The sequence below is a fragment of the Calidris pugnax genome, unplaced genomic scaffold (genome assembly GCF_001431845.1).
Source record: "Calidris pugnax isolate Ruff unplaced genomic scaffold, ASM143184v1 scaffold56, whole genome shotgun sequence".
In the NCBI taxonomy this organism is placed as follows: domain Eukaryota; kingdom Metazoa; phylum Chordata; class Aves; order Charadriiformes; family Scolopacidae; genus Calidris; species Calidris pugnax.
This window is the reverse complement of record NW_015090839.1, coordinates 8,190,439-8,262,527: the sequence shown is the minus strand read 5'-3', so window position 1 is coordinate 8,262,527 and position 72,089 is coordinate 8,190,439. Positions and strand designations below refer to the sequence as shown.

General features: G+C 43.6%; 1 protein-coding gene across 1 annotated transcript; it reads right to left on the bottom strand.

Annotated features, from left to right (window-relative positions):
- Positions 1 to 21,170: 21,170 nt before the first annotated feature.
- On the bottom strand, positions 21,171 to 51,651 carry EGLN3 (egl-9 family hypoxia-inducible factor 3). The gene is made up of 5 exons (XM_014942075.1): positions 50,977 to 51,651; positions 29,187 to 29,306; positions 27,139 to 27,275; positions 26,369 to 26,442; positions 21,171 to 24,973 (listed from the first exon to the last, which is right to left on the bottom strand). Exons 1-5 carry the CDS (start codon positions 51,331 to 51,333, stop codon positions 24,936 to 24,938), a joined length of 726 nt encoding a protein of 241 aa, XP_014797561.1. The 5' UTR covers positions 51,334 to 51,651; the 3' UTR covers positions 21,171 to 24,935.
- Between the last annotated feature and the right edge of the window lie 20,438 nt (positions 51,652 to 72,089).

Below are 72,089 nucleotides of genomic sequence, written 5' to 3'. Positions count from 1 at the left end.
AGCCTAGTGACTCAGGTCCAAAGCCAAACAAATTAAGTCAATAATTAGAAGTTTTATTACATTTGTATGAAGTTAAAAATCTTTACCATCTTCTAGGAGTTGTGTAGACTAGATGCAATGCAGAAAATAAGGGATCTTTTAATAGACACCAAGAGAACGATGCATACTGACTTAAAGCCCAGGCAAAAAGATCATTAGGACCCAGTGAAGGTTAATGGGAAGTCAGTGGGAGGTTTGCATTGCTTTGCAGAGAGAGGACTTTATTGCCCAGTACTTTGTCTCTATTTACCTTTCACTGACTCTAGAAACATGGAAAATACTGAGATTACCTTTCCCATTACAAGTTTTCCTGACAAAAAGAACCCTTGTCTTGTTTGTAATAAAAGGGGACATAATATTTTCTTGCAAAAGGAAGGGAATCAGGTTTTCCTCTTGCTTTAAAAGCATTCACAGATTTATAGCGGAAATGACAGGAACAGGATGTATTAACCGTTCGACCCCAGCAGAATGAGTCTACACCCTTGATTGATTTAAAAGTTTATCTGTGTCCTCTGAATAGCCACAAAGGGTCAAGTCTTGGTCCTGCTCAAATCAATGAGAACTTGACTAATGACTTTAATGGCTTCAGGAACAGGACCGAAGTTTTGAGCCAATACTCATAAGCAAATAACAAAGCAGAGCCTATAGCACGCACTGCAGACAAACGAGTCAGGCTAATTGGTACAGTGCATCGAGTTTTCTTTGTAATTCTGTACAAGACCACTCACATGCTAAGAAGAGCAGCTCTCTTTTGTTTAATTAAAAATCTTTCCCAGGCTTCCCAAACTGCATGGTCTGATCCTTCCAGAGATTCCTGCCTTTAAAACAGGTGGGGAGCGAGGCAGAGGCACAGGTGGGACTGGGAAGACTCTGCCTTCTCACACATGCTCTGTGGGAATGGGCTTGGCTGCCTGGGTCTTAAATATGAAAGCAAAGGACTCTGAGATGGAAACTCTGCTGGACATCAAAGCTTGTATCTTCTTGAACTACCAGCAGTACTACCTGATGGCAGCACCAGTATCACAGACCCTCTTCGATATCATCCAAGAGATGGGAAAGTTCATTACATGGTAAGGAAGTGAGTATTCCCTGAAACCCATTTCCAGTTTCTGTTCAGTTCTGTGAAAATCTGAGGCCTCTTAGCATCCTTGCGGGCTCTCCTGTGCCTCTGTTAAAATGTCGTTTCTTTCTTCTAGCCAGTTCTCTGCTTTATTACAGCATGTAATACAGCATCTTGCAGGATAGTGATAAAGCTGATTTCAGTTCAGGAAGACCAGTCTTCTTAGATTACAGCAAATGGAAAGAACTAGGATACTCGAAAGATTTACTTTGAGCTGAAAACACACCCTAAATGCTGTGATTCATCCCCACAGCAAGGACCTGGGGATCTTAAACTTTGCAGGGTTTCTCAGTTTCTGAGAACATGTGTTCCACTTATTGCTCATTGGCACTTCGAACGAGCTTTGATAATTTGCTTCACTGAGTGTTACTAACTGCATGTTCACGTGACGATTTGCTTCCCAGGAGGCTGTAGCCTTTTTGTTTTCTGTGTGGCATCATTTTTCCACCACCTTTGTTTTTGGCTTTCCTTATACTTCTACCTTCACAATATCTTCAAACACACACCCCTGGGTGCATAGCACTTCCCCAGCATGATCTATAACTATTACTGCCACTCCCTGGCCCCTGTTACCAAGCCAATTTTATATCCAATCGAGTATTTTACCATCAGTCCCATACTTGCTAACCTTATAAATTAATCTGTTATGTGGCACTGTATTGAGAGCCTTTTCAAGTCCAAGTAAATTATGTCTCCTTCTTCACCCCTGTCCACTCTCATTGTCACTTCCTCAGAGAAATGAATCAAGATTGTTAAGCATGACCTCCCTTTTGTAAATCCATGCTGACTATCTCTAACCAATCTATATTAGATTGATATTAAATCAGGACACAGACTCAAAGGGGGCCTGCTATATAAATGCAACCCAAGGTTGCTTCGTGTGGAGATGAGAGATGGGAATCGCTGATACACTGAAGATAGCAGTACCAGGTCTGATGGCTTGCCAATAACTTATTAGTGGCCAGATCCCTCCCCAGGGTCGCAACCAGAACTCCTCCAGAGAAAACAAAAGCTTTTGTCTGCATATGCCTAGTGTGTTTCTATTGCAGAAGTGAATGTGATCCCTTGCCCACTTGCTGGGGTATGAAGGTGGCAGCCCACACAAGCAGGACAAGGAAAGAGGCTCTCAGCAGTAAATCCTGGCAGCAGTTTTAGGTGTATTTTCCTAACTTTTCTACCTCTGCGACTGGAAATATCTCCCTCAATGCTGTAAGCATAGTTGAGGTCTCTTTAATTTGGGGGAGCAGGAATTGATCCCAAATTGATCTGTCTTGAGCTTGTTTGGCAACATACACCTCAAGAACACTGAGATCCAGAGATCAAAGACATCCCTTGGGAAACTACCCTTTGGACTCCTGCCTCATAGCACACAGGGAGCCTTCTAATCTCTACCTGGTGGAGGCTTATTGCTTGTATCCTATTATATACACGCGTTTGGTCCCCTTGCACCTTCAGATCAGAAATGCAGTAGTCCATGTGTGGTGGGAGAGGTGTTGCTCTGGGAGAGTTCAGCCCAGTCAGTGCTGCTGTGGGACTTAGATATTCTGGCAAACATCCACTGAAACAAAGGAAAGAGGCCCCCAGAACAGTCTGGCTTGCTTTCAAGGCCTTGACCCTGTAACAGCCAGTACAGACATGCTCAGAAAAATAACTTGCAAAAACACTAGGTCACTCCAGAGAAACATAGCTTAAAGATAAGGGTTGTAAGGGTATAAAGAAATAGTTGGAGCATGTCTTCCCTGTTCAGAAGAAAAGATTGCTCACCTGCTTTATGATGAAACAGTTCTGAAAAGGAAGTAAAACTATCATGTATTTTTTAGGCAAATAAAAAGGCAGAAAAGCAAAAAATCAAATCAAAGCTGCATTTAAGTTGCTAGAGTTATCACATTGCTGGCATCTGCAGCTGAAACATGTAGTTTTGTCATTGGCATAAAGATACGTCACAGCTATATAGAGTTCCACAGTCAAAGAAATATGGTTTAGTATCAAGTGCATAATATGAAATTATACAAACAATCCAAGTTACCAAACAAGGTATCAGCTATTGGATGGGCTATACCCTAGAAAGTTCCATCAGCCAGCAAGTTATGTACTGTACCCTTCAAGCAGAAATTGTATAGATATTTTTCTGATCATGGGTGATAGATCAGATGATGATAACCATCCCTTCTGACCCTAAGACCCCAATTGAAACAGTGACTGTGCCGACACTAGTTAGAAATCTGCTCTATAAATGTGCAATTTGTAGAGTTAAGGATTAAAAAAATTAGGAACAATAAAAAGTGAACAAAAAATGTGAAAGAAAACCAGTAGCAAAATTGTCATGACTATAAATTTTTGCCTATGATTTCTAACATTTTTTTGTGCACATAGTGAAGTTTTGTGAAGGATCAAAAGTATCTTTTCATTATTATGTTGGGTGCATGTCCTCCTGCAGCAGGTGAGTTCTGCTTACAGGAATCAGAGTGCACTTGAGGGAAAGCACCTGTGGGACAGAGAGGGTGGGAATTGACATTTGAGATAGGAGATAACTTTTAACTTCAGCATTAAGTGTCTGCAGGGAGTCTGCCCTCTCTGCTTCTTTGGTTCAGGGCTCAAAGATCTCTATACACTGAAACTGAACTGACTCCCCACCCCGAGCAGGGACTCACACAGCTGGACGGCTCGGGCACCACGCGGCAGGGTGACAGCAGGGCAGCACAGGACACGGGACATGGGACTCCACCACAGGCCTGCCTCCCCGTCACACTCTGCAAACTGTCCCTCCTAGGGACAGGGATATACTGACTCTGGTGGGGGCCCAGAATGTCTAAAGACATTCGAAGCTCTCTAAATTAAAATCAAATTACTTAGAATATTAAAACTGATATGACCATGAAAACAAATTTCCCAAACCTCTTAAATATTAACTTCACCAGTGGCTCAATATCAGACCCAAGAAAAGGAATATAAAGCTCAAAAATTCTTCCATTGCTTTAATGGCACAGTGCTGAGGTGTACGTCATCTCAAGTATATACCATGTCAGCATCATGGTGGTGCAATGAGATACCAACTTTGTCACCAACTAGGCATTTATTCCCATTAATTACATTAATTTTACGATACAGACAAGAGGTTTTTTTCGAAGTAAATTAAGTCACTGCAATATCCTAGATCCTTACCTAGACCATGAACACAAACCTTCCTTACTCGCAGCAACCCTTTGAAACTGAGCCACTGCTGCAGATGGAAAGATGTCTCCCTGGAGTCCACACAACCCCCTTAAAAGTGGGAAAACCCAAATGCCTCCTTTGAGAGATTCTGGCTTCAGTTTAAAATCCTCTCCTCTGTTATTTTGGCCAAGTCCAAAAGAAGAAAAACCATTGGCGAGAGTGATAAGTAAATAGATATAAGAAAGCAGTCACTTTTACGGACCTAGAAATGTGTAGAGATAGTACTTAATAGTGCTACTTAGTAATGATACTGCTGCTGTTAGCAGTACTAGTTACCTTAACATCAGTAGTAGTGCTGCTGTACTGCACTAGTAGAATTGCATTTACTATCCCATAGTAATGATGGCACCAGAGATTAAATAGCTGAGGCGTTCCAAGATAAGCTCCAAGTACTGCTGGATTTCTGTGTGCTTATGAAAGTGTGCTTAACCAGGAACGTTTGCATCCAGCTTCCTTGACCCTGTGCTTGCTTCTGCCCTTCTCGGTCATTGATAGACTCATTTTTTCATTTGTGTACAAGATTATACACGGTCAGAGGTTAGCAAAGCAGGCAATTTGGAGACTTCATTCTGGAATATTATTTGTCTGTTGACCTTGTAATTCTATCATTTGATAACTGCATATGACACCAGCATTTTAATACTCTGTCCGGGCTGACAGATAAAATTCAAGGCACAAATCAGTAACTATCCAAGGACTTGATCGCCATGAAGATGGCCTGCCTTCCTGCCCAAACTAATACTGCCGAAAGAAATCTGCATAAGGAATTAGAAGTGGTTCAACATGTGGGCCACTGGCTCCTAAAACGATTCCCTTTATAATTTGCTAAGGTGGGAACTTGGCAGTCATGTAAGGGGCATGCAGGAAGCTTTCCTTTAGTTACTTAAAATGGCTGATAAATGCTGTGATGTTTTAAGTAATAAATAACATTTTCTTTGATGACATGGGTGAGTTTGAGGGCCTGCAAAGCAACACTCTGCTCCACATTATATGAAGATGTTACAGACCAGGGCTCAAAGAGTACCAAAATGCTGATCACTATCTCAATACAGTACAATAATAATATAATAATAATAAAATTTTTAAACAGGCTTATTCATGAATGTTAGTTAGAACTGAAATCTGATTAGATCTTCATCCACATCCCATCTGTATACCTGACAGCCCTCTGCTGAGAAATAAAGGTGAGTGGCACGTGCTCAGTGAAGCTGACCCATACAGTAAAATGGTTTATGAGAAATGATGATATATGATGAGAATACAAAACTTGATAATAGGTTTATTTATTGATTGAAACTAAAATTCATGAACTGTGAAGCTAAAAACTGCACCAGAGGGAGTCGATCCAAGAGGACATTGAGGGGGGGAGAGAGACAGAGACACAGAGAGAGAGAGAGTGTGTGTGTATTACATGTAAACTAAGTTAAAGGTTGCCTAAAGGCTTCTGATTCCACAAGCAGAGCCTCTGAGGATAGGATCTGAAAGCCTTTAATGCTACTAAGGCTTTGTCAGTAAGATATTTGCATATTTTGCCTACAAACCCAAAACGCTGTATTAATTCATTTTTATTTACCTTTCTGCTGCTTCCAAAAGAAACCTCGCAGGAAGCCATTAATGACACAGCTTCATAAGAGATAATTTTCAGAGAGGTTTTGCAGGTAGTGACTGAAGGGGGAAAAAATGTGTGTCAAATTTAGGTTATTAACAACATAATCCTTAAACAGACGGTATCTCTAAGACTAATTCATCTTCAAATTTGACTGTAAAAACTGCATGATCCTTCGCTCTGTGTGCATGTGAATTTATATTGCATGTCTTTTTTTCCTCATGTTTACTAAAAAGGGAAGCGGGAGAGTTTTGAAGCATTGGGCTGGAGGGTGGAAAACACAATTTCATCTTCATGCTCTCGCACCTTCCATTCAAATTCGGTTCCCTTTCACCAGCAAAACCGCGGGGCAGCTTTCTCCCACAGCCCATGTGCAAACACCGCAAAAAAAAGGGCTATTTGGACAGTGGGGAGCTCTCTGCAAGACACCCCGGGTCCCCACCAAGTGACAGCCCAAAGGCTCTGCTCACATGGGGTGCATTTGCCGTCTCTGGCATCACATGTGGGAAGTCTGGATTGCTACAACAACTCACTGCAAGCCAAATCATGCCGGTATCTAAGTCATCACCTGGGTTCCCCCACACAAAATTGGACCTGGTGACTCTGATTTGACCACAACTTACAGCATTTGGGATGAGACTGCTGTATTTTGCTACAACTTAAACTTTGCTATAACTTAAACTATAACTTTTTGTTTTAGTGCCAGGTTGTCCGCACAAACAGACAGTCTCAACAGACAAACGAATGAGAAGCAATTGCTCTGGAATCTGTGACCTCCTGCAAGAAAGTGCAAGTCCCATTTAACACAATTTTAACAGTGTGATTTGTTAATCACAATATAGCAAAACTGGTTTCAACCTTTTCCCCACCTCAACATAAAGTACCATAACCTTTGTGTCTTCCCACACTGAGAGAAGTAAAATCCCTTTTTCTCATGTGAATTTATATTATTCAGTACAAGCTTCTTTTAAACTTTCCTGTTGTTGGAGGTACATTTTCCCTCTCTCTGCTTGGATCCTCTTAAGATATAAGATTTATTAGAGTTTTCCTCTTCCTTCCTGTACTTTTCTGCCCTGGATGCTCTATTTATAGTCCCTGTAATTTCAAAATTATCTCTGAGGAAAAACAGAGAGTCACATATGCAGGCAATGTAAATGGGCCCAATTCCACTGCCCAGTCCAGCACCTTTGCAATGCCTTTGTCCTTTAAACAGAGGAACCTTTTTTCCTGATTTATCTACATTTAACTATGTTTAATCATTTTATCAACATCCAATTTATCTCCATACAGTAGCCCTTGTCTTCTCACATGCTGCATAGACCCAATCTCCCATTGCATCCCTTGTTGGGCTGGCACGGACATTGTGTCCCTGTGTACCAGCGCCTGCCTGCCATGGATGGAGTGATGCACTTCACTCATAAGAGAAAAGCAGCAATATATTTATTGATCTAAAACAGTAATTTAACAAAATTTGATGGTAAATGGGACAGGTTAGCAAGATGCGATGGCAAGGCACACTTGGTTATTTACTGCATGGAGGACAGGGTCAGACAGAACTGTCAGGGAGTCAGAGACTCAACTCCTGTTGAGTCAAGGTTGATAAAGGACCCCCTTGCTTTCCAAGCTCCTTCTCAGAGAGGAGTCTAGGTGCGGCTGGACCCAGCCCTAGTCCCAGACCTGGTCAAGGGTTTAGGTCTAAAGGCTTATATATGCACAATCAATCATTTCTATTACTTAAATAAGATTTCAAAGTTTAGCATGCTGTTAATCACTTACCAAGGATCTGTTGCAGCAAGGAATCTCTCAGTATCAAGAAGTAACCTTGAGAAGTGTCCCTACTCAAGGGGAGATCCTGGTGAGCTGGGAAATCGGGTGTGGAAAGGGGGGATTCTCCAATGTGCACATTTTCACTGAGCATACGGGTAGAGCGCAGAAAGGGCTCTTTGTGCTCATGTTCAGGCCATGTAATTCTAATAGGACAATTATTTCATAATCCTTTAATATATTTTTAACTAATTCAAAGTTCAGGGCTGACAGTAGATTAGCCATATAGCTCAATTATTTAAATGTTTAAGCCTTTTCTAACATGCCAAAAAAGAGGGGAGTTCTTGGTATTTCAGCTTCAGATCATTTCCCCCCTTCCTTCAAAATTGTTTGCAAAACAAACAAATAAATAAAAAGTGAAACATTCAGGGCCAGAAACTGTTTCTCTTTGCTGCTCCTCAGAGGTCATTACCAAGATTTAATTCTTACTTGCTGGTCTGTAAATGGAGCAAACCGCAGGCAGCTGGGCAGGCTGAGCTTTGGGGGCATTCTCACAGCATGTCCCCATGGCCTCACACTGCCAGGGGGACTGGAGGGACTTTGGGGGTTAGCCTGATATTAGGGGATCCCATTTTGCTCACCAAAACACGCCCACTCTGCTCAAACAAACATATTTGAGGTTTTGGGGTTTTCTTTGTTTTGTTTTGTTTCTGGTTTTGTCAAAGCAATACAGCACAGTATTCACTAGAGATTTAACACCCTCAATGCAGTCACTGTTAAGCCTGTAAGCAGAAGTAGAGACAACTAGAAAGCTTCCTGGCCCTTGTAAAGTTTCAATAAAAATAAGATGGTTCTAAACAGTTGTCAAATACCTTGTTTAAAACTGTTCTTTGTCGATGGACAGAGTTTTAGTTGAAGTCAAAGAAAGTTGTCCAATGACTCCTTTGATTTTCATTTTAATATGCTTTTATGACACTTTTTACATATGTTCCTATGTCTTCAGTAAGATAAATAATTTAATAGAGTGGAAAAAAAGTATATATTCTGCTTACATATGCAGGTGCGACAGATATACAACAGATCTAACCATGTACAAACAACAGTGCCATAAAAGATTTGGCCTCTTCCACCTGCAAAACCTCACCTGAAAATAAAGAAAACCTAATTGTTCTATAATAATTTCCAAAATAATTACTACATCTGCTAGTGATTTTATTTTATCAAATTGCTTGATTTATGTGTTAATTATTTTTTAAAGGAATAGTAATAAAAATAAGAAGAGGAAGAATTGTATGCAAATGTGATGTCTAAAGAGCAGTCATCATATTGGAAAAGAATTAGCTATTCATAAATGGTTAAGTTAAACTTATTCACTATAATGGAGTAAAACATAAGCCATTTCAGGCAAGTTCCCTTGCTCCTGATATGTCATATTTGAAATAGATCTGATATCCTAATTATAATATTCTCCCTCTGGGTAACAATGCTAGATGTTGTTCAGGTTAACATCCCCCTTTACATTTATTTTCTTTCTCTTTATGATGTGAAAAAATAAAATTGAAATGTATTCACACTCACACTCATAAGAGCTTTGGAAGTTATGCAGCCAGATTTTTGGAGACCTTTTCTCCCGGCAGGTTTCATGAAGACATACATTTGCCAATTCCCTTCTAGGGGTTCCTTTTAGGAGATCAGCTGCATTAATTTAACTCCTCTGCTGTGAATGGTCGTTAACAGTGATTAAACCTGGGATAAAAGGAGCTTGGTGCCTCCTTCTGCCTTTTGCCATCCTTTCCTTGGTCTGAAGATAATGGTGGCAACACTGACAACATTTAAAAAAAAAAAAAAAGGAGTACTTCAGGCTTTCACTAAGAAACAAAAGGCAATTATCCAAAGACAAAGAAATAGGGAGCCATTGTTGAAAGAAAGCTAAGCAAGAGTGTCTGCTAAGAAAAGATGTCAGCTTTGAAAAAGCATCTTTTTGACCTAAATCTTTCCCGTTGGGCTCCTGTTCCAGATGTTCAACTTATGGATGTGGCCAAGTACTGGCCAAGTAGGCCGGGTACTACACTGCCACTGTCCAAGATCCCACCGCAATTATCAGCTCTCCAGGCTCCTGCACCACCCACACCTTTCCACCGGCTGAAGGAAAAGGATCATTCAGCTGGTGGTGTCACTGGTGCCAGCAGCCACGTGGCATGGGAGGCAGAGGGGTGTGAGCCCTGCAGACCCTCCATATCCCCAGCATGTGCCAGGATTTAAACATGAATGTCCAGAGCTGGGATCTGCACGTGTTTGTGTGTGTGTGTACACACACACAAGTCTCTATATCCCTCACTTCGCCTGCTGCTGCCTCATACCCCAAACGGCTCTGGGGAGCTCTGTCCCCATGAGAGAAGTACCTCTTAAGAAGAATGTTATGTATCTCACAATATAAATAATAAAGAAGCACCTCAGTCTTGTGCCCACAAAAATTCTTTTTTTTGTTTTTCTTTTTTTTTTTTGTTTTAATCTAGGCTTTCTAAACAACAGGGAAGAAAAGGGCATTTTTCAGCTTCTGCGTGGTAAAGAAAAACATGTCTGAAGTGCAGCGTACTTAGTACTGCAGCTGAAAAACTAAACACCTTAACACATGTGTAAGTGTCATTAAAAACCATATAAATTTGCAGATGATTTCAAAAGCATCAAAGACACCCAGGAGGGGCTCTGCTGGAAATGACAGGATGGGCTGGGGTGTTGCTTGGCCAGTGTTCGGGGCTGGGGGCACGTTCCCTGCAGGACCACTCGCCCTGCTCAGAGTTGAGGTTGCGGAGGGAGGGATAAGCTGCATCCTGACAAGACGGGGGACTACTCCATACACCCTGAAGACCCTTTGTATTTGCCTCTCCACTCCCATCACCTGCAGAAGAAGCTGAAAGAGGCTTGTAATACACCCCGTGACTGCAAGGAGATGGCTGGTAGTATGATCAGTTAACACCATGGGAAGTAAAATGCAGCACAAAAGGAAAAAGATAGCTAAACAAAGCAAAAAGTGAATCTTTTTATAAATACCTCAGGGTGTCTCAGATTCATCACTCTGTTCTATAAATTATGAGCCATTGCCTAACACAGCTTGTACCACTTGGTGGCAACACTTCCATGTTTGATTTATTGAACCTTTCTCGTAATCCTTCTTCTGATACTTGAAAGGACAAGTGTGAGCCCTGATTTGTGCAATTAATTACTGCAGAGAATAAAAATAAAAGTTTTGAATGGCTTTGCTACTGTCCAGGAGTCATACTAAATAATTTACAAGAGCATGGTGCTTTAGGTTCTGTGACGTGTCTAATAGGAAACTTTCACATGCCACAGAAACATCACTGAGCAGCCTTTTACAGCAAGGTTATCTTCAATACAGGCAGAGAACAATTTCTTCCACTGCACAACCAGAACCATGAAAGGAAGTCTTGACCAGCTGCTTGCAGAGCATCAGGTGCTCTGGAAAGACAGGATAGGTGGCTACAGCTGCGCAAGGTTTGCCATCTCAGCTGTGGTTTAAGACTGCAGGTATGCATCCGAATGGCATTCAGACTGACAGGCCTGAAAGCTGCAGTCTGGCATAGTGCCCAAGCAGCAGCCATGCCATGGGTCTTTCCTGCAACTTAAGTCTGATCTGCAAGACTCGTTCTTCAAGCAACGATCACTCAGTGTCCCTCCTGCTCATTTCCTCACCCCGCCACTAAACCTGACAAGTAATGTCATTAATAACAATAATTTCCAGAATTGCAGGACATGCAAAAGAAAACACATTTACTTCAAGAGAAAGATGAAGAGCCAGCAAACTCACCAGCAGTTGGCCTGTACATCCCATTTGTGACAGCCAGTTCTGCCACATGGCACCCCAAAGCTATCAAGGGGCAGGCAAGCAGGCTAGCTCTGGGAACAGCCCAGGGGTGATACTAAGAATGGTGATCTCCTGGGTTTCTGTTCTCTGCCATGAGCAGATTCTGGGTAGCAAAACAGTTCACAGGCAGTGCAGGTGAGGTCCATGTGCTGTAATAGCCTGCAGGTGTGTGCTCTCCATCCCACACCACCATAGCTTCAAGCAGCACAGGGACCATGCAAGGCATCAACATTTACCTATTCCTCACCTCTAAGGAGACAAAGCACAAATGTAATAGCCCAAAGTCCCTGAGATTAGCAGGTGACACAGCAAATGGAGACATCATTTGAGTCAGGACCACAGAGGAAAAGTCGCCCAGATGCTCCCTTGCCCTTTGTGCCTGCTGCACAGGGTGATGCAGGTCAGGGTGCTGGCATGGGTGCTCTCTCTGGTGGGGATGGCAGAGGGGCCCATCCCTCCAAAGAGCTGAGCCAGCTAGAAGAGGACATGCCAACTGCAGAGGCTGAGGAAGCCCTCACCTCCTCCAAAATGTCCTCCTCTCCATCTGGTCATGATTTGCTGACGAGGGGAATGAAAGGAAGCTGAGACTCTAACAATTTTCATGTGTTCCCTGGCCACATTTGCAGAGACTAAGCAAAGGAAATACACTAACAATAAGGGGGGAAATGTTTGGCTTATGATATTAACATATTTATAGCAGCAAGAATACTATAGGTCCCAACCTTATATAAAATTTTGATGGACTGCCAGTTTTAAAAGTGAAAGAAAAGTTTGCAAGGACTGCCCATGGTATTTAATATCAATAACAAACACATCTAGGTTCAAGTACTTGCATTCCAAGTGCTTGAATTTACGATCACATTAGTTAACTCAAGTTCTTTCAGATGTGTTGAAAGAATTAATGACTCAACTGAGAATTTACTTACAATATATTCAGAAATCGACACAGCTTTGCAAAGAGGAGAAAATGTTCAACGGAGGTAGCAAATTCTGACTTTCAGATTGACACATGCACATTCTTTTTAACCAGGACATGAACTGGGGGAGGGAGCAGAGGTTCCTGCCTTCAAAGCCCTATATGCTCCCAAAGAATAACTTCTGCTATCCCACTTCATCATTCCCTTGTTTTTCCCCCAGTATTATTTCCATTTGTAATGAATGATTGAAGATAACCTATAATTCAATATTTCCTAGAAAACAGAGAGCCCAAGCAGCTGCACAGCTCCTCTGGGTTGGAGGGAAGCAGGATGTGCTCCCTGCTCTGAATCTGTTCTTGGCTCTACCTTGGGGCTAGATCCATAGGGGCACCAGCCTCAGAATTGTGATTCCTGATTTTTAGACAGGAATAAGAGGAGGAGACTCCACAGCCTTAGGCACTATATCAAAAGGTTTGGGCACCAAATTATAGGATAAGCATAACCTGCATGATGTATCAGACAGGGAGCGGGTACAAAAGGAGTTACCACCATGTTGTTGCTGTGGAAAACACAAGTTCAGCTCTTTGCTGCATGGGGAGACAAGCACTGCCTTCCTGAGGTGTGTGATCACCATGCTCGACCTGCTACAAGTGTGTCAGGCAGGAGAGGACAATTGCTCACAGCAATGTAGGGCTGAATTTTGCTCCCCAGGAAGGGCAGCCCTGGCCTAGTTCCTCACCAGTGAGTGTTTGTGGTCTTCATAACCATTCACTGGAATAGACAACCCCAGAACCTCTACCCTTCCACGGAGTATCTTGACCAAAGGTGCCAAAATCACACGACCATGACACAGGACATTTCATCGAGTCTGGTCAGTCCCTACTTAATGCTCCAAGAAAAAAAATCACTTCTACTTCTATTGCTCCTGGCAGACATTTCTCCAGCCACATCTCTGGTAATGGCACCTCCACAACTTCTTCAAGCACTCTGGTTGTTCAGTGTCCCAGCCATAAGAAAGCTCTTCCTCATAGCTAACTGGCAACTTCCTTACTGCAATTTTATCCCACTGTTTGTGTTATCCATCACAGGTATAGAGAACAAACTACTTCCTAATTCTTTGCAGTAACCTGTCCTGAATTTTAAGACTCTTATTGTGCTTTTACTTCCTCCTTCACTCCCTTCCCCGCTGTTCTTATCCCTGGAAGAAACAACCCTAGCCTGTCCTCACAGGTCATGTTTTCTAGGTCTCTGATCATACTCATTTTTTCCAGTGGACTGATAGAAAAAATTTTCCCACATCTTTCTTGAAGCTTCAATTGGGTTAACCAGAAAGGTCATATGCCTTCACCACAAGGACACACACTTTACAATCCAATACCCAGCATCTTCTCCTGGTGGGCGAATGAAGCCACCTTGGGTGGCTCCTTAAGGAAGTCTGGTGTCAGCCTTCAGCATCCTGCCTTTGTACCAGAGAAGGGCATAAGGGCAGCTCCCTTCCCTCCTGCCACGGCCCACATGGGACCCAGGCCCAGAAGAATCGTGTCTGCTCAGTGCTGTCAAGACTGAGGCAGCTCTTGATCAACTAGGAGGAATTCTGCTGGTGCTCTGGGAATTTTGCTAAAATAAATGTAGATGGCTGTGGTAGTAGGCAGGAGATTAGTGAGCTCCAAATGTAGGTCTCTGGCATGCAGTGTAGCACTTGGGCACTCAGGGCCATGTGTATGCTGATTAGTTATTACAATTTAATAAGCTGAGCTGCTCAACTGATGGTGGCTCAGAGTCCTCCATCTCCCTGGCCATGGGGGGAATTCACACCCCAAGCGCTGTATTCATACGACTGCACCATGGATCCCAGCACCAGTTTGGCTCTAGCCCTGTTGTGTCCATGTATTGGGACAGGTGCACAGGGAGTTGCAAATAATCAGCCTTTCCCAAATCAAGGAAAGATATTGCAGGTGAGGTCCAACAGTGGGAGCTAAGTAGAAGGGGAAATAAAACATTTGAAGAAACAGAAATCAAAACAACTTTCTGTATTGACACTTGTTTTTAAACTAAAGACATAATTATCCTGTTGCAAGCCTTGGCTACAGAGAAAAACATCTTGTTGGGAACTAATTAAAGAATTAGCCAGTGTTTAGCTTCTCACAGATAAAGGAGCATAAGCTTTGAAACAGAAGTGTTTGCAGTGAGCTTTTGAAAACTCTCTGAAGACAGCCGAGCTTAAGTCTGTTAAGCCTCTTCCTTCACCTATTAAATGTCTGTTCAGATGTCTTTTTTTTTTCCTTTCTTTTTTTCTTCTTATAAAAGAAGCCCCTGGTACCTCTTAACAGGCATTTTCTCCCTTGCTTGGAACCTGGGGTGATGTGCTACCATATATCACAGTGATGAACACAGAGCATTCACTGAACCACTATAAAGGTGGGACAACTGTCAAAGCTGGCACACAGTGTTTAGTTAATAAAAAGCAACCTGCTGTCACTGCATGCCACAACATCCCTCTGAGGTTACATTCTGTCCAGACCTTTCCCAGGCACAGCCACCTTTTGTCTGGCTTACCTGGATTGGCACCGTGTCCTTGACAGAGACAACCTCTGGGTGCTATAGGGGATGCCCAGTCCATTTTAAGACGCTAACCAACATTGGTCTTCTGTGGAGCAACTGTCATTCAGGTTTCCCTACCTATGACCTCTTTTTCTTTGCTAGGATATCTTTGATCAGTGAAAATTAAAACTTTGCTTATGTGGGTGGAGAAGCTGAATGTTTTGCAGCCCAGTTCCAACGACTGGTATTTTTCTGCCTAGAAAGTCAGAAAGGCAATTTTGGGGCAATTGGTGAACTTGGCTGTATCCCCTATGCTCCACTGTATGTTCCAGAGAATACTGGTATTTAAAATATGTAGCTCCACAAGGAGACCCTGAAATCCCTCTGCCAGTTGCCCCCTAACCTAGCACCATGAGAACCCTTATTTTCTAAGTACTTACTTACTTCAGGCACTGGATCTGCGCTTCTCCCGAAGCCTCCACTGCCTGTGTCTTGGCAGGGCCCAGCAGCTGGCATCTGACTGAGCCCCTGGGATCGTCGGGGCCCCACTGTCTAAGTGGTTCCCCCCTTGAGGGAGAGGGACCACCCACCTGCAACCCGCCAGCACTCTCTGTGCATCCTCACTCAAGGCTCCTACCAAGTGCAGTGGCAGCCGTGGCACTGAGTTTGAAACAGCAATGACATTGCCACTTTATCCCCTTTGTAGACTGCATATAATCATTTTGTATAATAACTTTCCGCTCTCTGTATGGGCTAGCCACTGAGACTGAGTGCTTAGATGCAACATGAGAGCTCTAATTCTCTCCTTGCTTAAGGATACAATTTCTCTCCCTGCCAGAAAATTGCCATTAAATCTTCTTTTCTTACTTTTCTGGATGTGTTTTCGATTCAAGTTCAAGAAAACCAAGCCTTGATTAGCTTCTCTTCTATTTCACATGAATGCAACATATGTTGAAACACTAAGCTATTTCCAACATAAAATGTGAATTATTTTCTCTGTCTTTGGGGGGAAAAAATAGCATTTTCTTCACTTTATTGGGGTATCAGCAGATACTTCCTCACTAAAGAGGAAGGCAGGTGTTTCCCATGGGTGATCAGGAGACTTTACGGCACCACTACAGGGAAATATCAAGCCATCTTGGGTGCTTTGCATGTGTTTAGAAATAGTGTGATGGGCAGGTTGATCAAGCCTGAGGTTTTGGCCAAATATCAGTCTCTTTTTTTCTTTTCTTTTTTTTTCCCTTTCTCATCTTTTTTCCTTTCAGATTAACTAAGGAAGTGTTATGCAGTTTTCCTGGATTTCAAAAGTTTTTACCTTTGTTTTCAGGTTTCCACGTTCGTGGTCCTTTCTTATCTCTGCCATTTGGTCTGGCCAACACCTCAGCCACAGGCTCTGAAGGCCCCTCCAGCCCCTGAGGTCTCAGAGCAGCAGGACACGTGCTTGTGGTCATGCAGGAGACACTGCCTGAGGCTGCTGAACCTCATCTTGGGCCCTTTGCCTCATGGGGCTCATCCCCAACAGCTTTGCAGCTGGTGGTGAGGGGTGGGTGGTGACAGGTAGGTGGGCAGAGGCCTTGAGTCCCAGGTAAGAGCATTAAGCTCTTTGGGAATGCAGTTTTGGAGGTGTATTTTTCAAAACTAAGAGGTCCATCACAAGCAGCCTCTGTGAAAGAGCCCGGGGCTGAGCTTTGCCCCACGGAGACATTTGATGAGAGATGAGGTGCAGCTGAGTTAAACAAATCCAGAGACGGTAGCAGTGCGGCAACAGCAACAGCACCGATTCTATTGCCCACTTTGCATTCTCCTGGCAGACATGCAGCAATGCCACACTGCAAAACAGCTGGCAGAGGGCTGGGCAGGAGGGCTGGGGGCTGCCCTGGGTTCCTACAGTGCTGCAGACCAGCCTAAGCCTGCTCCCTCCTGAGAACAGCACCAGTAAATTTTACTTACACCATGAGCAGATGCTATACTTCTATGTTTTTCTAACTGCCTCTCCTTTGGTTTATTTAAGAGAAAAAAAAAAAAAAAGGCAACTTCAAAGACGCACCTTTCAGGAACAGTAAATATTTTAACTATAGATCCATTCCCATGTCAGTCCTGGCAAAGGGAATGAGTCCCTTCTGTACACTGGGAAATGCAACATATCTTTTCTCCAGTAACAGTAGCGAGGGAAAGAGCCTGAGAGGTTAGCTGAGCCATAATAAAGGCTTGATGGTAAAATTACTGCTGTCTAAATTATGCCACTTTCAAAAGATGCACTATGTGGTTTCATTTCGCAGTCCTTTTAGGAAAAAGAACTGGTTTATATTACCAACATGAGTTGGTAGCAGAGGAGCGACTTTCAGTTTTCTCAAATTAATTCCCCTTGGAAATCAGGCTTCCCTCTGGCTGCATGGGGAAACAAACACACACTCACACACTTACACACACACACGATTCACGGCTGCTTTTATCCTCCCACTTCCCACAGGCAGCGGCTGCTGAGCCTCTGCTACAGCGCCTCAGAGATGTACCTGGGTTCTTGTACCGGTGTCGGAGCAAGTGAGCGGGAAGGGTGACAGTAATGCCATCTTTCATAAACTTTAATAGCTCCGTGTCCTCTGCCAGGGAAGGGATGACCCAGCCCTCGGGGGGGGGGTGGCCAGAGCCTCTGCGTGGGTCCCCGTGGCGCTGTGCGTGCTCGGCGCTGGGCGCTCTCCTCAAGGATGGCTGGGGTTTGGCTTCAAAGCAGCTTTTCTCCGCCATCAACACGGAGTTCAGTCACTACAGCTGTCCCACCCAGGGCAGCAGCCACGGTGGTGGTGGCAGAGCTGCAGGGACAGCCTTGCTCTGCAGAAAGGAAGCGAAAATAAAATTTGGACAAAAACCAGCCATTTGTCATAAGAAGGTGGGACATGAGCTGTGGACGGGGTGGCCAGCAGGGACTGAGTGGCCATCTGGTTCACCCTGTGAGGGGTGGCAAGTCTGTCTCTACAGACTCTACAGACTCCCTGAGTCTTTTGTCTCACCCAGTCTTCTGTAAATGCCACTAGCCCCAGCGATGCTATTGGCACCCCTCGTAGCTGGGTCTGGGATGTGTCTGTGCTCGCAGCTGAGCGAGGCGCTTGGGCATTCTCCTGGGAGACAGGAGATGTGTGAACGAGGGGGGACGAGATCCCAATCCTCCCGGCTCCAGTTGCAAGGGCTGCCGTGGAAGGGGCAACAGCCCCTGCCGGTTCCTGTACGCACCACCATCCTAAATTTTTTATTTTTTAAAAAACTTTTTTTTTTTTCCATTGCTTCCATGCACTGGAGGGATTTGAATCTTTAAGCATTCACAAGATGGGGGCATTACAGTACTGGGGGCTCCAGCACCCACAGGTTGCACCCTCAGTTCCCAGAGCAGCTCCTTCCCTAACACCCACACCTAAAAGACAGGCACTTCTGAATGCTGCATCAGCAGCCGAGGCACGCAAACACCTCAGCCAGGCCACCACTAAGGCTGAAGGTGGGGTGAAATGCCCCCTTTTTGCACAATTCCAGCTCAGTCTGCAGTTATATAGGTGCTGCTCCAAAGCTGAGAGTAGTTACTTACCAGGGCAGGGCTTTTACTGCTGTGCTGCTGGCTTATCCCTCACCCAGCTCCCATACCGACCTGTGCAATGCTCTGGCTGAAAGAGAAGCCTGGATGGAGGATGGATCCGCTGCCTTCTGCCCAGCATCCCGACGGGAGCTGTGAATTTGCTCCTCCACTGGAGCAAAGCCAAAGCCTGCAAAGGGTGGTCATAGCTCTGTTGTAACACCTAAATGCATAAACGCTTGGGGGCTCTACTCTCAGCTTTCTGCATCAGGTTCCCCAGCTGATCCCTGGACTCCTCCACATCGGCAAGATGACATGACTGATCATGGCACTTGCTGGCAGATGGCAGCCCACAGTGCCACCAGCCACTGTTCCCAGGGTGCTGGGCAAACCTGTCCATCACACTCTGGAGCTCACACCACTGCCCTGTAGTCAATTCTTGTGCTAGCCCAAGTCTGCTCTCACCTATTGCTGTCATAAGTCCTGTTAATAGATAAACATAAAAAAGCCAGCTTCAAAGGGGGCTTCAAATAGCTTTTCCCACCTCTTCTGGGCAGTGCCACCTCTTCTACTCCTTCTTCACTCTACTGGATGATGATTTCTCAGTTGAGAAATCTTCCATACTGCATACAGCATTACGCTGTTTTAAAGATCATGCAGCAGCAATGCTTCATAGATCATGGGGCATCAGGGACTATGAAAATGCTTTAAGTCCAGAGCTCTGGAAGTTACTAAACAGGAACGGCTGTATCAGAGAGCCAAGGCTTGTAAGGGGGAGATAGTATTTTTTATTAATCAGACTGACACAGTTGGGAAAAAAGGGACACATACAGGCGCAGAAACCCTTCTGTTTAAATGCACCAGCTTTACTGTTTCAAGATCTCTTTCCCCTTAAGTGCTCTAGTTTAACCCTTCGTTCTCATTTTGCTACTCTGAGGTGTTTTAGCACAGCACACTCCACAACTATGAGCTGAAAAAATGTCAAAATTAAAGGAACTAAGAACAGTTGCATGTATTCACAAGTGATCTTCAGAGCTCCGTTAGCCTGGACTACATGGTCTCTCTATTTCCATACCTCTTACCTCCATGGCAGATGGTTAAGCCTACCCATATATGAGAGACTTTAAAGAGGCAGCCAGATTAACACGTTCCCAAAACTTTAGGACTAGGCAGCCACACTCTGACTCCCCTCCTGCTCATTGCCCCAGGGCAAAACTGTCTTCTCTCTCTACTCAAGCTGGAAGACTTACCACTGTGGGCATCCAGCAAAGGAGCAGACCTCTACACTGGCACGGACCAGGTTTGCCACCACATGAGAATTGCTTTTGACTGCATTTGACCTAGTGCAGTTTATTTAGCATCTCCAGCATTGTTTAAAATAAGCACACATGTAGATGAAATTATCCCCTCTTTCCACAAGACAGATTAAAAAAAAAAAAATTACATCTACACTTTGTGAAAGAGGGTGGGTTTTACCAAGCCTCTGAAGTGGAAATACTCCAGAGAGACAAAATTATGTGGGAAAAGGGAATCAATTTTTACTAACCTCTCTTCCCCTGTCATGCAAAGTAGCAACCTCTGCTTTCAGATGCATTCTCAAGAGTCATGGGAATTGTCAGTATGAGTATATTTAGCCATATCCCTTTGGGTAGGTGGGGGAGGAAAGAGACCCCTAAATAGCTATAAGATAACAATTACTACAAGCATATTTGCTTAGAGAAACTTTAGTCAGAGTTCCGAGAAAAGACAAGTCCTTGGCAGCTGGATGGCTAATGGCCAGCTTCTCCTCAAGCTGTCCCTACAAACCTTTACGTGATAAGGAGCATGCTTAGAAGAGAAACCCCTCTGCTTTCCTTAGGTCTTCTCTATGAGCTCTAAGCACTCAGTGTAAAAGAAAAGCTTAAAATGACAAATTATCTAGAATTCTCTCCCCTTTTCAACCAAAACAAAAAGTCAAATCCAAGCCCTCCAAAACATAAAGTCTTTTACACAGGGATGGGGCGGGGGAAGGGAGGGGAAAATTCCCACTATTCACAATATTGCAAAAGAATCAAAAAAAAGTTTACAGTACTTTAACAGAGGAGTGAAAATGTCCTGGCTTTCATTCAGCTGCAACGTTAGTGGGAGTGGGGAAAAACCTACTCACGGCTGCAGGAGAAAACTGTGGGACTCAGGCTGGAAAGTAGCAGGGGGAGGATGTGAACACTGTTAAAAATAAAACTTATCAGACGACAATTGAATCATGAGAATGTTATCTGGTTCAACAGGAGTGTGAAAACAAATAGGCATTTCAAGAAGAGGGTCACTAACAAGGTAAATAACTTCAAAATAGCAGGAAGTGACCAAGGAAACGTGCCAAGCTGATGGCAACAAACAGAGCTCTCCCTAACAGCAGACAGTGTTGGCCACGGATTACGGTGTCACCTCTGGTGCCACCATCCTTCACCCAGCCATGTGGCACTGCACCCACCTTGCCATAACCCTGGCAAGGTAAGACACAAGACTGAAGAGATTTGCACAGGACAACGTTTAACATGACCCAGTGTTTATTGACTCCTGCCACCTTTTTTTTTTTTTTAAATAGTAACAGGAACACAAAGTGTGATGTATGGTAAGACACTACTAGGGGTTTCTATATCAATCAGATGCAAAGTGCCAGCATTGTTGACCAGCATACAACCTGACAAGAGAAGATGTAGTCATAACTCACTCTCAGATATCTGCTGGGAGTACAGCACAGTCAAAGTAGAACTAGTTATTTGCCTGCAAATAGACAGATTTTCTTCTAGATGCAAGTGGTGTTAGAGCCAGCTATTTTGCAACAACAACAAATACATATAATATTTTCCAACATTTTAAAAAACGCAATAGAAATGACTAAAACTGTTTAAAGAGAGAAGAAAAACGAGTGGATCTTTTTAAACACTACTTTGCAGAGGCCATTCCTCACAGAACCAGACATAATCTACTGAAAATAAGATTTATTAGAGGCTACTTTGCTCAAAAGGCCAGTGGTTACAGGCTTAAGAATAAAAATATTCTCTTTATTTTCAGTACGGTCACCTGGCCATTTTCCTCCCCGCACAACAAAAACCACCTGTCAGAAATTGTGGCTTGGTGGCTCTGCATATTTTTCCAATGCAATTGCATTTGGAAAGGCAACAATATTTCTTAAAGACCCATAAAAAACTTCTATAACGCACATGTAGCATGTAACATCTTCACAGATATGAACAATGAAGGCACATTACCTAAAGATTGAAGAGACCCAATAAAACTTTTGGAGAATTAAAAATTAAATGCCTTAGAGAAAACACTCTTTTTCACAACTGGGTGACAGATGTTTCAAACAGTTTGCCATGACAACAAAACACAAGGAAAGAGTCTCCTTGAAACACTGCCCCTTCTGCAGCAGTCTGCTTCCCCCACAGTTCTTCAGACAATTTCCTTCTTGCAGAGCAGTTTGCAACAATTTCAGAGACAGGCAAGAGAAATATGTATAGAAAACATCAAGCCTGTGGATTCCTACATGACCAACACCTAGTTACCGCTCAAACCCCCAATTAAACTACCACATCTTCAAGGACATCATCCCACTGATCTGGAAACAGGGTAAATGTCTGGCACAGGACTGAGGAATTGGTTTCAAAATCTCAACCTTTTTTTTTTTTTTTTACTTAATTATATGTGTTAATAAAGAAAAAGATAATGCGCTCTGCCACGGAATAATTACCCTCTCCTCTACCTAGATCAGGAAGCTATGGGCTAAAAATTAAAATATGTACTTTATTTACAATAAATGCGTCTATACTGCTCCATGCTCCATCCACCACACGTGCTGACCACTGCTGGAGCCCGGTGGCAGCAATAGTGGTAACTGAAGTACCTTTCTTTTTCAACCTTTATACAAAGCCTTTCCCCTCCCACCTCGTCATTTTTCCACTGTTCTAAGCTCCAGTGAGATGTGTACTAACATCTCTTTCTAGTGCATTTTTTTTAAGATTACAGTTTCTAAAGGCAAAGCAAGGCTTGCTCTGTTCTGTTTTAGCTGTCTTTGCCCTCTTAAAAATCATGTAGGAGTTTCAAATTTACGTGCCATTATCAACTTTGCATAGCAATACAACAGGTTGGGTTCCTCCCCCCATAATAATCCTGTGCCCCTCCTTTTTCAACACCCACCATCTTTCAAAGGGTGACCTCTCACTCTCAGGGAAAAGCTCTCTTTCTCCTCCCACATGAACATCGCAGAATGAGAATTTCAAGTTATTCTTAAGTAAGTTTCCTTCAAGTCTATGTTGTGCTACTTAGAAGCAACTGTAGTGGAATAATGTTTTCCCTAACATTAAAGGACATTTATCAGATTATTTGCCTTTTTCTAGTCTTGATTTATAAGAATATTTGTCACACATTCCCTCATATTCCTCTCTTAAGGTGCACAGTGGTCAGACTGAACAAAGTCCAGCCCTTAAGACCATAGCTGGATCTCTGGGAGAAGCCAGAGAGAATGAGGGGTTCCTTAGCACTACCATATTTACATTCAGAATTCAAGGACAGGCTGAACGATGCCCAGTGGTTTGGTTTTTTTTGTTTCCTTTTTTTTTTTGAAGAGACAGAACTGCTTAAAAAAATACTCCATTTCTATTACCATTTTTAATGCCATGAAAGTTACTTTTTTTCTGGCCTATGCAGGTGTTACCCTTCTGTCGCTGGTGTTCCCCAGCTTCTCATTCCCCAGTGTGAGCGTGACAGAGCTGGTGTGCAGACCCACCACTGGCACAGCCTGGTGAACCAGTGCAGGGGCCAGCAGTACAGACAGACAGACAGACCACCTTCACCACCGCGGCCGGGTGTTACATGAAAACATGGGACACTGAATGGGACATTTAGTAGGGTCTGACAGACACACTGACAACATCAGACAAAACTGAATGCAAGTTGAGTGTATTAGGTTGAGAGCAATTAGTCTGAGTGATAAATACATCCACCGCCAGCTCCCAGCTTCATTAAGAGCTATTCTGAACTGCATAGTAAGTGCTGGTTGTAGAAGCTTAGGAAGATTGGAGATAGCTCACCACTTAATCATTGAGTATAATAAGTTTTAAAAAAATAATGGAGAGAAAAAAAACATGCTTTGCCATTTGAACAACTCTGGTCTCACAGCTTGGGCACAGCAGCAGTAGTTACCTGGCGTAACAGATCAATTGAAACTGAATCGCTGTTTCATTCAAATTACATACGCATGCAAAAGTTAAACAAGTGTGTTAACTAAGGATAAGCAGCATAGAAATCAAGTCCAAGTAACCCATTATTTATCATACATTTGTCAGACTGCCAGACATATCTTTTCCTTTCAGATTCATATCTGCCATACAAAATATAGTAGATGGAGAAATCATGAAAATAACACTTAACTCTACATATCATAAGCCTTTAGCGCCAATGCATTGTGTGCCATCAGCCTTCAAAGTTTACCAGACTTTTGGGAGAAAACAGCTGCTTTACCAAACCGTGAAAATATAAAACGTACAACCCATCCTGCTCAGAACAGAAGGGAAATGGTTTTACAAATTTGTGGACAGATGCATAACTACTCCCCCCTCAGTCCTGGGACAGAAAGGGCAGCACAACTGCACAGCTAGAACTTCATTCTTGAAAAGCAAACAAAATCCAGGAAATGTGATGACTGTGTAGACACACACAAAAAAAAACCTATCTGTTTGGAAGGTCATACTATTGAAGAGCTGAGCCAACGCTCCGCACAGCAAAGTGATGAACAGTACATCAACAGGCCCATGTGGGACAGACCATAAGATGACACTCTACAAAAATCCAGTTTGATTTCACATTTCCAATATCTCTCCTTGCCCATTAGCAGTCTGCCACACATTTTAAACTTGTAAAGCTCCTTCCCATTGAGCTAGATTATTGCCCCCCCCATAAAGTGCAAATAAGACTCAGTTTTTTACCACTAGTTCCAATGATCGTTATCTTGGTTACAAGAGTGATCAAAAGCCAGTTGGCTGAGCCGCTACCACTAGGCTTAATGATACTCTTTTTTTTTTTTTTTTTTAAACCCTGGTTACTTTTTCCAGCAAGAGGCAAATAGAAAACAAGCGTTTCTTCTGCCAGATGCAGGCATGACAGGAGGCTGCCTTAAGTACCATCAACGTAAGATGCACGTGCTAAACACAACCAGTGCGTTCTTGTGCATAACAATAATTTGCCCTTGTTTGCTGGAAATGGAAGTCATCTTTGGGATCTTATTTCTTCACAAAGAGTTCAGGAACAGTTGACTAGTCTTCATTAAGAGGTGCTTCTCTCTTCCTTGCATCTACACGGAAAAGATGAAAAGAGGAGAGGCAGTTAAGCCAGGGGGTTCTGGCAGCATTCATCTGAAAACTTAGAAACAGAATAAAGTTGCTTTGTTTTCAATGGACCACTTTCTACACGTGAATTCCACATGAATTCACTACATGGACTGAAATGTTGTACAAATCCACAGCATGTTAAGGAGATGCTCATACCAAGGTTTTGTATGTTTCGTACCTTTGCCCTGTTGAAACTGAAGCAGTCTGAATGCATGAGACTGAATGCATGAGACTCATGCACTCTTTAAGTATCCCAAAAACCTTTCAGATCTGTGATCCTTTTCTCCCCACTCTTGGCCCCTTGCTCATGATCCCCTTTAAGGGTGAAGCCAGTATTTGCATTACATACTAGCTATGTAGATGACAATAGTCTGTTCTCAAAAGCATTTGACTAATTACAACTTTGCTGGTCTTCAGCTGCATAGAACACATTTTAAAAAGATGAATACTCTCCATGCCATATTTTGACAAACTGCCTGAAGTAGTCTCCGAAGACCAGATCTTAAACTGCTCCAAACAGCCAATCTTTGAGCATGGACCCGGGACACATCTGGACAACTCAGTCCATCACTTGTATGCCATTACTACAGCAGTAGGAGGTGGGGCTGCAGTTAAGAAAGTTGGGGTCACCTATTCCTGGGCTTCTGCAGAAGTGTCTGTGGGCTGACTAAGCTATCTGTGAGACCCAGCTGGATGTAGGTAGCTGATGAAGTGCACTATGTTCACAGCTACTCTAGCAACTGCCTGCCAAACCATGCACATATATATTTCTAAATTTAGTTTCTTTCCAACTCATGATCTATACATTCCAAGGTCATTATGAATATACCCATTCAGAAATTACTTGTAAATTGAAGACAGATCCTTTTTGCATTACTGCAGGCCTCAACTGCCCTTTTATTAATATATAAGACAGGCCCTATTCGGCCAGAACATTTACAGAACGTGATTATGAAACTGTTTGTGTAAGTCTCATGACTTTGTTCTAAACAAAGTTTGGAGGAGAAAAAAAATATACTTCCCAAATAACAAAAGAGGAGCTTAGAAACTCCCAGTGACTGGAGCGGTCACCTGGGGCGGGACAAAATCCCAGCAACCATTTGGGAGAGAAATCAGAAACTGCCTCTCCTGTGTCCCCCATCACGCTTCATCAGGGATACTGACGCCAGGCCTGAATCTTCTGTCACAACTTCTCCACTTCGCATAAAATAACTGGCTAGTGATTAGAGATGAAAGAGCTTTCTAAAAATTAATGTCATACCCATCTAGCTACAGAGCTCTTCCCAGTCTGTCTCTGACTTTGGAAATATCAAAATGCATTAAATTCTTTCCAGTGAACACTTATAAAAGAATCATACCGGTTAAGTTCCTGAACTTTTTTTTGGCTTCTGCTCTTTCTTCGGCATCAAAATACCACACAGTCATGGCATATCTATAAAAGAATAAAAAACTTGTGTTTGTTTCAACTTCTGCTATTAAAATAGAGGCCTGAATTTTTATGCTCATGGAGAAAGCAAACAACAAAACTGGACTAGTAGATAAAAAAAATAGGATGCAAATGCCACATCTTTATAGATGAATATAGATAGCATTTTAAATGTGTGTTTTATCAAGTCTGATAGAAATATAGGTGAGAATTTCTGCTTGGAGGCACAAAAGAGTGCACAGCCCCTGGCAGAGGGCAAAAGTAGCTTACAGACCTTTGCATGTTTTTCTGTTCTGGGATGCCCACAGGCAGCTTGGGGGTTGCCCTGCATCATATCAGCTTTCGTAGCCTGTTGACAGATGGTAGCCCCAAGAATCCCTACAGTGTTACGAGGGCAAAAGCATAACCCAGCATCTCCCAGCGAAATAGTGCCTGGCTTGGATGATTTCTCCAGTCAATAGTAAAAGGGCTTTTTTTGTATCACACAAGGAATTTTATCAGTCAAGCTTGTTTTTCCTCATTTGATGAGAGAATTCCCCATGAATCAAAAACATAAAATCCACTCAAAATCCAGCCATCTATTTTTTATGCACATGTGCATTTAAACAAATACATAATGGCCATAATTTTAGATACAAATACTGGTAGAAAGGATGCTTTGCTTTTTCCTGGCCAAATATCAATACCAAATATGCTACTTACCTGGTTGCATAAGAAGGCTGGACTTCATGTGGATTCCTTCGATCTGACCAAAAAAACAGTAATCGGTCAAAAATCGGCTCAACATCTGCTACATAGGACTTTCCTTCTGGGAATATCCGAAGAATTCCACCATGCAGCTGAAAGAAAAGGAAAGGTTGCTTTTTTAAACATATAAACACCCACATATTCATGCAAACAATGACTTATTTCTCCCTCCTCAGCACCCAACAAATAGGGAATAAACATCTAATGATAGCCAAGACAGCTACATGACAACATTGGAAAATCATACACTGAATCGCTTGGCCACCTTGATTTTCGCAAACAGTTTGTCATGTTTCAGCACAAACATCTGGCAAAAGTAAATGAACCAAGATAAAGACAACACTGGCCCTGTAACAAACACTGGGAGACTTCTGAGCTCCCAGTAACATCTCTAGAATCAGTGAATACCACAAGGCAAGTAAGGGGTGCTCCACTGGACCAGTCTGAGATCAGACTCTCCTCCCAGTAATTGCTAGATACTGCTTGTGGCATTTCAGAGCCTGCACTTGAACATGTAGGAGTTAACGTTTACACCCTGGGGAAGAGTGAAGTCTGTTCTATTGTGGGATTTATAATAAACTTCTAATAAATGCATTATCTCTCCCAGCCAGTCTTTCCCCTACTTATGACATAGCCTGGTTTCTCTACCGCATCGTTTCTTGCTTTCCATGTGCCACAAATTTCAGGTAAAAAATCTGATGATCTGCACGCACCGTAGAACAGATGCAGATGAGCTCTGCCTCCTCCTTGCTGCTGTTAGAGGGCTCTTCGGAGGCTTTTATGGTACACCACAGAAAGCAGAGTAGATGCTGTCAACCCAGCACTGACCTGACTTAGTACCTCCACGTGGCATGCAAACCTCAGTAAGAAACTAACAGGTCAGCTTTAAAGCAACATGGTTGCTTTCAAAGACCAGCACGGCTATATTGCACCTCTTCCAGCTTACATTTGCATAAAATTTCCATCACACTCACAAAATACTCTCCACCAGTTTCCTGGAGTTCAGTTAGCTTTCTTACACTTGGGTGTTTCATCACTACCAGAGTAAGAATGCAGTGCACAAAATAAATTGGATATTTGCATTTCCTCCCACATCTCCTCCTGCATTTTATTACATTGAGATGTCTCACTGCCATACTCTCCACAAAGGACTGGGATTTTCTCCAGCAGTGCATTTTTCAGTGGCATTGCCTCTAAATCTGAACTCGCTTTTGGGGGTTCACAGTACTTACATGTGCTTAAAGAGCATCCACCTGAAGTGGCCAAGCCAAGTTAGAGAGACAAAAAACATTGGGCAGTTTTCAGTAGATAATCCATGCGAATTGTTTGTGCCACATTATGACAACAGAAGGGTAAACAGAGATCTGCAATTTTACAAACCTTTATTTTGTTTCTAACCTAAAGGTGTGGTAAATTCAAGGCTGACTTTAACACCTTACAGTAATAAGGACAGAAACAAGAGCACCATCCTAGCAAGAGACCCACTAGTGAGTCAAAAATGGAGAGGACAAACCAAGCCATGTTCTCGTTCCTCTTACTAAGCCCCATCACTTCATAAGTAAGAAAACCCCAAAGGCAGCTGAAATCTTCCACAGGTTAGCCTGAAGGAACAATATTAAGAACACTAGAGTCCAAAATTTGGGCTGTCATTTTACTCTGCTCCCAGAATCTACTTATTCTGTAGTGGATTGTGTTTTTCTTTCTAGTGCTCCATTGCTCTTTCCTCTAAACAAAGTGCAAGAGCCAGCAGCCCAGTGCTTAGAAGCTTTATTCTATAGCAACAAAACAGTATGTGTGTGGGATGGGAGAGAGAACAAGGAAGCAGTTCAGATTCTTACTTCCAAAGGGTTGCCATAAACACGAAGAAAATAAATGTAGAGATGAAGAATGGACCAGCTGTTCAAAAGTTCACCAGAGTTCACAGAATCAACTGACAGCTCCAAAGCCCTGTTTCTTAAGCAGTTTTTCCTTCATGTTCTGCCTCAAGCCCGTGAGTTACTCACCTTGGAGTCCCAGTTCTTATTCAAGTAATAAATACAGGTGATGCAGCGCCCGTCGCCATTTGGATTGTCCACATGACGAACATACCCAGTTCCATTTCCAGGATAGCAAGCGACCATAGCCTGAATGAAAGATAAAGACTGTTAATAAATAATAAATAAATAATTCTATGAGATGTCCACCTTCAGGAGTTTTTTTTTTTTGCTAAACACCCTCCCACCACCAGTTTGGCTCAGCATTTTTCAGATACTCAATCCAAAACCTACAGCAGACACCATCAGAAGGTGTCTTTGCACAAGCTTCTTTCACTGGGTGAGCCAGTGTGAAATTCCAAACTGGAAATAAGTACCCTTCATATTTCACAATATATACACTAAAGGAGGAGAAGAAGAAAAAAAAAATAGAATTAAACTAAAACACTAGTATGTATGGTACAAGTTTGTTGTTTTCCACAAGCTACGTGACTTTGAGGCTGTTTCAGCTGAAGTTTGCTTAGGTTTCTAAAGCTGAGCAGTCATTGCAAAACTGATTTGCCTGTCATAATGAAAGTAGAAAGCGATCCCAGGATGTCATGCCTTACTACCACCGTTCTCCTCCATTCATATCTTCCAGTTCCTGTCATATACATCCCTATGGTCCAATACAAAGTGAGGGTCCCCAGGAGGCCTGGGTAAAAGTCCGTAGAGCAAAGTCTGCAAAAATCTGCAACTCCTTTGTGCTATGTTTGCATTGGGCTGTGCATGTTTGCTTTCACGGACTGAGCCACAGAACTAACCAAACAGCTTTCAGAAGCATACTTCTCTCTTTGATCATCTCCAGACTTGCTGATACGATCGCTTAATTCACAGTTTGTTTAAATTGCAGCTTGAATGATGAGATAAGACTAACACGAATAACTCCAAACCACACAACAGTCAACAGGTCTTAAAAGGGTTTTTACAACAAAAATGTATCAAACTTGAGTTGATACTATTAGCAGAATGCAGGGAAGAGTGGGTGAGTTTGCTGGTAGGGTACCAGATCTTTGTCTCAGGGTCACCTCTTCACTATTGGGACTACTTGGTAGTGATACGAGTCACCTACCACGGAGTTTAGCCCACAAAAACTGTGGCAATAGAGTCTTGTTCCCACTCCTCACATCTCCTTTCATTGCTTGCCAGTATTAGCAGCAGGAGTGATGGGAGACGCTGGGCTGAGTTTGGTTGGAAAACTGGACACAGTGTCCAGATGTGCTGTCCCCAGGGCTGAGGAGAGGGTGATAATCTCTCCCCTCAATCTACTGGCTGTGCTCCTGTGACTGTTGCCCTGGATGCTGCCGTGCAGGGTCACACTGCAGGCTCACGTTCGGCTTACTGCCACCAAGACCATCAGGGTCCCCAGGCTCCCCTGTGGACAAAGCTGCCCCAGCCTGTCCTGCTGCAAGGGGTTCTTCCTTCTCAGAGGCTGGACTTCACATTTGTCCATTTTCAATTTCATAGAGGTTGCCGCTGGCTTGTTTCTCCAGCCCATCTGCGTCCCATTCGGTGGCAGCCCTGCCCTCAAGTGCATCAATTGGTCCCCCTCAGTTTAATGTTATCTCCACACTTGATGAGAGTGCACTCTGCCATCTGCTTCAGGTTACTGATACAGGTAGTCAACAGGTCAGGTCCTGTGACAGACCCCCACAGTGCTCCATTTGTTAGCAGCTTCTAGGTATAACACAGCTCATTAACCATCCAAGCCCAACTATCCAGCCAGAATTTTTATCCATTTAGTTTTCCATCCATCCAGACCATAACATCCTAAGTTGGGATACAACATGTACATGCCTATCCCACAGAATAAGGATGTGATTGTGCACCATTTATGTGAGCTGTCCCCAGTACCTTGCCAAGCACAGCTGGTAACACTGCAGACTGACAGTATGGGCTTTACCAAGAGCAACTGGATTTTTTATCCAGGAACAGAGGTCTTATTTTCTAGTTCCTAGCACACGCTAAAGCCATGCTGTTCTCAAGGGACACACAACCAGCCAAGGTATAGCACACGCTGTTTTAATCACAAAGGCAATTGTATCATGCCAACACACACTGGCAGAGAAGTGACTGCCAGCCAGCACGATGGATCCCCTGGACCAAGAATGAAAGGCTATTGACAGGAGTCGGCCAGTTAGGACAGGTGTACACATACAGCTGCAAAAATACTGCTCTGCATTTCAAGCCAGGTATGAATCAATTTTCCTTCCTCCCCACAAGCACCAGCACACGAGGAGCTGCAGGCAGCAGCAGGTCACCGGGGCCCGCTCCTCGCCCTGACACCTCAGGCCTCAGCTGCTGTGGGGCTGGTGGCCGCCGGGATAGGAGATTATGTTGAACAAGAGTGCATACCTTTAATTCCCAGTAATAAGCCCTCTTCCATCACACCTGGCAGTTGGCTAGGTGCCTTACCGTAGGTCCTGTCTGCTCTGCTGTCATTCTGCTGCTACAAACAGCTCCACAACTGAACTTACATTTCACTACCAGCCTGAGAACAGCGGTGAGGGCCACCCTACAGCCTAGCGCTGGAACAAGCCAGGCTGAGGGGCACAAGCCTGGTGGACACCACAAGCCAGCTGTTAATCACAACGTAGAAATGGTCCAAGGGAGCGGTAGGCTCACTGGGGAGGGAAGGTAACCCCCCTCATGCAGCCCCCCCATCCCAGCTGCTAGCACAGCTGCACCCTGCTCACACAAGTACAGCCTTCACTCATCCCATGCACAGGGAGTTGGATTAGGGCGAACAATTAAAATGGTACCCCTTTGCTAAACTTGATCCTCGAACGCTGGGGAACGTGACCCTGGGAGCGGAGAGGAGAGGGGACAGCAATGGCAGCAGATGGGCAGGGAGGAGGGATGCACCGGGGGGCTCATCTCTGGAGCCAGCGGAGCTGCTGCCCACAGGACGTGTGCCTACACCAACAGCACGAGCCCTGCCTCAACAGAGCTCTGCTAATCGTGCCAGAGGGATGGATGATGCACGGTGGGAATAAAGCCTTATTGACTGATAATACCTCATTTTTAAGTCAATGTGCAACACAAAATTATGGAAGTCTCTCTTTGGAGAGCAGACATTACTCCAAGAGCACTGAAATGCCTAAAAAATCAATCCAATACCACTACTATTCTTTAATGCCACAATCAAAAAGCTGCTGAAGAATAACAGACTGCAAGGCCAGATCCTTAAAGGGATTTAGGTGCTTTACTTACTACCGAAATCTGGGCAAAAGGCCAAAGTTCTCCCTGGCCTCCCTCACATAATATGTTCTCTTAGCAGAACATGTGCTTTGACTCCAAGACATTGATGTATTATTTATTTATTTACAGCATGCACCTTTTGCAACTGCAACGCATGGAGTCCCTGGGGATGAAGACGTAGAACAATTCCCACAGAATCCAAAAGCACTGGCCACATTCTAGCTTAACTTTAAGAGAAGAGGGGGAAAAAAAAAAGTTTTCTATCAGCAGCAGCGAAGGGAGAAAAGCAGAAGTGAAATATCCTTTTTCCTGGCATGGTGAATATTTGAATGAAACCTCAAACAATGAAGGGAAATCATTCTGGTCCTCCTAGAGCCTGTTGAAACGATATCAAGCTTTATCAGAGCACTGGCTGGAGCCGCTCCAGCGCAGATCAAGCTGGCCTCAGCAGGGATTCCAGCTGTTAGCACTGCTTTTGGATTCATTCAAAGCAAACAAGAAACAGGAGATGAGATGCGTGACCCAGACTTAATTTAGGTAATTGGTGAACACTGGTACTGGCCAATTTAGTGCACGGGCTAGCTACAAAAGCCGGAGGCTGGATCATAATAATCAAACCATTTACCAGATGAGCAAGTATAAAACATTTCCTATACCTTTTCAACTGTTGTGTCCAGAAGAGCACACTCCATTTTTGGAAACATCTCCCTTCGTTAACCAACTCTGAACCTAAACTAACTATAGCAGGCAGTAATGAACAGGAATGCACATAGCTTTTTACAGAGTGGCCCTCTCTCCAAAAATCAGCTCTTTTCAATGTGAGGCACATTATTGTGCCAACTCCTTGTCTGAATTATTCTTTGGAGACTCTGTAAAATTTATATTAGAAATGAATAAAATCAAACCCCAGAAATACAATACAAAAGCCCTGAAAACACTTCTATAATCTGAAAAATGAGCTATTAAGTACAGATAAAGACAGTTATTGCTTGATGGAATGTAATTCAGAAGAAGAGAAATAAAATGGTAGTTGAATTATGACTTTTAAAAAAGTTTCCTTTTATTTTACATTTGAATTATAGTTTCAGAATAGCAAATTATAGTTTGATAAAGAAAGGATTTAATGAATAATTAAATATATATATTTTTTTTAATAAATGCTGGATGCTCTCTGTTCTCAGTTGCTTTAATTACTTGTCATATTATTGTTCTCTGTCAGGAATGCACTGTTTAGGTTCATAGGGACTTCATTGGTCCTCTATTTGGGGGGAGTAATGAACAGAAGTTCCCTTTGTTTTTTTTTTTTTTTTTTTTTTTGCACTACAATCTATTACAATGGTTGTTAGTTGGCTTACCTTCCCCATGTAAGTACATTTCAGCAACACTCTCCTCCCTGATTTTAAGTTAAAATAGAAGAGTTTGTCTTAAATAACAGCTGAACAGTGAAAAACTCCAATATACAGACCCATGCCTTTGCAATCGCACACCACCCCACCCACCCCCAATAGTTTAAGGACCAATGCTCTGGTGGTGTAGCTGACAGTCATAAATTAAAGCCTACAAAACTTGGAAAATGAAAAGCAAATCATCAAGACAGCAGTTTCTGCACTGTCATTTTCAGAGATGTTAGGTTTCCCAAGAGGGTGCAAATCAACCACCAGTTAAACAAGCAGTAATTACCAGCTTTAGTAAGGAGCCAGGAATCATCAGTAAACTCCACATTGCACAGAAGCTTGCAAAAATAAGTTATTCATCATTCAGTTTTTAAGTATTACACTCAAGTCAGCCAGACAAATCTGCAAGTCAAACTGCAAGACACCAGCAAAGTTTGGAGGCAGATAAGAAACAAGGGTTCCATAGAGAGGATTTTCCTTTGCCTCCCTGTGATTCTAGTAAGGGGAAAAACAAATTCTCTTAGCTGATAGCCAGGACCATGCTGTGAGGCATCATTCTGCTACATTTCATAAAATAAGCGGCGCTGGAGTGGAGTGATACTTGAAATAAGAAGCTTCAGAGAACACCTCAGCCAGGAGATGCTTGTAAGGGGAAATGAACGCTGGCTAATAGGAAGCAGTGATGACAGCAGGTCAGAAGGAGATGCTCTCCTGTGCCTGCCAGCACTAATCCAGGGCCCCAGGGTACTCCTAGTGCCGACTGTATAGGTGGTAGTGTAACCCTATACTGATCCTGTATTTTCCTCTCAGAACTCATATGACCTTTGCAACTAGCAGAGAAAATTCTGACCTGAGTAACTCTATCCTGCCAACGCCATCCGCCCTGGCAGACTAAGCTAAGATTCCACAATATGCTTTTCCATTTTCTGCACCAGATTTGTCCTGTATATTGTTGCACAGCTGCTACTTTTGATCTCTAGCATAGGGCATCTCTGCATACAGCCTGTACATCAAATAGTGAAATTCAGAAATTACTTGTATGGTCTATTTAGATGAAAGGTACTATATAGACACAAAGCAATACTCATCTTCAACATCACTATGATGGTTGTCTAGAAAGCCAAGGTATTAATAAGAATTAACAATGCTGTAGCCACTGCAGCTTTCAGATACGTTTTCATTTGGCTGCACACTTGTAAATTTCCCAGATTTCAGTCCGCTATGTGGTTCTCAGTCCTGAACTCGAGTGCAAACAAAAATCACTTGACCAGAGTTTAGGAAATGAGGACTACCAGGATTCATTTGATTGACTTAGGTCTGAGTCCATGTTGTACTCAACCTGATTTTAGTTTGCAGATGCGCACAGTCTGTACAGCCAGAAAGGGAAAGGCACACAGCACGCTCTCCATTAAAAGAACATGAGTAGTCTGACATTTCATGATCAAAGACAAGAGATACTCAGTTGAGGCTTGTCTGACACACAGGCACAACGGGGTGTTTCTTAAGTACTTTCTTGTTGCACCCAATTGTGCCCAAGTGTTTTCTACCGTGTAGCTTATAATGGTTAAGTATAAAATATTCATGAACATTATTAAATATTAGTTTGTTTGAATTTATGAAAGTTAAAACACTCAACTGCTATACTGAAGTATGAACTAGGAAAATTGGTCTAATCTAATACTCTGTAGAGATGGGAGAAAACAGGGAAGAAAATTACGTTAAAACACAAAAAAAAAAAAAAAAAAAATCAGAGACATCAGCTTCATGCCTGTTGGAAAGGGAATCACCACTCTTCACACCAGAGGGGGTGAAACTCTGCTTGCTTTAGTCACACAAACCATGAAGTTTCAATGGCAGTACTGCATGAGAAACCAGTACGTCATTTCCTCACCCATAACTTGATTAATCCGTCCTCAGTCAAGCATCTGTTGGATTTAGGAAGCTAAACCTAGCCACCCCCTTGTTGATCAGCTTCTTGCTCAGAGGTGGAGGCAAGAGAAGGGAAAGGTCGTGTGAGGAAAGAGACTATTTTTAGAAATTAAGAAACACTGAGGGAAGTGCTAGGGTTTGGCACGGCAAGACACCCACACCTTTTCACTTCAACTTTCATCTTCATATGGAGGCCTAAACCAAAGCCATATGGAAGACATCTAAAAAGTGAAAAAGCCAACAGAAATAATAAAAACTGTGGGGCAGTTACCTTCTTTGATGCAACACAAAGCAGATCAAACTCCACACTCTCAGCTACAAGCACAGCTTGCTGAATACTTCCTTCATCAGCTTGCACAATGAACATACCTTGGATGGAGACGACAAGCATCTACCGAAGGACCAAACAAGCCATGGCAAACAAGATATGAAAGACTGATAGGACCCGGTACGAGTAGATGACCCACCTCAAGGAGTACAATGTTTTTGTCATGATGCTCATAACCATCTCCTTTTTTCTTTTCTTTTAATAATACCTTCCTGCTGGGCAAGTACTTGTAAGTGTACAAAAATCCTGTTTCCATGGACAGTGTTTTAGCCAGGTGGTGTGGTTCTTGCTTCTCCCTGCATGTGTGCAACCTTGAACATTTTCCAAGAAGCCAAAACCTCATCTCTCCATTTTCATTCTATAGGGGTTTTTTGTAAGCACCATTGCAGCTTAATTATTGCTTCCAGGTGCATAGAGGCACATTTTGGAAATTTTGTTGAGGAACAGCCTGAGAGCAGGAATTGTGGGAAAGTCTACTACTATCATCTACAGGAAAAAGATGCAAAGATACTGGTTTATCTTTGCTTACCAGCCAAAAGGCTATTATTTCTTGATATTATTCTAATTACTCTAAGATGAAAAACTGTTCCTGATTATTAAATTTCTTCTAGAACTAAGAGCAGAAACAAAGAACTACCCATGAAAGCTCTCTTCATGGATTATCTCCATGGCACACAGCTGTTGATAACTGGCATGTTATCTAGTGGTAGCGCAAGAAGCCCCTAATAAGCTTTCAAATCATATGGAATCTGTCTGTAAGGAAGTTAAACCACAGACTGACACTGCTTTAAAAATGAGCTCCCTATTAAATTAATCTGTGATGGGGTTTAGGAAGCTTTTCTAGTGATTGGCAACAAAATTTCTTCCCCATGGCCTGAAGAGTCCTATTAATGTGAAGGAGAGCTTCAGCTTGTGACTATTTTTCATTTCTTTTCTTAGCAGAACACCCACTTAGAGATAAATCTGGACACTCTTCAAGTTCAAGCTGGCTGCCAGGGCAGTGCCACTGTGAAGTGGGAAGGCATGGAACAGCCATGCCTGGTGTTGGCAGTGGCTGTCTGTGACTGCCAAGAGAACAGGGAGCATTTGCAAACCAAGCTTTGGAGACAGTGGTGAGTTTTGTTGAGCTGTCCCTGTATCTGGATATTCTCTGAGATTCTGAAGTGAAGAGGCAATTCAGGAAACTGAGAAAGGAGCCGAGCGAGGGAGAAGTTCTCTAGGGTTCTGAGGAGAGAAATCCAACTTGTGGTTTCCTGAGAAAGAGAGTCCCAGACACTCATCTTCCTCTGTATACTGCATTGCTTTTTTTTATTTTATTTTTTTTAAAGCCAAGTGAAATAATTTTTTGCTTTCAGACCACCACCCAAACGCTCTGCATTCAGCCTCTGGGCATGGCCAGGAGAAAGCAGAATACTGAAATTTAAGGAAATAAACCTAAAACTGCCATAGGATCACAACTGTCCTTGCAGTGAGCATCTTTGTCCCTTCTAGCAATTAAAAGGATTAGCCTCCTTCCTTGTATGTTCAATTAATCTACATATTTTTGCATGTCAATGAACACTTCTCTCCAGTCCCCCAGTGCTTCTCCCATCTTCTGCAACGCTAAGGATCAGGTAAGATTTTTATTTTGCATTCCTCTGACCTAAAACGACACTTGAGACTGCAGCGTTACGGGGTGGTTGTGCCTCGCACAGACAGAGAGAGAGCAGTTTCCAAAGGGATGCAGGTGCTGGGAAGCGGGGGGGGGCACACACATTTAAAAAACCCCCTCCCCGTGAATCGGCGCCCTCAAGGATCTTCAGATCCAGCCTCCAATGAGCAGCTGTAAACATGTGCGGTGCATCAACGTGTGGCTAATAAAGGCTGCCGGGGTTGCGAAGGGCCGGGGCGGCGGAGGCCTGGCGTGGGGCCAGCGGGATGATGGCTTAACGACAGCGCTACGTGCGGAGCGTGAGGCCACCGGCCACCCAACGCACACTGCACTCCAGAGAACGCTTCGCCCCGACGCGGCCCAGGGGAGCGGGGGAAACCCACGCTCGCAGCACACAGGCCATCAAGGCACTTCTCTGTTCTGGTTCTGACTGATCTCCCTCCTTCCCCCCCCCTCCCTCCACATACATGCTGATTTCCCACACTTTTTTTTTTTTTTAAACAAAAAACATACTCCTCTAACAGAATTTTAGGATTATTTTTGCCTGTTCTTGAAGCCCTCTTTCATCACCCAGCAAACTCTTTCAGTCCCGTCCCCTCCTCTTCCCCCAAGAGCCAAACTTGGACGAGCTGAACTAATGAGAAAGCATCGCAAGCAATCAATGCAGATAGAGAAAGCATCCCCTGTAATGAGTCCCAGGGGACTCAATGACAAGCGCCACCCCCGCAGAAAAGCAAATTCCTAAGTGCAGGCTCATTAAGGAAATCTGTAAGGACCGTCCCTGTATGTGCAGGTTCTCAGCAGGGAATCAAAGGCATGGTAACCAGCACAGACATCCTCTGCGGAATATCCTCAGCTGTGTGGTAGAAAGATAATTTCATAGTTCCTTAAATATTCCAGCCTTTCATTCTTTGTCAGCACTTAAGACCTTTTCAATTCTGCCAGAAATCACCCAGAAGATTACACCACTTTTTTTTTCCTGCAACATTTAAAGTAGCCCACATATTTTGATGCTCTTGCGGGTGCGTTAATATGGGTCAGGGGAGACGGCCACAACACAGGCAAGCTGTGTGTTGCTGGTTGTCAGAGTTGCCCAAGCTGGCCAACATCTCTTTTTTACCATTATTTATTTTTAGCCTGTGGGAACAGGGCAAAGTGAGCAAAGCTGCCCACAAGACTTATCAGCTCACACACGACCCGCAGCATCCCTAACACTTCCCATGAGCATTTCCCTTTGGAGGCTTCCTGGGGGCATCCCAGGCAGAGGGGGTGACAAGCCAACACCTCAAAGCAGATGTGCCAAGGGGATGGAGAAGCCCCAGCTGCACAGCATGGTTCCTCCCTGGGAGACCTCATGTGCTCCTGCTGTGGCAGAGGCAGCACCACACCAAGGGAGACGTTTGGGGATTTTTTTGTCCCCTTTGGTTCAGTGGCTCATGCGTCAAACAGTGAATATCCCCAATAAGCTTCAAGGATCCTCCCAAAACTGTCAGAGCCCTCTGGACTTCTGAGGCTGCTGAGACATTACCTCACTAGATAAACGGAGAGACAAACAGTTCCCAAGTGTTTGTTATCACAGCAGTAGCACCAAATTAAGGCCAATTGATGAGACCAGTTATCTCCTATGTTAACTTTGGAAGGAAGCAGCCTCACTCATCCCCCACCACCTTTCCAGAGGACCTTGCCTATCTAACAGTGCATTTATTGCTGCATAAGCGTTTGTGTACATGAATATTTATGGATAAAACTCATTAAAATTACCTGTAATAAATTACCATCAGAAATAATTTCTGCTATGCTTAAGGAACACCTGTAGTCTTTACCTCTAAGGCTTTGCCTGCCCATGAAGTTGTACTGCTCTGACTACATGTGTAGATTACAACAGCACAATCTCTCCAGCGCGGGTGCAATTAACGGGGATGACTGTGTATACAGTGACACAGCATCTTTCCATACAGGAAAGGAAAGAAGTTATTCAGATTGAAAGCAATTTTGTCATAATAAAGTTATACAACTGTTCTAAGGTTAGGCAATAAAAACCTATTAGGAAAAAAAAAAAATAAACAAATCCTTCTAAGTGTTGTAGTGCCTGCCCTCCCCATCATCAGCTGGGACTTGCAGCAGTAAGGTGTGCGTGGACAGGAGCCAGGTGACTCTAAACTAAGAGAGGAGGCATAAACAGACATGCACACACACAACAAATGGAGCTCCAGCCTTACGTTTGCACACCTTAAAGCTAGTTGCAAAGGCTCTCAGCCCACAGACAAGGAAGCCTGGTCCTAAACCCAGCTGCGGGGCAGGCAACATCAGACTCCGCATTTGAGCATGGGCTGCTGAATTCCCACTTCTTTCCCACTGGTCAAGCCTCTCCCATGGATTTATGCTGCCACCACCTGACAGAAGAGACCAACCCTACAAGCCGGCTGTCTTGTGGCCACTGCTGCAGGCTTTGACTCACCAGCCAGGGCAGCTGGCCCCACACAGAGCCACAGCCATGTCTGAGGAGCTCCCTCCCCAGCTTCTCCCAAGCCCTTCCATGCCTGCTGTCTGCCCCCCTGCAGTCCCCTTCGGAGCCTAACCCAGCCATCCCCACCAGCAACTTATTGAAGCAAGAGCCTCTGGGAGGTTTCCCAAGACCCAGTTCAAGACTGGGTCTTATAGTAATAATGTTCTTCAGCATACAAGGTAGTTTTTGCAGGAAGCACAGCAACTGTTGAGCAGGGAGGTGGTCTCTCTGGTGTGGGTTCAGGATGTTTCCTGAGGATGCAGAAAGCCTGGAGTGGTCTTTCTGGCTCTGTTCCCTCCTTTTTCCTCTTCCTCTCCGAAACCTTTCCTCTTTGGCAGCCAGTGTGACGAGAGCAGCGTGTACTCGGAGCCACCGCAGGGGCGGCTGGGGGCAAGCCAGGCGGCAGGTTGGCTGGGGGCTGCTCCCCCAGGATGCCAGCTGCTTGGGCAGCCAGGGGAAGCAGCCTTCATCCCTGACTCTCCTGTTCCCTGGGTCAGAGATGAGAGATGGTGGCTGCAGAGGCACGTCAGGCTGTGGTAAGAGACCCCTTGGTGAGGGGCTACAGCTGGCTTTGCTAGAGGTGTGGGGCACAAGTGCTTCTCTGCAGCAGGAAGCCCAGAGGGGGAAGGCAGCACAGATACATGGTGACGAGTCAGAGCTGTAGGGGTATATATGCATATTTAAGCCTGGGGGTGAAGTAGGCACTAATTCTGCTCATAGCTATGGTCACCATTGGCACAACTGGTGCCTTTCTTAACTGCAGCCAAGACATCGTACTAATACAGCTCATAATTAGCAGCAACAGCTTCTATGGAGGGTAAGCAGTGAGGCTTTTAACCTAGTGCCACCAGAAGTAAACAAAGTGAAACAAATATATATATTTTTTTTGTCGCAGACATCTTAGATAAGTGTATAGAAACAAACAAACAAACAAAGAAGTCAACTACATTTTCATCCTTGCCAAGAAATGATAACTGTGAGTTTCAGAGTAGCACTGAACCTTTCAGTCACCAGACAACGAGTTATATACTGAGAAATGTAGTGGTAAAATGCACAACCTTGGCCCTTCAGTCTTTCACCACCATCAAATGTTGAATTATCGTAAATTTGGCAACGGGGACCGGCATTCACAAATCCTGTCATTGCTTCTCCGTGAGGAGGAAGTTTGTAGAACAGTTAACCAGGCAGTGACCCTTCCTGTTGGCCTGCTTCAGAGACACCACGCACATGCTCTACAGACAACAGAAGACAGAGGACAAGTTAATTTAGGGAAGTGGAAAGGCTGGTGAATACTGTAAGGAACAGCGTTACCGATACATCCTGGGGAAGCTTGTTCTGTTTGTGCACATCTAGTCATATGCCATGGTCTATACACCTTAAGAACAGGACATTTTACAGCATTTACAGTCAAGCTTCTCCTTTTTTTCCACTTCTCAAACAACTTCTACCAGATTCCCTGTGGGAAATCAGAAGGGAAAGGTGACAAAGTCTTCAGCAGCAAGCACAACACCCTGAGACTACAAACAATCTAGAACAGGCAAGTCGAGGACTAACTGACACTCCTTCCCCCCCCCTTTTTTTTAATTAAATATTTCCTCCCCAAATTCTTTTTTTTTTTCCTACCCGCATGGTCCAGCGAGAGGCTCTGCCTCGGGGCAGGTGAGAGGTTCCATGCCAGCATCTACCACCTCAGAGCCCACTGTCCAACAGTGCCCCAGGCTTTTCCCAACCAGGATGGCGCTCCCCAGCCTGCACTGACCAGCACCTATCTATCTCCCTGCATCTATTACTGGAGTAACTGCTACTCTTAACGGTGTAAGACAGGCTAGCCTCAAGACACTCAATTGCAAAGGTCAGACAAAAATCATAACTGGTATCTATAACTTCCATCAAGTAAGACTCCTTGCTTCCTTCCAAGACATCATGTAAAAGATGCCCCATATTTCAAATCTAAGAGAAAATGTAGCCAACGACCTGGGATGGCACACGGAATTAAGTTCTCTAAACATATTCTAGCATAGTCTAAGCCAAGCACCAAAGGATGTGCTTCAGTCTCATTGATTTGAAAGAGCCTTTTAAAAAAGTACTTAAGTGAATTGCTGAACCAGGGCCAAAACTTTAAAAACATTTGCCTTATCAATTTGTATAAAAAAAATTACGCTGCAAGAAGACTAAGCAATGACTAATTATTATTATGACTTACAGACAAGAAAAATGCAAACATTTCTTGTTTGGATTCTCAGGTCCAAAAAGAAAACACAGAAAAGAGTCTATTGTAACCAAAGAATTCATATGAACTAGATATATACAAGACTCAAAATGGTTACATTTTTGCTACAAAGTAGGATGCAATTCCCTGATGTTTGGCAACAGGCACCACTACCCTGCCATTTCCAGCTGACAAGGCTTTGGACAAACTGTTTCCAGTCTGTGCAGATACTGTGATATGCTGTACTCGTGCAATTTATACTATTCATTTTAAACTGGGTGGCTGGTGGCATGAACATCTAGTAAGCCTGCATGAAACCATTATGGTCAGCAAAATCTATTGCATTACTTTATTTGTGAAAAATCAGAGCAGCAAGTAGCTTGTTTAACCAACTGCTTTCCATTAAGTGCTTTGCATGGTGGCACTAAGTTTCTTTGTCTACTAATCTTATCAAAACACAGTGACAAGGGAAAAATGATTGTAGGGAAAAGCTCCTTTCTGTCACTGAGACACTAGATGCATATGTCTGAGTGAGCGATGGAGGGGAAATGGGGCTTGCGGCTCTCTCCAAATCACTCGCAGGAACGGTCAGGAGTGGTGTGCTGAGGGGATGACAAGCCAATGAATAGTTTAAACAGTAGGAGATAGATAGTCTATTTGGCATGAGTCTCCTTCATCCATTTTCTTCCTCCACCTCATTGCCTGAACAGCTAGAGAGACAACCTCCTTGCTTTTTTGACCAACTCCCTGTCATCTCTTTTCAAAGCAATAAAAGGTCTAAAACAAATTGCTATGTAATGTTATGCATCAATCAAAATCTTATGTCAAGCCCCACCACGTTCTGTGCCAATGCATCAGTTATTCACCCTGGAGCCCACCACGGGGGCCATCAGCTGCCCTAGGCACAGGTACCAGAAGCAGTTCCCAAAACACATCTACCCAAGAGCTCCTCTACTAATCCAATAAAAGCTTTTCACAGAAGCTTAGGGAGTCTTGTGTTGCTGGCAGCTTTCTAACAGTGTTGTTTCAGTCTTCAGCTTTGTGACAGAAGGATTACAGTCATGATAAATCCAACCCAGGGCCTCAAATTCCCTCGAGTTGGTATGCACACATCCTCCTTCTCCATAAACCTAAAACCAGCAATGCTTACTTGCAGGCTTCTCTTCCTGACCCTCATTCTCATGAGCCATCCACTGCAAGATCAGTGAGCACTATGTGCCCTGCTGATGCCAAAGGACCACTTGCCCCTGACCTATTACACAAGGGGAAAAGGCAATCTGATTGAAACAGGAGGAGAAAGCTTCTTAAAAGCGAATACCTAAAAAAAAAAAAAAAAATTAAAAAAAAGAGTACTTTGACTTTGTAAGAGTCATCTTGAAACATTTGATAAAAGTATTGATTTCTTCCAAGTGTGTCCAGCCTGTTCAGCAAACATCAAGATTTCATCTGATTAAAAATGCATTCATCTTTGGGTCACTGTGGTTTTATCTTCTTCCCCTATCCCACCTCTTCCACGTACAGAAAGGAATTGCTGAGGGAGTACAGACACCGTTGAACATCCCCACCAACCCAGGGGAAAAAAAAGAATATATATATATTATCTGTACAGCACAGGAGAAAGAGGAGGCAGAAGACATGTCCACGTACTAAATCAGGCAGATTGCTCAGAAAGCAACATGCAAGGTAAGGCTGTGCTATGTTGAGCCACCATCCATGTAAGTTTGGAAGTCAGAGAAAGAAGAGTGTACTGTGAAATGAAATAAAGACACTGGGATTAAACACAGACAGCTGGAATCCTTAATGCAAAGAAACAAGTTCATTTTTACTAAGTATCCGCTGCCCTGCACCAGTGTTACAAGCATCAGTGCATCTCCATTTAAACATATACTGTTATTAGCAGTGAGCTGTAATGAATGGATTATTCATTAATAATTACCTTGGGAAGAGGCTGTGCACCAATATTAATAGCAAGGATCAGCTCCCCTCCCTCCCAAAACGCCACCTCAGTGGGAGGGGGCACTGAACTCTGAATCTTGCCGTTTTCCCCAGTGGCTCTCCCAAGGATCCCGAGCCTTGCCGTGGGGAACACACCCCCGCCAGTCCAAAGGGCAAACACTCCGCACCCAGAGGCATTACTGCCACCTGCACCGCAGCCTCCTTCCCCACACAGCTCTGGGAGCTTCACACTGGCATTTAATGAACGATGAGCCCTCACACAAACACAAACCGAGAGGCACGTATTTACTTAGGGATTGCAAGTAACAGGGATATTGGCAGATGCACCAGCAGAGTTACCACTGCAAGTCTCTGGCTTTAACAATGGACGTAGTGGCACTGGGAAAAACTGGTACCAGGGCCATCATGGCAATGGATAAGAAGGTATTGAGGAAAAAGCACTCCTGATATGGGATAGACTGGGGAAAACCACTGCTCTGCCATCATTGTGTAACTCCAGAATCTAATAAGACTCACAAAGCGCTGCTTGACTGCAAAACTACAGACACTAAAAAAAAAAAAGTCAAGTAACCTGCCCTGATGCCACAAACACATGCACAAACTCAGGATAAACAGAGTACTCTGCTCTTCACATTGCCTCAGAGCTCAGAATTATTTCCCTTCTCTTACAGGGTGACCCACCTCCTGCCTTCCTCTGTGGCTATGACTGCAAAGCACAGGGACAGGCTCCTAACGCGGTGTGGGAAAGGTCGCTGGGTGGTTACAGACTTCTCCACAAGAGGGAAAGGAGGACCAACAGCAACCACCTGGCTGCCAAAGGCTCTGGTGTAACACGCTGAGGACAGCACATTTTTTCTACGGCCTACCATGGAATAAGTCTACCGGTGCACTACAGTCAGGTTCTTAAGGGTGATGATACGTAACAGGTACAGAATTCAAGCTGCTTCTAATTTCAACACCCAAGTATGAGCTCAAACACCATTCCATAGAGGCTCCCCAAGCTTCTGAACCCACTTACAGCTATGTGCATCGCTGTCTGTGAAATACTGACCCCTTGTCTTCAATACCCTGCCCCCGTTGAGCAAAGAAGCAATCTGAAAGATTCTCCGAGTGCCTCTTTCAGAGAAGAGTTATCTTTTGAAAGTTTCAACAAGTTATTGAGAATAATTTGATGAAGAACAAAACCAAAAGCTAATATGCCCAGGTTTATACTCATTTAATGCTCTGATTGTCAAGTAAAAATTATACATTCCTGTGTATAATTAACCAGGCTAACTAATCTTGCTTGACAAACACAGATATAAACATCAGCTTTGACACCAAGCCAAAGCAACCACTCTAGGATCTGTGCCAGTGCTGAATTCCTCAGTCTGATATCATAAAATGACTTGTCTGTTGTATTTACAGTTCCAGTGGCTCTGGACTCTGCCGGCAGCTGGCCAGAAGAACAGATTTGAACTTACCCATTATGCCAGAACATGTGCATTTGATTAGAAGAAAGGGAAATTATGCATATTTCTTCTGGATGGTGGTATTCATCAGACCTCCCATTGTAAACTAATTGCAAGGCATGCTGCTCTGCAAGCATCAAAAATCATTTGTAACATAATAAACCAGTACATTTCTATAGGCAGTACTGCTCTTCAGGTCTCTAGCCAGCCTTCTGTTATCCTGCTCCTTACATCCACACCTCAAATTGGAAAATGCAGCACTTCCCTCTGTTTTAATTGCAAAGGATAGAATTTGAATCTTTACAACAGAACTTTACTTTCTTCATTCATAAATGCAAAAATATTTCACCTCCTTACCTGAGTTATGAAGGACTTGGAAAAATCTCTCAACCCAAGCCTGTGACATTTCATGCATTTCTTCAATCCTCAGGAACAGAAACCTTGGGAACAACCTGCTAGACAGACCGTGTTTCAAAGCCTACCTAAGAACACCCCATCATGCAGTAGGCCAAAGGACCCTCTCTGGTTTTTAGCAAACACACGCTAGCCATGAAGTGCCACCACAAAAGACCTGCTTCTCCCGCGGCAGTCAGAGAGGGCCCACCAGGGTGGGGTGAGCAGGGAGGTGTCAGGGCTACAAATGGGGGATGCAGAAGACATCCCATAAAACAGTGGAAGACCTACAGAGATTTTGAAGCAAGTTTTCAAGGGGGTTAACATCCCACAGGGACTTCTAAATTTATCTCTTATTGGAAACACATTTTTCTAAACTTCAGGCCACGTACTTGACACTGAGTGCAAGCAGTTGGGTTCTGAGCTAAAAAAACATCAGTCATGGGCTTCCTTCAACACAGGTCAGCTCGTCGGATGATAACTTCCTGCCTCATTTTCTAACCAGCAGGGCTCACTGGTGTCCAGCAGGTGTGAGATGAGCTCAAGGTCCCCAAAGGCAGCCCTGACACGGATTTCAACCCATGACGGCATGCAAGAGGGTACCAGTGACTCACAGTGGGACACGCTGCTGTCAGGACCGGGGTGCAGAGTCCACGCAGAGCACGGCCACACCAGTTCAAAGTACCTTCCCACCCCTCATCCGTGAGGACCAACACAGCCTGCTGGCAGCACGTCAAGCGCTGACACAGCCGAGGTGGCCCTGGGCAGCAGGCACCGATGGCATCACTCTGGGACCCTGCCTGACCACGGGGAGAGTTGCTTTTCTCCTGTAGAGGCAAAACGCGAAAGAAGAAATAGCCCCAGCCTCTCAGCAGCAGATAAGCTACCCAGGCATCCCACTGTGGACACAGATTTTAGGTTTACACACACTGGCCAGCCCACTCCATTCCTGCCAGCCCCCTTCTCCTGACCCCCCCCAAGGAGGGACTTCAGGACTCAGGATTCCTCAGCATCTGAGACTGCCAAATGGACCAATATCCCAAACTCCACGCACCCAGCACATCTTCAGCTTCTAACTTTTAAGAAAGGAATTTTTTTATTTTTTTATTTTTTTTTAAGTCTTGAAAGAGAAAACTCTCAGGTGTGTTCTCTTTCGGATTATTTTCCTGCCTTGTTTTGGGGAAGTTTTGTAACATTGTTGCTTTGATTTATTTCTTTATAATATAGGGATTACTTTTCTACAGGGTAGACATTTCAGCACCTACAAAGTTTTATAATTGCCCCCCCTGGAAAATTTTATAATACATGGCAGGCCCCACTGCCACCTCTGCACCTGAGCAATATTCATTTGCAAGTAGCCTCAAACCTTTTACAGGCAATTTACAAGCCCCAATTAACCCTTTGGGACCTAAGGAGTCAGAAGCTGCAGCACATCACCTTTTCACCCACGGTCAGTCCCCGGAGCCTCACCTGACCTGGGGGCACTCTGGGTGACTGGCCACTCAGACCAAGTTGTGGCCTCACTTCCCAGCCCAAATGACCCAGTCAGCTTTTTCCTCCACTGAGCAGAAACCGTCAGAGCTTCAGCAGAGACCGGTCCTCAAAAATCAGACTGACCTCTGTCCACAGGCCAGAGCATCCCTCTGCACAAGGATGTGAATCTTCTTATGCTGAGGAGAGGACTCAACCTGGGTCAACAACATCTATGTGAGGTCCTTAGCTATTTACCTACTACAAAAGGGGAATCATGGTTTTATTTTACTAGGAAATGGAAACTCTAGTCGAGGAGAATGCAGAAGCCAACAAGCAGTACACTGGGTCTGTCAACAGAAGAGACCTTTAGAAGAATGTTATCTGGTTATTTTGACTTAACCGTGTCAGCTAATATTTTAAAATATGACCTAAAGATAGATTTGGATCACTGGTCTGCAAAGATGAAAGGTTACATTTCATTATCAGCCTTCAAATGTCAACCAACAGCTCTAAGAGTATCCAGTACCCTTATAAAATTTTACTTCCATCTGTTCTCTTTGATGCAATCTTAACTTTCTTTTAATGCTGTTGGAAGTCATTTGGAAATGGCAAAATCCTGACTCACTTCTCTCATGTAGCTACAAGGATAGCTTCCGTTCTTGGACAAAAGTCATTCTTGTCTTCGTATGTTTGTGTAGCTACAAAAAAAAACCACCACAAAGCACATCACACAAAGCAGACAGTAAGCTGACAGAAGTTCATTTACTAAGCAAATCTCTCCCTCTTTTCCAACAGTTAGGCAAAAGATTAAAGTCATACTATTGTTTTAAAAGTATAAACCTCTAAAGAATCATGAGGCTGATATTACATAGATTTATTTCCATGACAAGAGGAGTTGCCATGTAGCCAAAGGCTTACACTTTCAACAAACTGCTCTGACTCTTAGCCCCATCTAGTACCTATATGCCAAAACAATAAATTACAATAGCATATCTCCAGCTAAGAAGTTCTGGTCCAGTTGCTCAGAAACACCCTATGGTCCTCCAAATGTTAAGCCATGGGAAGTTTTCTGGGCATCCAATTATGCATGTAAATTTGAGATTTTGGGTATGCATTCACAACATTTTAGAAGAAAAGCAAACTGTGCAGGTTTAATGGTGGAAGGAAAACGTCTATAGGTGACGTGGAAACCTGCATGCACTGTAGTAGTCAGTAGATTAGTCACAGGAATAATCTTCCTGCTGAAGGCGTCCCACATCTCAGTTACAGATGGCAGCTGCTATTCCAGGGCCTCACATATCCATGGTACTTATTATAATAACAAGGGGGCTGGTCACTATTAATTTCTGATGGAAATTCCTCTGCACTTAGTTTTACAAACAATATTGAGTCCCTTTCAGTCCTGGACTGTTGTGTAGCACTTCCATGAGCTCTTTGGAGTCTGACACTTTCCACGATAAAGCGCAAGGGCCAAAAGTCTCTCTTTACAGCAAGTAGCTTGGTATCTATTTATAAAACAAGTTCTATCCTGTCTGCTATTACTATTTGTACAAAAATGACTGCAAGAACACCACAGCTCGGCGCTTTAAAATCATCTTTACAACACAAGGTCACTCCCCAAAAGACCCTTCTCCCCAGCTAGTGCCAACAGCCATCAGGCATCCAGTTGACTCTGTCTCCAAATACCTTATACAAATGCTGGACCACCTCCTTTCACTCCAGTCCAATATATGCTTTAGCATAAGCCCCTGTTTTTTAGCCCTACAGGTGACCAGCAATGCACCTTCAGCAGTAATCAGGCAAACAGAAGTCACCCAGAGAAAGAACTAGGATGACCTTAAAAGCATGCCAAAGCAGAATGGTTATTTATACCTCCTAACACCAGGCTCCCACCAGGAATAAGTGAAATCCAGTCTACTCACATTTTAAATGAAATCTACTCAAGCTTTAACTGAAGTGATGATCAGTGGAGCTATGCACAGGAGCAATGTTTCAACCTTTTATTATTCCCACCACTGTGTGGAAGTGTGCAGGGGGGAAGCATGCACAGGTTTTAAGGGGCAAATGGTAAACATCACCATCACCTACTGTTTTCTTCGTTTTCTGTTTAAAAAAAAAACAAACCTCAGCACCACTCACATGCCCTTAGTTCAGTCCAAGTAAGGGCCAAAAGAAATGCCTAACTTTTTACTCTTGTGTTGTGTTTTTAAAGTTTCATTGTTTCTATTTCTTGCATATCTCTAAAAGAAGTGGATGTTTTGAAGATGCGCTATGTGTTGTAGAACTTAAGTCAGAAAAAAAGAAATGGGGATGTTTTCATAGCATTCAGGACAGTGAAGCAAACTTCAGTTCCAAGAAAGTCCACGTTGTCACAGCACAACAAACAAGGAAAGAAAAACCAAGTTATCCCAAACTGAAGTAATGATATTGGAGAAGTGCAAATAAACTTCATTGAGAAAGAGCCCTACGATACCCGCATCCTACAATACGTGTCCTCTCCGTTTTGGAGCAAGAAAGCCTAGAAAATAATAACTCTCCCCTTAAAAAAAAAAAAAGAAAAAAACTTTGCCGTGCTCGAACTGAGCATCCCTCAGCTTGTGCCACACACCCAGCGCGATAACCAAAACCTCTTCGGCTGTAGGACGCTGGCATGAGCGGGACCATCGAAACTGCTCTGGATAACGCTACCACATGGGCGCCAACAACCAAATAATGGGCTCCGAGCCGTGTACGTGCGCGGGGAGGGGGGGTTAGGAGCCTTTCCCTCCACCTGAAACAATCCTCCAAAGGACAGTCACGGCCAAGGCGGTCCCCGCTCTCCGCAGCCGGGCGAGCGGCAGCCACCCGCGGGGTCAGCCGGGCTCCCAGGTGCCGCCCGCAGCCCCCCGGTGGGCTGCGAACCGATGCCCGGTGCAGAGGCCGGGCCCGGCCGGGGTCCGGCAACGGAGGAGCCCGGCGAAGACCCCGCGGGGGGCATGGGGGTGAGAGCCCCGCAGCGCTGCCGGCACCGGCGGGGCGAGGGACTGGCAGCGGGCAGCCCCGCGGTACCGGCAAGGGCTGGCGAGCGACTGCCCGCCGCGGGCATCCCCTGGGCAGCTCGCCGTGCCTCCCGCCCAGGGACACCCCCCCGGGGCTGCCTTGTGCCACGGACACCCGCGGAGAGCGAGGAGACGACACACGGCGTGGGGGGGGAGCCCGTGGAAACTTTTCCACCGGGTCCCGGCAGCAGCCGCCGAGGCGGGTCGGTCCGGCCGGGAGCCGGCGCCGGGGGGGCGGGCGAGCCCCCTTACCTTAGATCGCTCCTTCACGTAGTACTTGCCGAGCCGGCTCCCGCAGTACATCACCAGCCGGTCTATCAGCGTGAGGAGGAAGTTGATGGCCTCGCAGCCCTCCTCCGTGCCCCCGATCCACTTGATCTGATCGCCGCGGAGGTGCCGTTTGGCGACGCCGCGGCTGGGGCCAGCCAGCTGCCCGTCGGCCAGCTCCCCGTCGCGGTGCATCCGCTTCACCCGCTCCAGCACGCAGTCCCCCACCACCTCCCCCAGGAAGTTGTCCAGGTAGCAGAACCCGATGTCGTGCAGGCAGGGCACGACGTACTCCAGGGCGATCCTCTCCAGGTCCAGCCTCATGATGTGCCCCAGCGGCATGGCTCCGCGAGGACGGGCGGCGACGCTGTCCTGCCGGCCCCCGCGTCGGGAGGCGATGCCGGCCGGGCCGTCGCCGGCTCCAGGCCGAGCCGGGCAAGGGCTCCGCGGGGGTGCGGGGCCAGGCGAGGCGAGGCGAGGCAAAACTTTGGGCTGGGACTGCGCGGCGGTGCCTGCCCGGAGCCCCGCGGTGCTGCTGCCGCTCCTGCTTCCCGCAGACCCGAGCGGCGTGCGGGAACGGCGTGAGGGAACCGCACCCGACAGCCACCGCCCGTTGAATGGGCCGCGGCAGCAGATGGCCCCGCCGCGATTAACGCGCCGGCTACGTGCGGGATGTGTGCTCGCGCCGCGCCGCCGCACGTGGGAGGAGCCCGCCCGCCGCGCGCCTCGCCCCGCCCACTCCCCGCCCGCCGCGGCCGGCGCAGCCAATCGAACGCCGCAGGAGGCGGAGCCAACCCGGGGTGGGGTTTGGGGGAGGAGCGAGCGGCGGGGGTTTTCCACACGTGCGCGCGGGGGGGCGGGGCCTAGTGTCCCCGCCAGCCCCACCCCTCCGGGGAGTGGGCGTGGCCAGCGCCATTGAGGAATTCTCCCCTCGCATGTCGGCGGCGGTGCCCTGTGTCCCCCGCACCCCCCCGCCCCGCCGGGGGTACCCGCACCCGCACCTGGGGCTGCTGGACCGGGCCAAGTGGGGTTTGGAAATGCCCGCCCCGCAGCGGGGGTTCGAGCACCGGGCTGAAGTGTCTCACGGGGCGGCAGGTACAGCGAGGAATGCACTAGTTGTTGGTTGTTTTTCTCAAAAAAAAAAAAAGTTTTATGTAGTAAAATATCTAGTTCTAGCAAAATATGTATTCTCCTGGTTATTTTCCCCAAAGGGCCCGGCGGGCTGGGTGGCTCTGCTGGCAGGAAACACCCCCCGGGCTGTCAACTGCCCGGGACAGCCGGAGCGACAGACCGTGACAAACCCCGGTCCTCACTTCCAAGCGAAAACGCGCCTTTTCCCCGGCGTTTTTCGGTGACACCGGGCGGCCGCGAAATGCCACCCCGCTGCCGCCCTTCCGCCTGTCCCCGGGTGGACAGCTCGCCGTCACCTAAAGATGTTTCCTAAGAAGACAGAAGTAAATAACTAATCCGCTCAGGACACGCAACGAGCCCGCGATTCGCTGAACAAACAGCGAAAGCCTCCACAGAAACCAAAACTGAAGCAGACACATGACGGGGGGAGGCGGCTCTGCGGCCAAGCCGGGCTGGGAACCCTGCGGGACAGGGCGTCCGTCACCAACTCGGTGTCGCTGAAGTTCCCGGCGTCACGCCTCGCTAAATTTGCCGCTCGGCAGCCGCCGGTGTGACGCGGGCACCCATCCCGCACGGCGGCCACTGGTGGTGTCCCACGCCCGCCGCGCCCCCGCGGTACGCGTGTGTCCCCCCATTCCCCCCGACAGCACCGCTCGGGATCCCCGCAGGACGCGGGATGCGTGTGTCCGTGACGAGGGGGACGTGCCCCGCGGGAATCCGTCCCGCACCAGCGGAGCCCGTCCCGGCGCTGGGGCGGCACACGCGTTTCATGCTGGAACCCGGCACATTTCACACCCAAAAAAGGCAAAATCCACGCTCGGGCTATTTTCTTCCCCGCCAGGATTACGAGCAGCCCGCGTTTGCCGCTGCTGCCGGAGCTGCGGACTCCAGGCCCCCGCACACGCGGGAGCGGGTCACGTATCCCACGTTTGCTCTCCTGGACTCCGGCAGCATCAGCCCAGCCCGGGTCTCCCCCGCCGGAGTTGCTGCCCGGCAGCTTTGCCGGGAGACAAGCAACACTTGGGCATCAGATAAACTCGTACGCGGCGAGATAGGGATTGTCAAAGGAACTTTATTTGATTCAGGTACACACTGCACATGAAAGCGCAGTTATAATTAATAAGATGCAGTTCCCAACCTTGTTAATCCCTTAGTGCTTATCTGAAAAATCAGGCAGGCAGGGTAAGGCAAGAGCAGCTCTAATAGTCAGCAAGGGATGCAAGATTAATTCAACTGCAAAATGTCGATGTTATGAAATTTGGACACATAAAGAAACATTATTACTGCATTGTTGTGCTGTTCGCACATTTTTGTCGTGTAAAAGCCGTTATGTGTCAAAATCCTTTGATTTTTCTTGGATTCCCCCTCCTCCCCCTTTTCCTTGTTTACACGCACATGTGTGCACACGGTCCTGTGCCAGATGCAAGTATCTGTAGACCTGAACATTTAGCCTTTTTATCAAGTGTAATGCTGGACTTTGACAAGTCAAGGGTTGAGAGGGATATCTTCTGGCTGTAGCTGAAGCTGGTCATTACAGCTTTATTTTTCTCCTTTCAAGAGTTTGAAATCGAGTTAGGCAAATCTGCATCAGAAAATAAGACACCTTGGAAAGTTAGAGATCTGTCTTAGAAAGCTGAGTCCATAGACTTACTTGCAGATAGATGTCCACAGAGTTGTAAATACCTTTACTCCACAAGCATTGATAAGTTGTGTCTTCCTCAGGAGGGCATCTGCTGTCCTTTTTTGGCAAATTAGGTCTTCTGTTGGACAGTGTGCTTGTTCCCTTGAAGCATGATTTTTTTTCACATCTCGCATTTGCAGTAGCAGTCAGACCCATTACTTCTCCACGTGAAGATAAACCACCAGGAGAAACAAGCCCCAAGAGTAGTGATTTTATTTATTTTTTATTTACTGGTGCTATTTTGCTTCATCTATTTGCCCCTGGCTTTTGTGGGAAGCATGATGATGATGATGATGAAAGTGTGTGGTAGACATTTTGATTGTTTGGGTTAGAAACTCTTTCCCCACGCGTACAGGTTGCACCCAGCAATAGTTTCCATATCATTACACTGGAACGAGTTTGTAACCTAAACAATCACAATCTTGATCACACACCTTCATCACCACCACGGAAGGGCAAGTTCCTGCCTGGCCCAGGGGCACTCTGCAAGAGCTCTCTCATTTCCCTCCGGGGTACCAAAGCTGAGTGGAGAGATGCTGGGCTGCAATTGCAGTAACTCCCAACCTAAGCCATGAATTTGCCAACACAAGAGGCAGGGCAGTCCTCACTGCACACTGTCCTGCACAAGGACCACCCAGAGGAATAGACGAGCCGGAGCAGGACCAGACACCGAACATTCCCGAGCTCTTTTTGTCACCCCTCCATAACTCCCCAGTGTACATGGTCGCACGTACAACGTGACAGTGTTGCACGGGTCATGCATAGAGGCATGAAGGCGTGAAATAGAGCAATTCACAGTGTGCACCTTTGGACACGCACAAAGTTTGTTTACCGTGCTGTGTATCACAGACATGAAAGGCGTCACCACAGTTTAATTAAAAATCCTGCATCGTTCAATTACATATGAGTTATCCCTCTGCCACGTAAAAGCTCTGTTTACCCTTACACTGTAGAAACTTTTATTTTCCCTTCTAAAATTAATTCTGTATTTTCTTATTTTCCATTCTAGAATCTCATTTTCAAAACTTTTGAGTCCTGTGTATCTGTTGCTTACACCTGCCTCCATGGTACGCACTAGTAGAGTTCAGCAGACTAAACAGGACATTATCGTGCTGGCAGAAAGATTTTCAGGAGATTTGTTTTAGAGGATGAGAATAATTGGTAAGTATCTGTAAAGCTTGGATACTTTGTAACTCATTAACACATTTTTTGACAGCAGAGTTTACAGATGAACCACCTCGCAGGTTTTTAGAGCAGAGAGTTTTAAACATTTTGAGTCTTGTTTTCAGATTCTTCCATTTGGAAAGCCAGACCCCTTCAGTGCTAAGAGCTGAACTGCAAAGGCCCCAGAAAAGGAAAGGCAAGAGGGGAACTTGATATCAGCAAGAAATGGAAGAATACTATTTTTAATACTTCACAATGTGATAAGTTGAGCTGATAGTCTCACAACCTAGTTAGTTAGAGATGAATTGAAGCCCTGCCTACAGAAGGATATTTTCTGACGGTGTTATACAGCCCCCTCACCGAGGGGCAGGCAGTGTTTGTGCAGAGGTGACACACCAGGGCTAGCACACCTTACCGTGACTGCTCGAGAGGTCAGCAGCCCTACCTGCCCTTCCCACCTCTCTGCGGGAGGTTTCAACCTCTCCTCCTGAGGGGGTTGACAGAGGGGCTGACGGAGAGGGATGTATGGATTTTGCACTTCAAAAGTACGAAGTCCAGAGCCTTAAACCCACCTTCACTGGGGGCTTGGTTTTACACAGAAGCAGCCGAGGCACTGGTACCTGCTGTGAGGGCAGCAACTCCTGGTGGAACAGCCGCATTTCGGTGTGGCGTCTCTTCCAACTACAACAGCGAGACTTGCTGGAGCTCCTTTGTCAGCACCCTTAATATTATGTCATACTGAAAGCAGGTGTGAGGAAAAAGGTATGTGTTACAGCTTGAGCTGATCTGGCAACTTGTTCAACGCCTTTTCCCCCACACCCCCTTTTACACTTGCTTTGGCACACTTTGGACTCTTCCACGGCCGATCCCATTTGCTAAGGTGGCAGAAAAGAAATCCTGAGCAAAACAATAAAGAAAGAGTCGCTGTCTACCAGGCCGGTGAGTTGAATTGTCTCAGGTCAGGTCCCATGAGACCCACTGGAAGCATGAGAACCATCGGGACTGACCCCTTTGGGCAGGGCTGAAGGTTGGGTGGCTCAGTCCTGGCTGGTAGCTTTCCTTCCTTGCCACCTGGCCTTCACTAGGGTTCAGAGTTAGTTAACGTGTGATAAAACCTCAGGGCAGGCTTTGATGCAAGATTGCCTTGTTTATAGTAGGCTGTTAACACGTGTCAACTGATGCAGCAGTAAGTATCCTCCAAATCCTAGTCTTGGGAAAAACCAACAGTTTGAACGTTGTTAGTGCTATGGGAGGTCAGCCAGCACCAGTGACAACTGGCTGTTTTCTTGAAGTTTTTCTAAAGTTTTCTAGTGTAAAAACAGCCCTTTGGGGAGCGAGATTACCAGCTTCCTGATGGGATTAAGTGCCCCTATCCTGTTCCAGCATTCCCTGAGATATGCCTAACCTTAAACTTGCAGCTTTTACTGGCCTGGCCTGCGTCTCTTCTGGAGGACTGGATGTTTGTGGCATGCTGTCAGCTGTTTGAAGAGCTGTGGGGTGTTCAAAACTGTCCTGCAGAGAGTTAGCAAGTGAGCAGAATGCATGTAGGGCAGTTAAAGTTGCACATAAATGCAATTAGTGCACAGTCTGACAATATAGCACTTGGCAGTTAATTTTATGTTTATCAACTATCATACTATCTAGAACTATAGCTATCAACTAGAACTATAAAGAACTTGGAAGTAAGTACAGCTATAAGGAAAAAAAAGCAACTATTGAGACTTTTATTATATAAACAGAGAAGTTCAGTGTGGTAAGTAAATAGCACAAACAAGGGAAAGCAGTAAAATCTATGTTTTTGTAAAACATAGATTCAATTATTTTTAAATTGTTAATATCTTTTTCAGAATCTGACTGTACAGACATTCACATATATATATTTCCATGTTTAAGAGAGGTTTGTCTTACCTTTTTGATTTGGAGTGATAAGAACTACATCTAGGGCAAATACTTACATTTGAAATAAAACAGAAAATTACCGTAAGCAACACTATGATTACCTTAACACTGATTTCCTTTTTTAAATAGGTATTCCTCCCCAGAAACCATATCCTTTGCTACCAAGTGTACCTCTGTGTTTCAGAGATTAAACAGTAAATCCTGATGACAGAGAAATGTCTGCCCTAAATGGTGCATTGTAACAAAATAGAGAATCTGTCAGGAAAGCAAGAACCCACTGATGAGAAGGCTGGAGCCATAGCTGAGTTAGCTGCATTGCCAAGGATTCCAAGACAGAGAGCCCTCAGAAACATAAATTTTGACAAACCAGAAATTGAAGTTCTGAATGTTAAAGAGATTTCTACTCAAAGGACCAGGCTTTGAAATCTTCTCTATGTCCTTTCTTTCTCAAAGACATTAACCGGTCGTTTAATAACAGCATAGGTGAAGAATAAGAAAGACAGAAATAAAGTGTTTAAGATTATCTACCCTGCTGGTTTGCAGTTGTTGAGTTTTCACATTTCTAGTTCTGCCACACCTTCCAAGGAAAACAAGAAACAACTATATGATGTAAACAAAAATCCCCTTTCTCAAAAAAAAAAAAAAAAGAGTCTTTGGTGATGGACAATTTTAGGGATCAGACTTTCCACTTTTCCAGTTCTATTAGTCAATGAATGAGCAGTAGTTTGTTATCTGCATTTTTATAATTAAAGCCTCCACTGTGTAATTGTCAGTACAGGCAAACTTCATTTCTGGGAAATCTCTAGCTGGCAATGAAAATTACAGCTGGCTTTCAGCACTTAGTGTCCTGCTGAAATGCCAGTAAGATAGTAGAGTTGTCTGGGTTGGTTTGTTGTTGGGTTTTTCCTTTGTAGGTTTGGTTTTTTTAAGTCGCTGAAAACAGAGAACAGCAAAAGACCATATAAGGCAAGAATATCAGAATTCTGGTTATTCTTACATCTTTCTGATCAATATGGCTACGAAAACATTGTCTACAGTATGAGTGAGTGATGATACTGCTTTACCTTATTTCAACTCCTTGGCTTTCTATTTAAGAAGTCTCTATGTACTACTGGAAAATTTTTGAGGGGCTCAGTGAGTATACTCATGCCTTATCTCTCAAGAATTATGGTCCTCTACTTTGTCTTTAGAACGCAGTATGATCCAAGTTAAACAAACAAGCAGAAACAAGATTTTTTTTTTAAACTGCCTGAGTGAGAAGTCAAAATGTCTTCCTCTAGATCACTTCAGATAATTAAAGCAGTGTATTTCTGCTCTTTCTTTTCTATCCTACAAGTGTTGGTGCATTCACATTCCTACAAAGGTGCTTTATACTAGTATATGGACTTCCTTTGCATTGGAAGGAGAATAAATCCTATAAAATATAAGGCACATTCATATTGCTATAATTATATCCATACCCGTAGTTGTAACAATACAATTATTCTGTCAAAAAATTCTAACAAATACTGATTATACATTTTGTGTACAGCCAGACAATAAATAATGTGGCATCTGTATCATAAAGATATTTTTCATTAATGAAAATATGGCACATACTTTGCCCTTTTTTATTTTATTAAAAATAGAGTTGACATTTTTGCATAAAGATCACAATAAAATATTTTGGATTTGAGTTTCTGTGATACAAAATTAATACAAATGCAAGCTGTTTCTATATTCTGAGTTTGATGATTAGGAACAGATGTTCATGGACTTGGACATCTTATTGTATATATAATTACTAGAGCTGTCCTCCTAATCATAGCATGCAGAATTGATCACTTACCATATCTAATTAAAGCAATTTTTTCTCCTAATGCAGAACCATGAAAGTACTGTTCCCTAAATTCTCCTCTGAATGGCTTGCTAATAAAACTTGTATCAAAGATTTGCTTTCCTCTCTTAAATTAAGGTTTCTAATAAAATTCATCTATGTTGTAGGATGTTTGCCAGATGTTATTCTGAACAAGAACTGCCTAAGTATTTCTTTGGTTACATAAAATGTAAAATACATGTTCATATCAAGTTATAAAATTAATCATTTACACACATAAATAGCTGTAGTGCCAGCCTTAAAACAAAACTACAGTCAGTTTGTCCTGTACACAGTTCCAAACACCCTTATTGCAGGACATACACTTTGTTCAATTTAAAATACTATTTGCTTTTTTTTTTTTTTAAATAAAGTTTAATTAAGATCTTGAAGCTCACATACTTCTGAGATTCTGGTTGGTGGCTCATTCACACATTTGTTTTTCTGATAAGCAATTTTTTTCTTCTTTTAATTTTTTTTTTCTACTTCAAGAGCTGATAGCAAGCTATCCAGCCACATAACGGCAACAAAAATCAATAATATAAGGTGCTTACCATAAGTTAAAAGTTAACAGCAGAATTTACAGTAACTATCAATCACACTTGCACAGCTTTTGGCTCATGTTGGGCAAATGCTACATTATTCCTCTTAAACCTGAAAGTGCTTCTCCTCGTGTTTGAATAGGATGGACACGGCTTTACCATCTCTGACACAGGGCTCCCACTCTCTTTGCTGGCCAAATGACATCACATTTCACAAAACACATGCAGCTCAACAAAAAAACACTATTTGTAATTAAAACCTGGCTTTTCAAACAGTACTTTGCTGTTTCCAACTAGCCAGTAGTATCTTCCCCCAGTGACCCTTTCGGAAGGCAACGCAGAAAAGAAAATCCAAGACTTCATGTAGTGTGTAAAAGCAGACTCTTGAAGGAATTTTAAGTATTGTGGGAAAAAAGATACTGACAATATCTTTTCTCATAAGTGTTCAAATTATTTTTTTGTTGTGGTTTACAATGGCCTGTGGGAAAACTGAAAAGGAACCTGTGTGTTGCAGGGACCATACGGTGACTTAACTTATAGATAAAGGGATTTAATGGAGAAAGACCTTGTGAAATGACCGTCTTGGCTAATTAGTTATAAAAGCAAAAGAAGTGAAAAATATTATAACCAAGGGAGGTCACCATTTATTTAAAATGTTGAATTTTTTTTATTATTATTATTTTTAATTCATATATATTTAAAACATTAATTTGGTAGATAAGCCAATGTTCCTACAAGGTTCCAGCCACTCCTAATTCATTGTCACAATGGATTAATTGACCTTAATTCATGTTTTATATTTTTCATCTTCTGTCCATAGAGGCTGGTGTTAAATTCTTGCTTTCACTGACTCTTTGACTATGAAATGTTAGTATGTCAGGATGCCGCTATGTCCAAATAGAATCCCTAGACTTGGTGACCATAATCTGCTTTTGAAGAGGGACATTTTTGTCTCACAACATAAACTTTTTTCCATGAAGGATCTTTTGAGCTTCTTTCTGCACAAGAATTTTAGTCATTAGGCTCAGTGCAAAATGTCATTCTTACTTAATAAACAGATCAATCTCACTTTGCAGTCTTCATTGCCTTTCTGCGGATTTCAAGTCAGAAGGTAAGCAGCCATTTACTACCAAAAACCCAGTGGTGTTCAATAGCAACCTCAAGGGAGGTCAAGCCTGGAGACCACAGAGCAACACCACTTCTGGGAATGTGGGTGCCCAAACCAGATGGGAGCAGCTAATATCTTCAGTGAACACTTACCTTAAGATAATTTGAGCAGGTACCAGACAATTGCCATGTCCAGAGACTGAAGCAGCTAGGCACACATTCAAGGCTTTATGACTATTGTTAAGTAAGCCTCTACACAACTAACTCTTCAGCAATTTTCTGAGAAAAATATTTTTTTTTCTGGGTGTATGGAAGGAAGAGAAAAATACTCCCAGAACACCCATGACTAAGTTTGTCTCCCCATTGTGTGGCAGTGAATGGAAACTTCATCCGAGCTCTTATCTGCACTGCTGTTGTCTGATATTATGACCTGCAAAAAAAAAAAAAAAGCTTTAAAATTGTTCCTTTTCTCTCTTCCCTAAGGAAGAAAAACTTGTTTATGTTTTGCAAACACAGATTTTAGCAAATGACCGCACCCTCACTTAATTAGGAATTACTACGTGATTATGCCTCCTGGCTTGGGGGTGAGGAATCACCTGGAGAGACCTGTGCCACATTGCGTTGTAATTTGAGAGGTTGATTACACAGACTTTTTTAGGCTTGCTCTAGGTACGAGTCTATCCTGGGGGCCCAGGAGTCTGTCCTTGAGGCCAGGTTATATCCCAGGAGCTACTCTGCTTTTGAGAAGTAAGAACACACTGCCTGGTGAAAAGCCCATTGAAATCTCGCATGTGACTTCAGTAAAGTCTCAGGAAAAACACACATATTTCTTCTGGCAGAGTCATTGCTTTTCTAGAGGCCATAATCTTGATTGATTGTAATATATTGATCATCGAATGGATTGATTCATGTTCACTTTTTCTTGACTTTTCTGTTAAAAATTCCTACGGCTTTTCCGTGAAATACAGAAAAGATAAATCAACATTTTAAAGATCATCTTATAAGTAAGCTCCTGTTTCAGTAACAAGCTGAGTGTGTGTATATTATTAAATACGTGACCAGGAGGAGTTACAGCATGGATGATAAGGATAGGCTGATTTTACAGAGAAAAGAGGATCATCCCAGTAATCTCTCTCACATCAACAACACGTTTTAGTGCAGGTGAATGTAAATTTATGCACTAAGAAGCAAAGAACATATATAAGATTGGGGTCTCTGTGTGCATATATATCTAGACATATAATAGCTAAACTATATATTATTTTGTGCTTTGGGATCCACAGTGATTTTCAAAGTGCCTGAAAGGTCAGGGAAAATAAGTTTGCTTTGCAGGGTCACAGCTGAGAAAGCGATGCAATCATGAAGAAATGTTGGTCTAAGCACAGGAATTACACCATGAGAATTTGCTTTGCTCTAGTAAAGACACATGTGCCCCATGCCCATATCTACCTGGCAGTGCCATATCCTGCTGATATTTTGGTATACTCTTTTCTAGTAGTACAAACCCTTCCCAGTGGGCCACATCAGAGCAGTGGCAATGGTGACTTACCATGCGGGTCTCCTCACATTCAACTGTCCAGTGCCTGCTAAACTTTTCAAATGCTTCTGTCCATAATTCAAAGTCCCAAAGATTTTAAAAAGCTTTTTGTAATGTAAGCTGCTACACTCCCACTTCTGTTCCCTGTCAATGAACTACGTGGTCAGTAAGGTGCAGAGAGGAAGCCATGGATTGTCTTGGACGGAGAGGCAAAGAACAAGTACAATGAATTGTCTGAAAGCCCAGCATTGGTCCAGGTCCAACCCTAACACAGAGACGGAGCTCAAAATCTCACTCAGATGCCTGAACTTTTATTACTGCACATGAAATGAAACTCAGCTGAACATTTGATACTCATACTAATCTCTGTCAAATTCCTGAGCAACCTTCAAAACAAAGTAGTGTCTACTGCACTTAAATGTTGAGTGAGCATCTCTGGACACTACCTTCCCAGCTGATGAAGACAGGTATGAGTGAAAATGTGGGGATCCTGTCTTTCCTCCAGCTCAGTCACATGCTCCCAAATCATCTTCCATTTCCTCTCTGGCAAGTGTTTTTTCTGATTCTCCATCACCTGAATAACCAATCAACTACACAAAAAAAACCAAACCCAAAACAGTTTCCTGAAAGTGGATCATAAGTTTCCTCAAACTCACTAAAATCCTCTTTTAAAACAGTTCAGGAATTTCCAGCAAGTGGCCTCCCCTATCCTCGCATAACCCCAAAAGGCACCTTTATTATTGCCAAAAGCATAGGCTGAATGCAAGAGCAAAAGGCAGTGCTTGGGGATGGCAGCATTTTCACTTCAGTGGTATAGTACACGATAATTTGTTGGTCTTTTTAAAGCATGTGATTCAATCCGTTAATGAAACATAGTTAAACCATATGAAGTGTATTATGCAGTATTTGTATGACAAAAATAATTTACTGTAATGCTATCAAACAGAAAAGTAGAGGAGTAAATTATATGATAGTTGCACACAAAAATTCATAGAATATGTTAGATGAATGAATGTGTGGTATGAAATATGATACACACATATAAGCTACTAAGGGAAAAGACGTCTAAGATAGCTTACAGAAATTAAATTACATTATTCCACAGCTAATATATGTGGTTCTGAACTAGAACAGGATTTTTTTTTAATTTTCTTTTTGCCACTACAAACTCAGTCACAGATATGCAAACTTGCCTGGTGTGTGTATCAGAAACCCACCTTTTTTGTTCACAGACTTAACTATGCTCTGCCTATCTTGCCACATGATAGAAGAAGAAGGTATGATGGCAGTATTTATTCAGGGGAAGCAGTGGCAACATCTACACTGTACCATTACGGTGCTCTAAGGAGCTTTCTGTGGCCACTGAGGGTCTGCTCTGGCTTCCCAGTACAGACACACCATGGTGGGCCATCACTGGAGAGGCAGAAGAAGGAGGGAGTCAGAGAGGTCGCTTGACAGAATCCTATAAAAACTCACTGGAGGCAGCCACATTCAGTCCCATGACTTATAGCTGCAGAAACCTGTTCCATTCACATATTTAAAGGCAGTATTTTACGGGATGCTTAACACTTTGCCAGCACGGTGCAAAGGAAGAAACTAAATGTGGCAAGAAAGATAAATGCTCCTTATACTGTTCTACCAGCCCTTCTCACAAGCCTGTAAAAGATATTGGGCTGCATTTTTTCCCAGCTTGTCTCCTGCCACTTAGGGATTCCTCTTAGATATTCCCTCAAGGATTCTGTCTGGAATAGTTTAACATCCTTCATTAAATATTTCCTCTGCTTAGCCCTCCCTACCCTTTTACTTCAGTATTCCCAGGAGAAGTTTTACAAGACGCTGATCTTGCACAGTAGGGAAAAAAAAATACTCAGCACCCAAGGCCTTAAATGGAGTGTTTGCTTCAAGACTCTAATTAAGGTTTAAATATATGTTTTTTAAGTGGGGAAACAATTATCTGTTCTTGTTTTTTTCAGTTCACCTGTGACCTCAAGGAGTAAATTTCTGCAATATGTTTCCACACCTCTGCAAAATTTCTGGTAAATGTTTGAACCATAGGAAAAAAAAAAAAAAAAAAAGAGGGGGGAGGGGAAAAAAAAGTTATTCCAGCGGAGAAGCGATAGCTGATCAAAACGTCACCTTACATCTCCATCAGCCGCCCGCGCCGCGGTCCCCGGCCCTTGAACCATAGGAAAAAAAAAAAAAAAAAAAGAGTGGTGAGTGTGCTTTTTGTGAGCTTGTGTCCAAAGGCCAACAAAACACTAACAGAAGCAGGAAATCCTACAGTGTTGACTGTGTGTGGGATGGTATACCTGGGAAAGCATCCCTCCAGAAGTGTCTTATTATTATTGACATTCCTGAAGCATCTACTGCTGCCACAAGGAGGATGGTAAGTAACTGGACTTCTGCTCCAATCTAGCATGGCCATCCTTCTGGGAATGGGAAAAAAGTACTGAAAGACATGCAAATGGATGCAACCCAGGCAATGAAACACAAGACAGAGCTACTGGAAACAATAGCAGTGAATATGCTGGCAACCACAGCAAATGTAACGCAGAGCTACAAAGCTGAAGGCATGCAAACCATTGCCACCAGCCCATATGCACCTCACACTCCATCAAGTCACCTCCTCCTCCTCCTATGGAGCTCTCAATTGACTTCATCATCCCACAACAATACCTTGCTAATAAAGTTGAAATGTTTTGTAAATCAATGTCTTTTTATTGTGATAACCATAACAATAGGCAGGAGATGAGCAATAGAGACAGTAGTGATAAGCACCAGGGTACAGCCTTACAATCACTAGGAAAAGGAAATACTACAGCACGATCGATCACGTACTCTCAAAATTAGTACTGCATTCCCCATCCCCACCCAAAATGGCAGTACTTCCACACGCTAAAAGTGAACTTCACAAATTTTATGTACCAAAAACCAATTAAGAGAGGTAGTCTAGTGTAGTTTTCTTATTGAGCTTAAGCCATATTATGAGACATTTCCACTTGCCTGTCGGCTCCCCACAGACTTACTCCACACCCTCCATGACTAGCTGCCACTTGTTGCCTCCTTTAGCAGGAAGAGAACCCTGCATTTCATCAGCCTGGAAAAGAAAAGATAGGTAGGGACAGCTAGTATCTTGATTAACACCATGAATATCAACTAGGTGATTGGGGAAGGGAGAAGTCCTTACTAACAGCTTTGCCAAACATTTCCTGAATTGCCTAATGCTCTTCTCTGACAGCACTGAGGTATTCCCAGTGACCTGCTACAACATGGGAGTTATTAGCTCCCAGTTATTTCCTTAGGAGCTGAGTGAGGGTGACAAAAAATAGCACCCGTGATCAATCAGGAACTTGGAATGAGTGCATATCTAGCAGTGCATGGCTGCAGCAAGTAAGACTGAGGACATTGGTCATCCACATGTGGTGCACTTGCCCACTGCCATGCGAAAAGAAGAGCTGGGTCATGACAAGGGGGCTCAGAGTCAGATATCCCACCAGCAACATCTTTGGGGTGAACAAAATCAACCACCTTGTACCTCAGCGGTTTGCATTTTTAGCTAACTCCTGGGTAGATTCAGAAAGACAGAAGCATCAGTATGTGGCTTGTGCTAACACAGGTATAGATGATGCCACCATGCACAACATCAAACAGACCGTGGCTGGAATAGTACAGCCCAGTGTCAGTATTCCAAAAGAAAATATTCAAAAAATTTAAAGGTTCCTAAAGAGAATAGGAATAGCAGAAAACCTGATTCACAGGGAGCCTGAGGAGACTGTATTACTCCAGTGAGAAAAGTCTTTAATCTAGTATACAAGCATACAAAACAATCCAAAGGCTAGAAGCCAAAGCCTCAATTTCGGATTAGCAATGAGGGGCACAGCAAAGGGAATAACTTACGAAATGCAGAAACAAATTTTCCACCATCTGAAGTACATAAATGAGCATTAGAAACTTTCCAATGTCCTCTGTCTTGACCCAAGTTATGGACTAAATGAAGCATCACTGTGAAAGTTCAGTGATTTCTGCAACACCTGTGGACAGGGAAGATACTTCCAATCTCTTCCAGATGTCAATCTACAGCTATTAAAACTTTTTTTTTTTCTAGGAGTTTAACAAGAAAAGGTTATTTTAGTTTTTTATAACATTAAATATCTTTTACCAAACTGGGGTAAAGATGTTGGGAAGTATAATGCTCTTGATGCTAGTTTAAGGAAGAAAACAGAAGCAAAAGGCAATGGGATGTGATCCTTCCCCTCTAGTCAGCACTGATGAGGCCATACCTGGAGTACTGCATCCGGTTTTGGGCTCCTCAAAAGAGAGACATGGCCATACTGGAGACAGTCCAATGAAGGGCCACGAAGATGATGAAGGGACTGGAGCATCTCTCCTATGAGGAAAGGCAGAGAGTGCTGGGGCTGTTTAGCCTGAAGAAGAGAAGGCTCAGGGGGATCTCATCAATGTGCACAGATACCTCAAGGGATGGTGCAAAGAAGACGGAGCCAGGATCTGTTCAGTGGTACCCGATGACAGGACGAGAGGCAGTGGGTACAACCTGAAACACAGGAGAATATATCTGAGTATCAGCAAACACTTTTTTACCATGAGGGTGACTGAGTACTGGCACAGGTTGTCCAGAGAGATCGTGGAGTCTCCATCCTTAGGATATTCAAAACCCTCGTGGACGTGGTCCTTGGGCAACCAGCTCTAGGTTGAGAGCAGGAGCAGGAGCTTGAGCAGGAGGTTGGAGCAGATGATCTCAAGAGGTTCCTTCCAACCACAATCGTTGTGTGTTTCTGTGATTCTGAGAACTGACAAGACTGGGTCATGAAGTGGTGAAACAAACTTGTGGTAGCCACCGGCACTGCTTGCATATATTTTTGAAAATTGTATTACATGGCTATTTTTTCCCTGTATCGCAGATGGGTTTTTCCCCTCTGGCCTGTGGAGCTAGGCTTTGCTCTCAGTTTTGTCAGTAGTCTGAAGCCAGATCCCTCCAAAGAACCTGTAATCTGGTGTCCTTCTGCTAATCAAAAAGCCACCTTTTGATGCAGTGGCATTGGGCCCTGGGGACAGAATGAAATGCAGCCTATGTGAAAAGTTCAGTCGGTCTTGCCCAAACCTGTCACCAGGGGAAAAGTACTAACAACTTAAAATGGATGAAAACACTTAATGTAAAACATCAGACCCTTTTCTAACACTAAAAGGGTTAAGTCTTCTATTTTGTTAAATTAACAAAAATGCTGTTACTATTTCCTCCTTGCTTGCCAGTGTGGTTTCCTCTGCAGTAACATCTGTGACACCACAGAATTTTTCAAGACCTACTTCGTGATGTTAGAAGAGAATGTTAATTCACCAGGCAGTTTGGGGAATAATATAATTATATATACGTATATGTTTGTCAAGCATCTTGAATCTTCCTCACGTCCCCATGAATCTTGTGTGGTAGCAGCCCTGGAATGCAAAAATCATCTAGGGAATTCCTCATTGCTAAGTTTAGCACTGAAGAGCTAATGGCTTCAGTATGTTGTATTGTTTAGACGTGAGGTTATATTCAGAGATCAGACTCTGTTTCTTTTCTGGAAAACCAGTCTAAACACAGTTAGGGTGTGCAGGTTCCATTTTTGACTGCCTTGCATTGGACCCTGGAGGCAGGACCCTGGAAAGTGCAGAACAATTTGTCTAGCAGGGCAGTAGCTTGGGTAAGAAAGAAAAAGGCATTAACTCAGTTTTTCATTTCTAATTCTCCAACCACTAAAATATTATCCATCACCAGAAGAAGGAGCAGTGTTAAAACGGACCACTGGCTTTATGGAAAAGTACATTCACTGAATGCTTCAGAAAAACAGAGCTTATGTGTAAATTTAATTCCCACATCTTCAAAGAAGGCAGCTTATGTAAACTGGCTTATATAAATCAAAAGGTGCAAAGGATCTAGATCACTGTAGTTCCCTAAAATCAAATATGGCCCACTTTAATTTAGTTTTATAAATTGTTATATCTAGAATTTACTTTCCAACCCATGTTAATGGCTCTCTGCCTTTGCTCAACCTTTTTTTGATCTCCTGACCTATTTTCAATGGATAAGAAATTGCCTTTTGGTCATATTCTCAGATCGCTGAAGTGACTGATGAGTTTGGCCAGAATTCTGTGCCTTTAGAATGCAAGAGCAGAAATCTGCTAATAATGGCTATTGCTATGCCTAGAAAAACTGTGAAGTAAAACCAGAGCTGTGCAATCTGCTAGACTTAAAAAAATACATAAATTAATTACTCTCACTGGAAATAGCTGGCCACCACTGAGAAACAAAATGTAAAAATAATTATTTTCAGCTGTATTTATGCAACCAGGGCAAAAGACAGATAAATCAATAGTAAAAAAAAAAAAATAAATTACTCAAATACAGTCTTCTATGACCCATGCCAGATTCCAATAATGAAAACAGTTTATCAACAAATATTGTAAATTCAGCAAAAAATATAAAACCATATCTCTGTTTTTTTTTTTTACCCAGCCTGGTTAAATTCACCAGAATAGTCAAATATGATGAGGTGGAGATAATCTGGGAGTCACAGAAAGTGATTCTCATACAATTACTCCACACCTTTGCCAGACCAGCTGATATTTTAGATGTCTTCTCTTGGCTAATCTGAGAAGGTTCAGGAAACCCATATTTTTGTTTTCTGATATCTTTTGCAAGGCCTCACGATGATTTATATGTACTTAACATAACTCAGGATATGCTAATGAACATTGGTGCAAGGGGGTTGCACTTTCAAAAGTAGCACTGTGTCCTCTGAACTGCAGACAGATTCCTGTCCATAACATCCTCCTCTCTCCTGTTGGCTGGTGCCTGCCAATAGTCTCCTCTGTACAAAATAAACAATCGATAGTATGTCGGCCAAACCACTTAAATATTGAAGCCACCAAGACTAATGCTGATCTTGCCTTCTTGCTTTATCCCAGCTCCTTAGAGCAGGAGGGAGGGAGCGACGGCATCCTCTGGTTTGAGATAACTGCAGTGCAGCGCTCCCATGCTTGAACATTTAAGCAGACTGTGATTCCCATACCTGAAGTTACCTGTGATTTTGTTTTTGTGAGTCAAACATTATTTTGGGCACTCGAAAGAGTGCTGTTTATCTACCTGCTCCATCACTGTCCTCAGCTCCTGCCGTAGCTTCTGCCATTGAGGGCAGCCCCTACAGGTCCCCAGGGCTGGGATCCAGAACCACTGGACTTCTCATCGATCTGGACTGGACAATAAACAGAGAAGGGATTTTGCTCCCATATCTGAAGTCCTGCACTGAACACTCAGCTAGGGCTAAGAATTAGGCTAAGAGATACCATTAATAACTGCAGATTTTGAAAGAGTTGAAGCAAAACATCAATTGATAAAAAAAACATCTTACATAACGTTTCTCCATGCTGAACAAAAGGGACTGTATGGTTGAGAGAATCTTCACGACAATTCCATAGCAGATCATAAGATTTCCACAAGCTACTTTTAAAGTCCTATGTTTTTGAAGCTAGTGGCATGTTTGTAAAAGTTGTATAGCATGGATTGAATATTATACATAGATCTGAAAAATCAGTATATATGAGAAAGACAAGTTTTCCTACCTACACTATTTAATTTATGCTGAGAACGGTTACAGTTAAGTAAGGAAGATAAGAAAATAATGTAGGTCTTCCAGTGTAATACACCTGCTTTATCATTCCTTCCTGTAAGCAGATTTAGATAGACATGGTGCAGAATGTGAACTCTTACTGACAGATAAGCAGAAGTATAATATGCCAGTGAAACTGGGAACTCAAGCATTTCTAAAGAGATCACTTAATGTTTAATGCAGGATACTTTTAACAATCAAAGAAAAATCTATGCAAGTTCATTTTACTAAAGACATTGTCATTTTCTACTAGCAAGACGTACCGCATTTTCCTATTTTATGGCCACTGCTGCTATTCTATCATTCTGTAGAAAAAAGAAAACATTTACAGAATTGTCCATTTCTTTTTGTGGTAAAGACAAAATAAGCTTCCCACATGAAATTAAAATAGATTAAGATTGTATATTTTTAAGAAAAGAAGAATATCTTCTGATGCTATCTGAAAACAGTAGCAGTCTGCACCAACCATTCCATTCTTTTTGTACATTTAAAATGTCACATGTATAAAAGGTAACTGACAATAGTAGTTTAAATTAGTTATATTGTATACCGAAATGGGAAGTCAAAAGTACACAAAGGAACAGAAAACAAAACAAAACAAAATCTATAACCTGCATCCTAATGTGACACAAAAAGATTAGGCTTTATGATGACAAAGACCAAGCAGAATATGAACACTAGCGACTTTTTTAGTAAATGTGTGCCAAGAATGCAGAGCTTTGGGCATAACACAAAAGTTGCTTTGTAATGACAAAATTTCTTTCACCCCAAGGTGAATTTGATGCTAAATACATTTCTATGAAGAATACTGTGGTTCTTGTAAAAACTGAGATAATCTTAATGACTCTTTAATTATTAGCTGAGACTTATGACAAAATATGTCTGCACCCAGTGTTGCTAATAGCACCGGGTTGATGTAGGTCTTTGTTCCTTCCACACAGCTCAAGTCACATGAGGATAACATTGACCTTATTTCAAGGAAGAATTATTCATGTCACTTCTTTTAGTTATAGAGGTTGTTCACCCAGTCATGCCTGACTGAAATAGAAAAGATGGATTTACAAATTCAGTGCCAGACACACCGAGTCGACAAAGCACTTTATTTAATCTGTAAAATTAGTTCCAGAGCTACAAAAGGCAGAGGAAGAGACAGATCCAGCACACCCGCTGGAGGAACTCTAATATCATTTAGGACCTCAAGCAGTCACCTGTCAATTTCTATAGTCTCTTCTCCTCTGCAGACTTTTTCTCTCCATTCCTAATATAGTCCACATACTTGTCTAGCCACACTGCTCCATTACTCATTTTTTTTGTCTTTTCACTTCCACTGTCATCTCTACACTCCCATCCTTCAACACAGCCTAGCCTCTTAGCTTTCTCAGGTCCTTATTTTTCTTCCCCAACAAAACCTCTGAACACCTGACAACCTTGAAGATGCCTTCATAGGATTGTTCTGAAAAGTACACTTATTCCCCACCCCCCAATAACCAATCCTTCTCTTTTCTTTAAACTCCAACGAAAGGAAGCAGAAACTTTGATGTGTCAAGGTGATGAAGTAAAGCTATGTTTAAGCAGAGAATTAAATTCAGGATATCTACAGTCTTCATGAGAGGGCATCCTTCAGGTCTTTGAAGTCCTCTTCCCCTCTTCCTTAACTCCATTCTTACTGCTACTTGGAATTTAGCCAGGGCAAGTACTTGTAAAACAAATGGTTCAAATTATAAGGAGTCCAAATCTTTTCAGTCCTAAGTGTCAAATGAAAGATATCCCTGTCTGGCAGGTAATGCTCCTTACACTTGGGACAGAGGCCTTGTGATATGTCAGCCTATACACTCCTAAATCCCTATTTGAATCTAGCCCTAAGAGAAGAAATTATATTAACCTACTTTCATTCTAAGTAAGAGTGCTTATGCAGGAGGATAAATAATGTTCAATCACTGCACTGTGGAGCGTCATTCAGATTAGTCAAATACTCCCATATGCAGGAGCTTTAATGGATTTTTCCATGCAGGTACTAGGCTGGTAAAGCCCTCCTCAGCATTAGAAGTGAGCCTTATATCATAAGACACCTTATTTTGCAGCTATATTTCCTGTGTAGTCCACTTGCGGTAAGATATGCTATGGGGCATAGCACTGGGTGCCAGTTGTCTTAATGTGACTCATAAAGGTTAGCAAATGACAAAAATTGCTTGTTATGTCATACACCATTGCTTGTATGGACGTTACAGTAGCCAGTGCTTCTACTCACATTTTAGTCCAACGTGACTGCTGTGTTCCGCAATGATACATAAGCAGTAATAGGTAATAACTACCCCATGACAAGCTTATTTTGTAGAGCCTGAGAACCCAAGCAACAAAGGAATTAGCAGTGCTGCTTTTATAGACCATGTTCATAATGGTATGGTAAGTAGCTAAACTGACAAAACAGCAGTATTTCACTCAAGTATCTTTCTATTCTCTCTCTTTTATATAAGTGCATCCATTTCCATGTTTATTCCATTATCATTCACTAATACAG

What these genes read in the sequence shown, in the direction of transcription:
- EGLN3 (XM_014942075.1), bottom strand. Translation starts at nt 51,333, where the DNA reads ATGCCGCTGGGGCACATCATGAGGCTGGACCTGGAGAGGATCGCCCTG. An exon ending in ATAAGAACTGGGACTCCAAG is followed by an intron (nt 27,276 to 29,186) that starts GTGAGTAACTCA and finishes CTTTTCTTTCAG; the next exon opens with CTGCATGGTGGAATTCTTCG. An exon ending in CAGCCTTCTTATGCAACCAG is followed by an intron (nt 26,443 to 27,138) that starts GTAAGTAGCATA and finishes ATTCTTTTATAG; the next exon opens with ATATGCCATGACTGTGTGGT.